The sequence below is a fragment of the Acomys minous genome (genome assembly GCF_964271855.1).
Source record: "Acomys minous genome assembly, chromosome: 3".
In the NCBI taxonomy this organism is placed as follows: domain Eukaryota; kingdom Metazoa; phylum Chordata; class Mammalia; order Rodentia; family Muridae; genus Acomys; species Acomys minous.
The window spans coordinates 93,458,835-93,521,449 of NC_140485.1; the positions used below are offsets into that span (position 1 = coordinate 93,458,835).

At 47.1% G+C, this 62,615-nt stretch overlaps 2 protein-coding genes and 1 pseudogene across 3 annotated transcripts; 1 reads left to right on the top strand and 2 right to left on the bottom strand.

Moving 5' to 3' along the window:
* Window positions 1-24,117: 24,117 nt before the first annotated feature.
* CD24 (CD24 molecule) lies at window positions 24,118-29,296 on the bottom strand. The gene is made up of 2 exons (XM_084777398.1): window positions 29,138-29,296; window positions 24,118-25,826 (listed from the first exon to the last, which is right to left on the bottom strand). The coding sequence occupies exons 1-2, from the start codon at window positions 29,204-29,206 to the stop codon at window positions 25,659-25,661; spliced, it is 237 nt and encodes a 78-aa protein (XP_084633524.1). The 5' UTR covers window positions 29,207-29,296; the 3' UTR covers window positions 24,118-25,658.
* Window positions 29,297-38,092: 8,796 nt separating this feature from the next.
* LOC311593567 (large ribosomal subunit protein uL29-like) lies at window positions 38,093-38,462 on the bottom strand (annotated as a pseudogene). Its single transcript has one exon. The product of its transcript is annotated as a large ribosomal subunit protein uL29-like (transcript).
* Window positions 38,463-44,482: 6,020 nt separating this feature from the next.
* Window positions 44,483-58,875, top strand: MTRES1 (mitochondrial transcription rescue factor 1). Its single transcript, XM_084774456.1, has 4 exons — window positions 44,483-44,588; window positions 49,759-50,240; window positions 53,953-54,025; window positions 58,611-58,875. Exons 2-4 carry the CDS (start codon window positions 49,771-49,773, stop codon window positions 58,788-58,790), a joined length of 723 nt encoding a protein of 240 aa, XP_084630582.1. The 5' UTR covers window positions 44,483-44,588; window positions 49,759-49,770; the 3' UTR covers window positions 58,791-58,875.
* The last annotated feature ends 3,740 nt before the right edge of the window (window positions 58,876-62,615 follow it).

Sequence of the window (62,615 nt, forward strand, 5' to 3'; positions counted from 1 at the left end):
CTTGGCAAAGGATCACTACCACCACACTCTATTGGCTGAGGTGGTCCCTCCATACCAGATGAAGGGACATAAGCCTCCTTGCTTATTGGGAAAGTCATTGATGAAATAATTACAATATATGGAATGGAATATATGTCGTGGTAGCTATGAATATATCATGGTAGCCACCTTTGAAAAATACCATCTAACAGTGTATATTATGATTTGTATAAAAGTATGTGTGCACATGCACACACACAGGAATATGTGGACACGCCCTTTACACACGGAATGCCTCTCAAGGCAGAGATAGCTAATGTCCTCTGCCCCGAGAAGGAAACTGTTTAGAGAACAGGAACACGAGGGAAATCTTTATTTCAATGTGTAAGCTGTTGAAAGAAAGAAAGAAAGAAAGAAAGAAAGAAAGAAAGAAAGAAAGAAAGAAAGAAAGAAAAAGAAAGAAAAGGTGTGGCAAGATGGCTCATCAAAGAAAGCACAACACTTGCCATGCAACCCTGCTGACCTGAATTCACTCCCCAGAACCACAGAAAGGTAGATAGAAAGAGCTGACTCCACGAAATCATCCTCCTCCACCCCACCGCTGCCACACACATACATCACATGATCTGTAGTGGTTTAAATTAAAATGGCCTCTTATATAACCTCATCTGTTTGACTAGTTGGTTCCCAGTTGGCATAACTATTTGAGTATTAGGTGGGGTATGACCTTGTTAGAGAAAGTGTATCACTGAGGACGGACACTGAAGGACCGAAAGACTCTATCCATTCCTGTGTGCCCTCCCTGCACCTGGTTGTGGATCAAGATGTGAGCTCTCAAGCTACTGCTGCAGCCCTATGCCAGCCTGCCTGCTTCTGCCATGCTTCCCACCATAATGCTCATGGACTCTAACCCTCTGAAACTAGAAGCCTTGATCATTGTGTCTTATCACAGCAATAGAAAAGTAACTATAGCCAGGCACAGTGGCACACGCCTGTAATCCCAGGTCTCAGGGAGGCAGAGGCAGGTAGATCTCTGTGAGTTCGAGGGCAACCTGATCTACGAAATGAGTCCAGGACAGGCAAGGCTACACAGAGAAACCCTGTCTCGAAAAGGAAAAAGAAAGTAATTAAAACATATGCATACAATAATAATAAATATTTTTAAAAAGAAACAATCAAGCAGTCCACAAGGAATTTGAAACTGCATGACAACTGACTTCTTTGAAATCTAGAAGATAAAAGGCAAGCCCCTACCCCTTGAAGAAGTAACTTAGAATCACACCCAGAATTCTTACCAACTAGATATGCGATATGAGATAGATATGAGATTTTTGAGGCCCTTACAGTTTTAAATATTGTATCTCCCATGTACCTTGTTTTTTAAAAACAAGAAACAGGAACTGGAGACGTGGCTTGGTGGTTAAGAGCACTGTCTGTTCTTCCAAAGGACCTGGGTTCAACTCCCAGCCTCCGCATGGCAGCTTACAAGTGACTGCAACTCCAGTTCCAAGGGATCTGACACCCTTACACCAATGCACATATAATAAATTATGAAAAAAATAAACAAGAACTAAAAAAAAATACTATTAAAGTAGTATAAGCTACTATGGCTCTACAGAAAAAAATAAATAAATAGTGTGTACTCAGGACTGCATATTTGCTACAGCAGATACCATGCCCATGCCTGTATTAAACTTAAAGTTATGATTTAAATAGCAAATTCACGACAATTGCCTGAGTATCAGATGGAAAATAATTATAGGATAGAAACAGAAATCAGAAAAACAATAGTTAAGAATCCTCTTCTATAGAGCCAGTATAGACCTAGCATTCAATACCAGAAAGTAGCCAGGCATGATGGCTCACACCATTAACTCTAGTACTTGGGAGCCAGAGGCAGAGAGATCTCTGCGAGTTAGAGGCCAACCTACCTACACAGTGAGTTTCAGGTTAGCCAGGGCTACACAGTGAAACCCTGTCTCAAACACATAATAAACAAGCACAATCTAGTGTCATTTGGAAATCTAGGGACAGTGGCAAACCCCAGCAATTTCAAATATTAAAAATAATTGCCTTTTTTTTTAGACAGTCTTATGTGTCCAAGGCTATCTTCAAACTCACAAGCCAAGGATGACCTTGAACTTCTGACCCTCCTGCCTCTGTCTCCTGAGCAACTCCATGACCATTCTGTGGCATGCTAGCGCTCAGTGGTAGTCACTTTCCTTGCTGTGCTGAAATACCGTGGCCAAGGCAACTTACAGAAGAAAAGTCTTCTTTGGGCTTATGGTTCCAGAGAAATAAGGCATCATGGTAGGAAGACAAATGACTTCTGAAACCTCAAAGCCCACTCCCAGTGACACACTTACTTTGACAAGACCACACCCCCTAAACTTATCCAAAAAGCACCAACGTCCGGGAACCAAATACTCAAACATGGAAGCCTAAGAAGGGTGTTCCAACCCAGGCTTGTGTTTGTCTTTTGATCTTAGGCGTAACAAAGGGGAAAGAGAAACCACACTATCTTTGTAACAAACCCTAGCAAGTTATTCAATGTGTGTGTGTGTGTGTGTGTGTGTGTGTGTGTGTGTGTGTTTGCTTGTCAAAACCAAAGATACTTTTTTCCAATTAAAAGTTTCTATTTTTCAGTAACATTTTTACGTGTCATTAATGTGTATGATGTGTGTATGTGCACATGTGCGTACACATGTGGCATCGTTCGTGTGTGGAATCGGTCCTCTCCCTCCATCCTTGCCTGGTGGGTTCTGGGGACCACACTCACGTCATCAGACTTGCACGGCAAGCACTTTACCCGCTGAGACCTAACTACAAGCCAGGGCCTATACCCGGGATGGTGGTGTAGTTCAATGGTTAGCCGCCTGCCCAGCATGCACAAGACCCTGCATTCACTTCTCAGGATTGAAAGGGAAAAAGAGGCTACGACTTAGTGAGCAATTCCTGATAACTGGTATTGTCCTGTGTCATCAGAACAGCCTTAGAAAAGAACAACAGATTACGTTTCTGAAAGTTTCACAAAACCATGCCTTCACCTAACCAAGCTGTTAACAGAGCTGTGAGACAGGAATTTAAGAATCAGTGGTAAAGCATACTGAGCCAAAACCAGAGATGAGAGCCGGGGAGGAGAACAGAGGGACCATTCTGTGGATTTGTACTCTTTGAGACACAAGGCATGGTTATTAAGCATCCCCGGGGTCCCGTCGCTGTATCTGGACTCTCTGAATCTCTGTTCACCACACATTTGAGTGACTCATCCATGCCTGTGCTCATCTTTTAGGTAGGAACAAGTGTTTATTCTAATACTGTGAACTCACTGGTTTGCACGGGTGTCTTGGTAGGTGTGTCGGATCTCCCTGAGAGGATGCTGAAGACGCTCCACAGCACAGGAGGCTGCCAACGAGCTGCCCTGGAAGACTCTGAGCAGGCAGGCAGCCTCCTTAGCATTGGTGACTTTCTTGTCTATAATGACAGCTCCACCATCTGAAAACCAAGCGTGCATCACCCAAAGTGTTCCCCCTGGAGCATAGCCGAGCATCACCCAAAGTGCTCCCACTGGAGCATAGCCAAAGCCTGTACTAATTAATGCATGCCCTGTCTAATGTCTCTGGTAACCTCTACAAACCAAAAGCACACACACCACCCCCCACCTCCAAACAAGATGAGGCCATGGGACATGGAGATCTAATGTGTTTCTAACATAAGGGATTATTAGGCCAGAGGTGGGAAACACTATTAAAAGTAATCTGCTGCTGGGACGTGGTAGCACACGCCTTTAATTCCAACACTCGGGAGGCAGAGGTAGGTGGATCGCTGTGAGTTCGAGAACAGCCTGGTCTACAAAGCGAGTCCAGGACAGTCAGGACTACAAAAGAAACTCTGTTTCAAAAACAAACAAACAAAAATAAAAAATAAATTAAAAAATAAACTTGACTCCAAATTCTATGCAGCCGCTCAAGTCCCATATGGGTCAATCAGATGGTGGGGGTCCTGGCAGCCATGTACCTGCTGTGAGAAGGAGGGGACAGTGCAGAATGAAAAGAGGCTGGCCAAAGGTTGGCAGGAGAAGTCACATCCCTGTCCTTCAGATTGTTTTCCTTAGGCCTGTTCTATAACCCTTGGCAACTAAAACACTTCGGACAAGGCAATGTGATGTGACTCTCAGAAAAGTGCAGAGACTGGCCTCTCGGGCTGTGGCCTCCTGCAGAGGTCTGGTACAGAGGAGCTGTGGCTTGAAGCCAGTCAGACACTGCTTGGAATCCCAGTTCTGATACTTGCTACTGGCAGGACCTTTTAAAGTCGTGAGCATCAGCAGAGCTAGCTTGTGCAAAGTGCCCGCCACGGTGCTGGACCCACAGCTGTTTTCCGTCTTTTGGGCCCCCCTGTGTATCCCAAAGGGGGCTCAGCAGACACAGTCTAGCATTTGCATCATCCCTGAGAGAGGAGGTGGCACTGCGTGGCCGTCTACGTGCTTTGCCCTGTTTCATTCTAACTGAAAAGCTCAGAAATCGTCTTGAGTTTTATGGGCTTGCTCTGAGGTCAGCAGTGTAAATTGCTAGTCATGGTATGACTACGAATGATTGAATTACAATGCAAAAATGTATGCATAAAACATAACGACCTGTACCTATTAATAGAAAGTAAATGAAATATCCAGAAATCTTGTAGCCTAGGAGACGGCATAGCCTGAGGGTAGAGCCTTATCTAATTAGCAAACTGTAACCGGCTACCTCTGGACCTAAAAAATACCTCCCCGAGAAGGAACTCCATTCTCTCCTGGGGAGACGCTCCAAGAAGACCGAAAAGAAAGACCGATGGCGTTGGATGCTGAAGGTAGCAGTTAGGTAAGGCCATGCCAAGACTACTCAGCCTTCCCCCCCCCCTCAAAGCATAGGTTAGTTTCAAAGTTTGAATGGTGCTAAAAGGTCAGGACTGCATTTGCAAAACAAAATATTAAAATGAGTCAGATGTTCAAGACGCCTGAGGACTTTTTACAGCACTGGCTCAGGGCAGGGGAACTTACTGACCTTAAGCAAACATCTTAACTCTGACGCGGGCGCTGTGAAGAAGAGCTTGTGGGGAGCTGGAAGTGGTACCCTCCCCTCCTTTGCCGTTATCTGAGCATTGCATCAATGCAATGTCCAGCTTCCATCGGAACTGCTTCTCAGCCTGTCGACTGGGTGTTCTAGAGAGCCAGGTCATGGAAGCCACAGCAGCAATAGATGCACAACAAAGAATACTCCTTGCTGATTGTGTGTGTCTGTGTGTGTACATGTTCATGTATACATGTGTGTGTTGGTGCATGGTGTGTGTGTGTGTGTGTGTGTGTGTGTGTGTGTGTATAAAGATGTGTGTATCACTGAGTTTTCAAAAGTCTGGTTGCAGACCCAAGTCACTGGCAAGCACTCGCTACTCAATGCTTGGCCTCTAGCCTTGATTTAAAAGGTTTGTTTTCCCAAAACCTGGGAGCATCGGTGTGCCATCGAATATAATCAGCAATAAAAGGAAATAAACCATTGGCTGAAAATCCAAAGGCAAGGTGCCTGCTTGACCTAGTGTCTAACCAGGATGCTATTCCCACTGCGGAGGCGCCACCTCCACGATCTGATTAATTGCGTCCCGAAGATTCAGTCTCCTGCCACCACACCTGGCAAACATTTTTATGTGGAGTCATTGTTTATAAAATAGAAGAGGGGAAAGCAGGGCCCTTAAGAGTATCCAATGCGGTGTAAGGTCAATCACGAATGCAATTACAAAGAATCAGGTGGTGACATCATATTTTCAATTGCAAGTCCCTTCTGATGATATAATTTTTCACATTGGAATTTTCTCCTATTTGCTCAGAAGTTCCATCTCACGCCTAGAAGCTGCTCCTAAGGAATCTAGTGGCCCAAGTGTGCATGCCAGAGACCTAGATCTGAGAGGAGTCACTTGGCCAGCCGAGAACGTCTCACACAGCTCTTCCAGTTTATTTCCTCAAGATTAAAAACAGTAAAAAAAATATTCCATTCAAGTAAGAACTATTGCCTAAATTAAGTCCCTTTTCTGTTGTTTTGTTTTTCATTTGTTATTTTATTTTCGGAGACAAGTTCTTATTCTGTGGTGTGGGCTGGCCTAGAAGGAGTTATGTAGACCAGGCTGGCCATGGCTCATGGCAATTCTCTTGCCTCAGCCCTTTGTGTTCTGGGATTTTATAAGCCTCTGTGCTGGAGACACGGTCCAGTGGCATTTCTGTCACATGTGTAAAGCCCTGAGCTCAATCTCTAGCATAATTACAAAAGAATAGTTTGGAGTATCTGGCACTGTGGGTCTGGAGGAAAAAAAATGTGGCAGGATCTTTAAAAGAAAATCCTAACTAGAGTTAAGCATACAGCAAACACTCACTTTATTTTCAAACTTCCTCTAGCACAGAGCTTGGCCCAGAGCGTGACGGACACAGAAGGAAAGTCGCTCCGAACCTAACAATACTGAGCTATCTGAAAGCAGGAAACCGCTTCCCTTCTTGCCTGTTTAAATATGTACCTGGGGTTCGCAAACACAAACGAGCTGACTTTGACAAAGGGCCCCATTTACAGCCAGACTCAGTGAAGTTGTTCAAACACATCCCCTAAAAAACAGAAAGAGTCTCCCCTGGATCCAGATCCGCAAACTGTCACCCCCACCAAGGACAACGCATGAGGTGAACCTAGACCCCCTTTTCAGATCTAGCCAGCAGACGGCTCATTCTCCACACGGAAGCAAAGCAGGAACAGGACTGCTTCTGCGTGAACTCTGGTGCCTCCCCCCCCCCCCCCCCCCCCCCCCCGCATTTGATCACTTGCCCCTTGGCAGGGAGGCCCAGCAGGCACACAGAGGAAGGGGAAACAGGCTAAGGGGAAGGGAAGACGGTGGAAGACGGAGGGAGGGAAGGCACTGGAAGAAACAAGTGAGGGGCTAACAATCAGGCTGTAATCTGAATACATTATAATAATTTTTTTTTTAAAGAAAGAGTCTTAGCAATGAAAACACTTATTCCTGTCTGCTTTCTGGCCATGTGTGCCTCTGTCCCGGTACAGAGTCAATCTTAGAGGCTTTGTGCCATCTGTGTGTGGAGGTTTGGAGGGGTGGGGGAGCTGTTTAGACTTCGTGTAATGATTTCATGCCAAACGTGCATGAGAAAGTGTTGTTTAACTATGACACTCAGTGACAGAATACTTGAATAAATTAAAAGAGCAAAAAACATTCGTGTTTGTGAAGGTTACACAGATGTAACACATAAAATATTAATTAATTAATTAAAATTTTAAAAGCAAAGGTCAAAAAAAAAATAAAAATAAAAAAGCAAAGGTCAGCCAAGTCTCTTTGCAGGTGACTCTGTATTACTCACTCTGATCCAAGCCTGATCAAGGATGTAGAACTAAAGAAACATACTGAGCCTAATAAATGCCAATCCTTACTAAGACTCCAGACAACCGTCCAATAGCAATCTGAAAGCTCTGGGTAGGCAATGCCAATAAGTCAGTTGACTAACGCAATCCGTTCCTGCCAGCTAGGATAACAACAAATACGCAAGGCACAGTGAGATGAGCTAGGAGCATCATTGCAACAGGACTTTGGGGGGGGGGGGGAAGGAACCAAAAGTCTTTCAGGAAGAAATGAGACCACAAACTGCAGTGTAATTAGAGAGTAGATCTCCCGGGACAGATGAATACTAACAGCATGGATCAGAGTCTCCCTGACAGCTGCTTCTTGGAACACAAAGGAGCACGAGACCAGAGGAGCCTGCTGGTCGCTTCTGAAAGCCCAGTGGCTCCGAAGCAAATGCTGCAAGGTGCTAATATTCATATTTATTTTGATTCTGCATCTTCCTGGATTTACTTACTCCTCTCCACTCCAAAAACAATCCCATATTTAAATTTCATCCTTGTTTTTCTTGGTTGGTCATCTCCACTGGAAACAACAAATCTTATTTTAAAATTCATCATGCTTGAAAGAGGTGCTTTAAATCCCAGCCCTTGAGGGAGAGAAGCAGGTCAATCACCTGCCCAGGGCTAGCCTGGTCTACAAGGTCAGCCTGGGCTACAAGGGAGGGAGGAAGGAGGGGAGGGAGGGAGGAAAGGAGGGAAGGAGGGAGGGAGGGAGTAAGCAAGGAAGGAAGGAGAGAGAGAAAGAAAGAAAGAAAGAAAGAAAGAAAGAAAGAAAAGAGAGAGGGGAAAGAACAGAAAAGAAGCCAGGAGTGGTGGTGCACACCTTTAATCCCAGCATTTGGGAGGCAGAGGCAGGTGGATTGCTGTGAGTTCGAGGCCAGCCTGGTCTACAAAGTTAGTCCAGGACAGCCAAGGCTACACAGAGAAACTTTGTCTTAAAAAAACAAAACAAAACAAAAAACAAAACAAAACAAAAAGGAAAATAACAACATTAACAGTAATAAATTTTTAAAAAATAAATAAGTGCCAGGCAGTGCACACCTTTAATCCCAGTACTCAGGAAGCAGAGGCAGGAGGATCTTTGTGAGTTCGAGGCAGCCTGGTCTACAGAGTGAGTTCCATGATAGCCAGAGCTACACAAAGAGAAATCCTGTAATAAAAATAATAGTACATCATGGTACGTTAGACTCCCAACTCTCCAAGGCTAAAACAGAAAAATTATGAGTTCAGCCTGGGCTACAGAGCAAGACCTGGCTTGATGTTGTTGTTGCTGTTGTTTAAATCCCTCAGTACAAACCCAGTTATTTAAAGATTCGACTTAAAAAGCCCAGCACGGTGATACACATCTTCAATCCCAGCACTCGGGAGGCAGAGGCAGGCAGATCACTGTGAGTTCGAGGCCAGCCTGGTCTACAAAGTGAGTCCAGAACGGCCAAGGCTACACAGAGAAACCCTGTCTCAATAAATAAATAAATCAGCAAACAAACAAACAAATCTTAAATAAATAAATAAGTCATCATCTCCCCTGGAACTGGAGTGGCAGATGGTTGTGAGCTGTCATGTGAGGAACAGAACCAGGTCCTCTGGAAAGAGTTGCCAGTATTCTTAACCACTGAGCCCCTCCATTTAATCTGTTAGTCTTGTTAGTCTTGTGTATGTGTGTGCGCGTGCGCATGTCACCTCTGTGTGTCAATAGCCCTCTACTAAAGATGACAACTGACTTCAGGAGTCCAGTCTGCGCATGCCTGCAGCTGCTACATTTTACTCCTGCAAGCTTTGCTCATTGATGGCTCCCTGTTGATGTTCATCTCCAGTGCCTTTACTGAACCACGCTCGTAGACTTTTCTTTAAACCGCCCTCAAGTTGCCCAGCTAAGCACATCATCTGTTTCTCAGGCTCTAATTCAGCCATCGCAGCTCACCTGGGCCTTTACAGTTCCACCCTGGTCAAACTCTGCCCCACTCTGCAGTCTCTGCCATCTCTTCGGACTAGACTCAAAACACCAACCAGCATGCAGACAGGATTTCTAGATTGGAAATAGTGTGAAGGTGCCTGTGATACCTAGTAAGTGAGGTCCCGGGAAAGCAGATGCTGAGACAGACATCTGGGTGAATGGAGGACCTACAAGGTCCTGTCAGCAACACCTCAGAATGCAGGAGGGAGGCGGGTAAGAGGAGATGTCTGGCTGTGGTGCCAAGGCCTCAACTAGCCCCATGGGCGTTGAAGCTGGGATCGCTGTGGCGTCTGAGGAAGAAGGCCAGCCTCCACCTAACCAAGCCCTAGAAGGAACCTGCCGTGGGACGAGACATGAGCTTCTGTAAGACAGTTTCCTTCCTCCAAGAATTCCTGGGGAGAAAATTAGCTGTGAACTGTTAGCAGTGAGGACTCCTGGGGGTGGGGAGATGAGGCCATGGACCCTAAAGGGAGGATCTTGGAGCAAATATAAGCAAAGGCCAGGTACAAAGATGCTTGCTAAAAGCTATTTAAATGAAAGAACACTAGACACAATCTAAAATTCCAATAAATTCATAGGAAACTAATTGGGAAGTAGAGTGGATCCGAAGACGGTAATATTATCATACAGTTGCTAAAAGAATAAACTGCAAAAACTGAGGAGTTCACGGTTGAAGAATTTGGCTGATGGGAATTCTTTTATTCCCTCCCCAGTACAACAAAAATAACATAAATGAAACATATTGAAAGCTGGGCGTGGTGGCACATTCCTTTAATCCCAGCACTCAGGAGGCAGAGGCAGGCAGATCTCTGTGAGTTCGAGGCCAGCCTGGTCTACAAAGTGAGTTCAGGATGGCCAAGGCTACACAGAGAAACCTTGTCTCAAGAAACAAAACAAAAAAATAACTCCCTGCTGAAATATGTCTTCACGTACAAAGATAGGCAAATGCATAGGAGAAAAAAAGCAGAACATTTTAATACACACCAGTTACTGCTGGACGGTAGGGCTGCAGATGACTTACTGCTGGACGGTAGGGCTACAGATGACTTACTGCTGGACGGTAGGGCTACAGGTGGCTTACTGCTGGACGGTAGGGCTACAGATGACTTACTGCTGGACGGTAGGGCTACACATGACTTTCTGCTGGACGGTAGGGCTACAGATGGCTTACTGCTGGACGGTAGGGCTACAGATGACTTACTGCTGGACGGTAGGGCTACAGGTGGCTTACTGCTGGACGGTAGGGCTACAGATGGCCTCCTGCTGGACGGTAGGACTACAGATGACTTACTGCTGGACGGTAGGACTACAGATGACTTACTGCTGGACGGTAGGGCTACAGGTGGCTTACTGCTGGACGGTAGGGCTACAGATGGCCTCCTGCTGGACGGTAGGACTACAGATGACTTACTGCTGGACGGTAGGGCTACAGATGACTTACTGCTGGACGGTAGGGCTGCAGATGACTTTCTGCTGGACGGTAGGGCTGCAGATGACTTACTGCTGGACGGTAGGACTACAGATGACTTACTGCTGGACGGTAGGGCTACAGATGACTTACTGCTGGACGGTAGGGCTACAGATGACTTACTGCTGGACGGTAGGACTACAGATGACTTACTGCTGGACGGTAGGGCTGCAGATGACTTACTGCTGGACGGTAGGACTACAGATGACTTACTGCTGGACGGTAGGGCTACAGATGGCCTCCTGCTGGACGGTAGGGCTACAGATGGCCTCCTGCTGGACGGTAGGGCTGCAGATGGCTTACTGCTGGACGGTAGGGCTACAGATGGCCTCCTGCTGGACGGTAGGGCTGCAGATGGCTTACTGCTGGACGGTAGGGCTACAGATGGCCTCCTGCTGGACGGTAGGGCTACAGATGGCCTCCTGCTGGACGGTAGGGCTGCAGATGGCTTACTGCTGGACGGTAGGGCTACAGATGACTTTCTGCTGGACGGTAGGGCTGCAGATGACTTACTGCTGGACGGTAGGGCTACAGATGACTTACTGCTGGACGGTAGGGCTACAGATGGCCTCCTGCTGGACGGTAGGGCTACAGGTGGCTTACTGCTGGACGGTAGGGCTACAGATGACTTTCTGCTGGACGGTAGGGCTACAGATGACTTTCTGCTGGACGGTAGGGCTGCAGATGGCTTACTGCTGGACGGTAGGGCTACAGATGACTTACTGCTGGACGGTAGGGCTACACATGACTTACTGCTGGATGGTAGGGCTACGGATGGCTTCTAGTTTCTACTTTGTGGTTTTTTAAAACTATGTTTGAACAATGAACATACATTGATTATATAACTGAAAGGAAACAATAAATTGGATGTTTAAAAAGATATTGTAACTGGGACTGCACAGAACAGCAATGTCCAACTTGTTTGTCATGGATGTTTTCGTTTAATTAAAATTAAAACCCCAAAGGGAAATACATCATCACCCAACTTGGAAGGGTGCTGCAAAGCAATCTGCTCAGCTCTCTACTTTGCCTTCTTCCCCAGCCCCTCCCAATGCACTTGACTGGCTGCCCTTGTGTTTTGCCTAAAATGCATAGACTTTTGAGGCCAATGCCTCCACTTCTGCAGCATGTTAAACACCCGAAATTGTTTCTGATACAAAAGCAAAGTCCAACCGGTGTGTGTGTCAGGGGCACACATATGGATCTGAGCGGGTCCTTTGTTACTGGGACACAATATCACTTTTACCCTGGGCCCAGGTGTCAAGCTTTGGTGTCCGTGCTGCTGAGCAGCAAATGACAGCACCATCATGACCCCATCAGAGAAAATCCCAAACCCTCACACAGGAAGATTCTAGTGTGGTGGCCTGAGGTCACTGAGGGACATCCCTGGACAATCTGCATAACAGCTTTCTGGTTCTGTTTCTGCACCTGTGTTGTCAGTGTAGCCCAATGAGCTCTGTGTTTGTGCAGATAGCCCGCCCCTGGACCACCCATGTATGAAGCTCAGTCAAAGCCCTTGCCTGGAATGTGCTGGGAGGCACTAAGGCTGAGCCTCAGAACCAAAAATAGGTTAATACAATAAAATAAAATAAACTGGAGAGATCATGAGGACAAGGACAATGAGCACATAGAAATACACCGAGTCCAGGCTGGAGAGATGGCTCAGTGGTTAAGAGCACTGCCTGGTCTTCCAAAGGACCCGGGTTCGATTTTCAGCACCCACATGACAGCTCACAACTGTCTGTAACTCCAAGATCTGACACCTTCACACCAATGCACATAGATTAAAATTAAATAAAATATTTTTAAAAAGGAAATACACCAAGTGAATCTGTGTGAAGTGTGTAGGCATTCCTGCTCTGACTTTTTCTGTATTAGACATCACGCCCAGTACACCAATGATGCTGGGCACATTCTCTGCTGCTAAGCCACACCTTCAGCCATGTAAAGGCCCTTAGAGTAGTGATTGACATGTGGAGTTGCTCACCCAATCCTGATCAGAGAGCTATTATTAAATTTCTTTGTGTTCTATCTTTATATTGTGTTATCTCTGCCTCTAAATATTTAGGGGGGCTTCCTATAAACATACAAGCTGAGCTGGGTGTGGTGGCACACACCTTTAATCCCAGCACTTGGGAGGCAGAGGCAGGTGGATCTCTGTGAGTTCGAGGCCAGCCTGGTCTACAAAGTGAGTCCAGGACAGCCAAGGCTATACAAAGAAATCCTGTCTCAAAACAACAAAAAAGCACTAAATATGCAAGATGAAAGCAGCATATTTGGCAGGTAGTACTACTTTTGCTGCAGAAAAAAATTATTCCTCTTAAGGGCTGAAGAGATGCCTCCGTGGTTAAGAGAACTTACTGCTCCTGCAAAGGACCCGGGTTCTGTTCCCAGCACCTATGTGGTGGCTCACACCTGCCTGTGATGTAGTTCCAGAAGATCCAACACCACCTGCTGACCTCGGAGAGCTTGTGCTAGCCAGCAGTGCACATATACACGCAGGCACACATATATACACACATAAAATATTTTCAGTAATTTTAAAAATTATTGCTGTTGAGTGTAGTGATGCATGCCTTTAATCCCAGCACTCAGTGACAAAGGTAGGCAGAAATTTGTGAGTTTCAGGCCAACCTGGTCTACCTAGTGAGTTCCTGGCCAGTCGGGATACATAGGAGATTCCTAACTCAAATAGATACATACATACATACATACATACATACATACATACATACATACACTGATTATGATATGGAAGGGTGATAAGAGAGAGAGAGTGTGTGTGCCTCTGTTTTTTTCTTTCTTTCCTCCTGCCTCTGCCTCCCGAGTGCTGGGATTAAAGACACCTGCCACCACGCCCCACTAGCAAACCTCTGTTTCTAACCCTAGTTCCCTTTTTCTTTGCACTGGGTCTTGTGACAAATCCCTTGAATTCTGTCCATGAATCTATGAGCTTTCTACTTAAATTGTGCTGTACCCCAAATTCCTCCTTTATTTGTAAACTTGCATAATATAGTGTTCTTTTTCCTATGAGTTGACTCTAAACTTCATTTTTTAAAACTGAGACAAAATATAAAAAAGAAAATACACAATCATAAATTGAGTATGCCCAATCCAAAAACCCCAAATCTAAAATGCTTTCAAAACCCCAAACTTTCTGAGTGGCAATGTAATGCCAAAAGTGGAAACGTCCCCAGCTGACCCCATGTGACACAGGGCAGTGAAAACACGGACACTGAAAACACTGCCTAAAGTTGCCTTCATGCCAGATGTCATGGCATGTCTCTGTAGTCCCAGCTCTCAGAATGTGGAGGCCATCTGATCAGGCATGCAAGCCTCCATAGCAAGCTTGAACCCAGCCTGTGCCACCTGAGACGCTGTTTCAGTAAATATAAATAAATAAGCGAGTTTCAGGCTGTGTATAAAATGTATATGTGAAAGATAACTTAATTCCCTGTTTAGACATTGATTCAATCACCAAGCTATCTGATTGTGTATATTTAAATATTCCAAAATATAAAACCTAGTTTCTAAGATTCTCAGATAAGGGATACATAACCTGTAGTAAGTAGATGCAAAGCCAGATTCATACTGATAAGCACAGTGGTAATTCTGAGACTATACAGGGAACCCTTGCTTCCTGATTGCATTGGCACCCGTATCTCAACAACTGTTGAGACACCGGCTGTCTTTTGTAAGCTGCGGCAAACAATTTTAAGATGCTTTACTGGGTTTAAGTGGACAGCAACTACTAACTAGAAAGTCAGTTCTGTTAATTCCACCTTCAGAAGCGATCTTACCCAAGGCCTCACCAGACGGAGAAGGGTGCAAAACACGGCCACCAGGTCAGTGAATAAATATGATGGTGTCTCCAGGAACAACAAAAATGAACTTGGGGCTGGAGAGATGGCTCAGCGGTTAAGAGCACCAACTGCTCTTCCAGAGGTCCTGAGTTCAATTCCCAGCAACCACATGGTGCCTCACAACCATCTACAATGTGATCTGATGTACATTATTTACATAATAAATAAACATACATTTATTTTTTAAAATGAACTTATATTCATCTTTGTGGGCTCAGCTTAGAAGCTCTAAGCCCAATTTTTTGTGAGTTGGAGAGTGAGTTTATATAAGCTCCCACAAAGGAAGCGCCAGTCTGCATCACGGAATTTTCTAAGTGGAACGGAATCTTGCATTTAGAATCTGGAAAGTACCTGGTCCAGTGCAATCCCCCAGAAGCCTAGAGATGCTTCCAGGGGCAACAAGTGGACGGACGCAGGACTGGGGTCAGGATCTGATGAAATGGGTGGGTCTGGCTTTGGGGGAGGTTGCACTGAACATCACTGCTATAGATAGAGGAAGCTCTTCTCTAACGCAGAGGAGGGGGTCCTGAGAGACCAGCCATTTAGAAATAGTCACAGCTTCCCTCCGGACCTTATCAGCTGGCAGAGGTCTGCCCTTCCTCTTCCCCTGCTACCCTTGTAATAAAGGATTGCTACAGCCTGTCACACTTAGCATTTGTTGCGCACCTACCGTCTGCCACCTCCCAAGGCCCTGGAAACGAATAGTACATTCCTTCAGAGAGCAGAACGGTTACAGAAAAGTCAAATTAATTTTTCTGCCCTAACCGGAAATAATGCTGCCAGAGTGTCCGGTACTTACAATGGGCCAGACTGTGTGCTGAAAGTTTGTGTATTAACTCATTTGATTCTTTACCCAGCTTTTTGAGACACACGTCAGGTTACCATCAAGTCCATCTGACAGGCAAGACTCCAGGGTAACGGAAACTCTGTGCCGTTTGGCTAAGATCCTTTAGCGTGTGGAAGCATGTGACAAGCTCAGAGTCCGACTGCGGCAGCTCTGGATCTAACGCCCTCCCTTTGGCTACACTGAATCAAGGGAGGGAAGTGCCACAGAGGTGCAACCAGCTGTGGTGTCTGACGCCTAAGCTCAAGGCCAACACGGCCTAACCCTGAGTTCCAGGACAGCCTTGGGGTGGTGAGATCTCGTCTCAATAAAAAAGGGGGATGTGGGCTGAGGAGCGAGGAGGTCTAGGCGGTAACCTGCTTGCCATGCAGGCAGAAGGACCTGAATTTGATCCTCAGAATCTACATTTAAAATGTTTTCTTAGCCGGGCGTGGTAGCGCACACCTTTAATCCCAGCACTCAGGAGGCAGAGGCAGGCAGATCTCTGTGAGTTCAAGGCCAACCTGAACTCTACAAAATGAGTCCAGGACAGCCAAGGCTACAGAGAGAAACCCTGTCTCAAAAAACAAAAACAAAAAAAATTTTTTTGAAATGTTTTCTTTTTTCTGGTATAAGGAAGTTTATTTAGGGGAGGGGAGAAGAGTTAGGCCCTCGAGGAAGAGAGATAGAGGCAGATGACTGGACACATAGGCAGACAGACAGACAGACAGACAGACAGACAGACAGACAGGGACAGCCATGAGGGCAGAGAAGGAAAGAGAGAGACTGAGAGAAAGAGCAAAGTTTTTAATTTCTAAAAAGCAACAAAACTTGATTGTGGTGGCTCATAATCCACCATTTTGGAAAATCCCCATATCAGGGAAGTAGACATAGCTAAATCTCTGAGGAAGTATTGGCTGCTCAGGTCAACCTACAGGCAAGCTCCAGGTGAACAGTGCCCAAGGCTGTGTCCTGGCCTTCACAAGAGTGTACACATGCCATGTGTGCATTGGCACACACACAGATGCACTTTCATGCACGCACACGTGCATGCACACACCAGAAACAAAAGGAAGGTATTTGAAGGACGGCAGGTGGCCTGATGTCACTGAAAATGGGGCTGGAACTTGGGCTTGGGGTCAGATTGGTGAAGGCCTTTTAAATATTAGAAGTGAGAGTTTAGGGCCATGCATGGTGGCGCACGCCTTTCATCCCAGCACTGGGGAGGCAGAGGCAGGAGGATCGCTGTGAGTTTGAGGCCAGCCTGGTCTACAAAGTGAGTCCAGGACAGCCAAGACTACACAGAGAGACCCTGTCTGGGGGGGGGGGGGGAGGAGTGAGAGTTTATATTTTTAGCTCTCGTAGGCAAAGGACAGCCATAGTTTTAAACTAAGGAGTAACATTTCAGAGAGAAGTGCAAGAACAGCTACCAAGAGGAGAAATGAAGCGGATGCACAGCTCGGGAAAGCAGGCACGGGCCTGGAGAGAAGGGAAAGACGCTTAGATGCCTCTGCCTTTAAAATGACAGATTTTTCAGCTGATTGGAGGTTGAACCACAGGAGAAAGGCAGCTCTGGGCTGTAACGAGAGAGACTTGGCAGGGTGGCGGCCTGACTGGAGGAGCCGAGGTCTGTGGAGAGGAGGTAATGAGCCCCTTTCTGCCTGCGCGTGGCTTCACAAGCCTTCCTCACTGCCAGTTGCCAAGAGGGGTGACGACAGTGACACCTCTTCAGACCCTTCCCCTCTCAGAGACATTTCTCTTCAGAAGTCATAAACACGGAAACTTCCTAAAGTTTCTTAGAAAGGCACTGATTTTAGAACTGAGCTGCAATCTGAAGAGAAAATGAGAGGCACCCCATAATGGTGATTTTTAGTCATCTTACCAATAATAGAAAAAAAATCTTTATACTGATAACCGACCCAACCCCAAGTGAGGTCTATGGAAGCACACACACACACACACACACACACACACACACACACACACACACACACACACATTTTTCAGCTACCCAAAAGTTCCAGATTCTATTTTAAGGACAGCAGTGACACTGGTTGGATGTTAGGGTGTGTTTAGTTCTAACCACAGCTTTTGCATCTTAACTTCATGACACACTGTGTCAACACATTTATTGTTTGCTCTCATCTACCATGTAAACTTGGGTGAAGAAACACTCATCTGAGGGTCATTCGTTGCTCAGCTTAGGCATAAGTTACATGGCTAGAATTTAAGTGTGAGATTGCAAACTGTAACCGTGAAATGACAAAGTGGATCTTTTTTGGTAAAAAGAACAGCCCAGGGTGTTTAAAGCAAAAAGGTTTCTCTGTGTAGCCTTGGCTGTTCTGGACCCTCTTTGTAGACCAAGCTGTCCTCGAACTCACAGAGATCTGCCTGCCTCTGCCTCCCTGAATGACGGGATTAAAGGTGTGCACCACCACACCTGGCTGACATAAAAAAAAAATAATAATTTTTTAGACATAAATGTTTTAAATATTTATTTATTTATTTGTTTATCTATTTGTTGTGTGCATTGGTGTTTTGCCTGCATATATGTCTGTGTGAGGGTGTCAGATCCCCCAGACCTGGACTTACAGACAGTTGTGAGCGGCCATGTGGTACTGGGAATTGACTCTGGGTCCTTTAGAAGAACAGCTAGTGCTCTTAACCTCTGAGCTATCTCTCCAGCCCCAACATAAGATTTATTTTTAAAGCAACACTTATCATGTTTTGTTTTGTTGTTTTGGTTTTTCAAGACACTCCTGCTCCCAGAACTCTCATTTTCTTCTTATAAATCAAAATGCATTTCATCCATCTCTACAGTCTCCAGTCTCTTCAGTCCCAGTACTATCCCCTGTCTTGTGAGACACAAGTCAAAAAACTCCTAATTGTGAGACTCTAGAAAACAAATTTTTAAAAAAACAACAAAACAAGCAAACAAAAACAAGGTACATATTCATACAGTGGCATAGAGGTAAACTTTTCCATTCCAAAGAAAGAGAGAAAACATAACAAAGAAAGTTCAGACAAAAGAGCTTAAACCAGCAGAGAATGCATAGAATGCATCCCGCTACTCTGTGTCCAATGTGGGGACTCATCATAGAATCATGTAGATGCCAGAAGGCTTTCAGTGACCTAGCTATGTTATTTGCAGCACTAATACAACCCCACCACCCTGCCTGACCAACCCCAGCCAGCTCCACTCTGTACCTACAGCTCTCCTTCATGGACATCCCCCACCTCTGACACCTCCAACATCCTAGGGTCTCTGTGGACATCCCCCACCCCTGACATCTCCAACATCCTGGGGTCTCTGTGGACATCCCCCACCCCTGACATCTCCAACATCCTGGGGTCTCCATGGACATCCCCTACCCCTGACATCTCCAACATCCTGGGGTCTCTGTGGACATCCCCAACCCCTGACATCTCCAACATCCTGGGTCTCCGTTGCAATGTACAGCTTCGCACAATGGCCTCCTAATAGGAAATCTGACCTTGCCACACAGTGTTTCCTTCAGCTGCTTCCTGAAACCTTGGCACGATTGCTCCTGTATCTCTCGTGCCCGCATGAGCTGCACCGCCAAGTTCTGCTGCCAGCATGAGACATAGCATTGGAGCCCTTGGAGAGAGCTACAGTGACTCCTGGGTGCTGACCCTAGGGAAGCACTCCTTGGGTGGTTAGTTTTGAACTGGGAACCCCCTTTATCCTCATTTTTAATTCAGTCTATCTCCTTCCAGAAGAATCTGCAGCCTTCAGTAAGTGGACTGCTGCCCTGTTGTCCCAGTGCAAGGTTTTTCACAGTGCTAATCTCTTTAACAATTACAGCTCTCGGCAAACCTGCCTTGTCTACAACCTTAAACAGCTTGGCCAAACAGCACATTTTCATACCTTCCTGTCTCATTTCTTTCCCCATCTCACCACATAAGGGTAGTCAAGAGAAACAGGTAGACAGACCGAGCGCTAACCCACTGTGAGATCCAGCCCTAAGCAAATGACTTTGTAGGTCTGCCTCCCTTGTGCTCTCAGAACACACAGGCAGAATTCAGGCAGGTTCTTTGCTAGAGTGTGACTCTGTTTGTCTCTGACGCCTCGTGGACTAGGACTGCCAGGGTTTCCTTTAGTACCCTGGCTTTCCAAGCTCCTCGACCCCACCCCGATAACAGCCCACAAAATGCTGCCTGTAGTATTCTCAGGCTTTTCTAGTTCAAAATTCCAAACTCTTCCATAGTCTGCAAACCCAGTTCTAAAGACCTGTGAGCCTGTGGTCAGGTTTATAGCAACAGCAGCAGTATTTTCAGTATTGGCCTATATTTGTTATTTTATTTATGGCTGTGACAAAAAAAAACCTAACAAAGACAACTTAAGGAAGGGTACAGTCTACCCTGGTCGGGGAGAGTGTCATTGGGAGCTTCAGGCAGGTGGGTTCTCCATGCCCACAGTAAGGAAGCAACAAAAGAGGATGCTTGTCCTTAGCTGGCTTTCTCCTTGAATGTAATCCAAGATGACCCAATCCCATGGGATGTTATTATCCCCATTCAAAGTAGGTCTTCCCTCCTCAGCTGAGCCTTTCTAGAAACATTCTCATGGGCACACCCAGAAGTGTGTTTCCATGGTGGTTTTCAATCCAGTCGAGTTGCCAAATGGACGGTTAGCCACAACGGTTGTCCAACCCTCTAGGTAACAGTTAGCTGTGGATGGCAACAGCATCCCATTGTCAAGTGGTACATAAAAGAAGACCCTTAGGAGCCCATATAGGTCATGTGAAGAAAGAGCTGAGAAACACGCGTGGTCCCTCCTCTGGCTGCATCACCTCCTCTTTCCCAGCATGCCCCAATAGCCTCACCATCAGCTGGCCAGGAAAAAAAAAGACTTGGCTCTGGCTCTGCACAATATGCTGGCACTACTCAAACATGGACAGCAACAGCCTTAGAAATGTCTCTAAGGCATCCCTGGTGGCTATGGGTGAATTAGAGCACCCCTCCCCCATGGGCAGGGGTACAGGCAAAGGACCTACTGTTCATTTTTTTTTGAAAGAGTAATGACCAGAAATATCAATCCATACTGCCATAGGCTGTGGCCAAGTATTTAACTAGATAGACTTAGAAAAGACCTGAGTAGAAACAAAAGGTTGGCAAAAAGTTCTGCAGAAGAGATGGATATGGAAGAAGAATGTGATTTTTTTAATCCCATGTAAATGCTCACTGCAAGGTGCCATCAGAAATATTTAAATAACCAGGAAAATAGGATGATCCATTTTGAGAAGCCCAGACAGACTGTGATGCTACCCATCCCTGGCATAGACCCATGAGCTCATGACCAATGTAGCCAAAACGTCAGGAGCTCAGAAGCATGGTCCTGTATGACTACTCTGGCCAGATCAACTGTCGAGTGCCCGCTCTGCTGCAGCAAAGGCCAGCACTCGGTCCCTAACAGACACAGATGGGCAGGCTGACCAGGCTGACGCTGGTGGAAAGTCAATTGTGCTGAGTCATTTCCTTCACAGAGGGGGCAGCAGCAGTCTGCTCTTCCTTGAATACATACACAATTTGTGGAGGTGGCTTTGACGTAACTGCGTACAGCACTCTGACCAAATTCCCATCCATCCTTTGTTCTCTCTCATAGCGGTCCACAGAGCACTGCTTCTTGACCAAGGTGCTCACTTCACAGCCACTGACATGTGACAGTGGACTCATGGTCAAGAATTAGTAGATCTTGGGCTGCAGAGATGGCTCAGAGGTTAAGGTCACTGACTATTCCTCCAGAGGTCCTGGGTTCAATTCCCAGCAACCACATGGTGGCTCCCAACCATCTAGAATGTGATTTGATGCTTTCTTCTGGCCTGCAAGTGTACATTCAGGCAGAGTATTGTATACATAATAATAAATAAAATTTTTAAAAAAGAATTAGTTGATTTTGTCATCTGAATTCAACTTGAAGCAGCTGGCCTGATGGAAGAAAAAAAAATCCTTCGGAAATGCTTTACCATGCCAACCAGATGCACTAGGTTTCAGGCCTGGAGCTCGGTCTTCCAAAACACTATACATGCTCTAGAGTGGGTGCCATTTCTCCAGTGGACCTCACAGGACCAGGAGTCAAGAATAAAGTGAAATAAGCACCATTATTACTCCTGATGACTCATCACCAAAAATTTTTTTCTTCCTGTCTTAAGACCTCATGCTCTGTTCAGCTAAAGATCCTGATTCTAAAGAAAGAATGATTCCAACAGAACTAGGGGCCCAGCTCAGTGACCCAGCACTTCCTTGCATCTGTGAGGCCCTAGGTCCCATCCCCAACGATGCACCTAACAATAAAAAGGAAAAAAGAAAAAGATGAAGAAGTTCAAGGAAGGGGAAGCTTCCATCAGGAGACACAACAACGATTCCATTGAAGTAGAGGTTGAGACAGACAACAGTCACTTGGGAAATTCTCGAACTTCTGCAACAAACTGTGAAAGAACAGCTTGTTCTAATCCCCACTGGCCCGGAGTACCAAGGAGAAATGAGGTTGCTACTATACAAGGAAAATTAAGTAAAAATAGGCTTGAAACACACACTTCTAAACCAAGCACAGTCGTCACACACCTATAATCCTATGGCCTGGGAGGCTGAGGCAGGAAGAAGCCATAAAATCCAGACTTGCCTGGGGAGTGAAACATTGTCTCAGAAAATGGATGGAGGAGAGGAAAGAAATAGAAAGAAGGAAGGGGGGGGGAACAAGGGGGATAAGGAGAAGCGAAGAGTGGCAGGGAGGGAGGGAGGGCCCTAGGCCTTCTCTCTTAGTGCCACCGTGCTTGTGATTAAAGTCAGGAGAAAGCCACAACAAACTTCAAGTGTAAAGGACCACAAAGGAGATGGCAGAAAGGAACAGCAGGTTGGTAAGAAGAGGACACGGCCCCTCTTTTACATTCTCCCCTTGTATTTTCAGCTGACAAGATTTATTAATAATTCTTAATGACAGCTAACGTTATAAACTAGAGGATACTAAGAGTGACCACAAGGCCGGCAGGCACGGTGACACACATCTGTAACTCCAGCCCTCTGGAAGCAGAGGCAGATGATCACGAGTTCGAGGCCAGCCCAGGCTACATAGTGAGTTAAAGACCAACCTAAGTCACAGAGCAAGACCCCATTTCAAAGAACAATCGAAAGTTACATGTCATGGCACCGGACTACAATCCAAGGGCTCAGCAGACTAAGGCAAGAGCACCCTAAGTTTGAGACGGAGCCTAGGCTACATACAGAAGGAGGCAGTCTCCAAAACAAAAACAAACAAACAAATAAACACTAAAACCAAAATAGGATAGGAATTAACACAATAGTCGCTGTAAATGTTCTTCTGTTTCTAAGTGTTTCTGTTTGCGTGTGAGATTAACTTCTACGTTAGGGAGAAAGGCTATTCTTAGTCTGGTGACAAAGCATGCTTCAACAACCTGTGACAAGACAGACTGAGGTGGTCAGTTTACACAGCAATGTAAGGAGTCTTCAGTTACCCAACACTAACCTAGTAGTACATGTTGCATGCAGCAATCTATAGATGCAATTGACGAATGTTCTAGATCATCTAAGGACAGCCGCTTCCAGCCTACCCTTTCTGATGGTCCCTGACTCACAGTAAAGATATTGGGGGTCCGAGGATGTATTTGATGAGTGGGAGAAGCAAAGAGGGAGCAGCCGATTTAGGAAACCAAAGTGCTCTGTAGACCTCCAGGCAGACAATGCAAAGTGGTGCTGACTTCGAACGTGTTGTCCATCCCATTAGGGTTTCCCCTCTTTCTCCCACAATCATCTGTCATTCAGACATCAGGTCTAATGCTCAAGACCATCATGGTTCCTCAACTCATCAGCCCTGAGCCCCGCCCCGCTTCTGTTGTCCTACAAGCACTACACACATAGCTTGCCTGTCATCACATAGACACTTTCTCATCTCAAGGGCATTCTTTCCAGCCAAGTTCATCAATCGTGGGTACCTAGGAACACAACTAGGACTCGGAGTAAGTAGGTGTGCTGCCTTAAAGACTTAGAGATGTCAGCAGGGCATGGTGGCACACACCTTTCATCCCAGCACTCGTGAGGAGGAGGCAGGCGAATCACTGAGTTCAAGACCAGCCTGCTCTACAAAGTGAGTCCAGGACAGCCAAGGCTACACAAAGAAACCCTGTCTCAAAAAACAAACAAACAAACAGGGCTGAAGAGAATAATCAGAGGTTAAGAGCACTGTCTCTGCTCTTTTAAAGGTCCTGAGTTCAATTCCCAGCAACCACATGGTGGCTCACAACCCTCTTATAATGAGATCTGGTGCCCTCTTCTGCCGTGCAGGCCTACATGTAGGCAGAACACGGTATACATAATAAATAAATAAATCTTTTTTTAAAACCAAAATAAATAAATAAATAAGAAAAGAAAAGAAAAGAAAGATAGCTCAGCTGTTAAGAGCACACACTGCTTTATAGCCAGACGTGGTAGTGCACGCCTTTAATCCCAGCACTTGGTCTACAACGTGAGTCTAGGACAGCCAAGGCTACACAGAGAAAACCTGTCTCGAGAAAACAAACAACAAACAAACAAATGAAAGAAAAATAAACAAAAACACTTAAAATTCAACAGACTGCTCCTTCAGCCATTTCTTCCTTTTATTTACAGTTTGTGTTCAATGCAAATCAATTCCATAACATGAGAAGTTACTATGAATCAAAGCATAAATACACAAACACAATATACAATCAAATAGATGTACAGCATTCAGGTATGAGGCAAGAGGGAGCGTTCATTCACACACACGGTAGCTTCGGGCCTGTGAGGTCTCCTCATTCCCAGGCACGTTTCTAAAGATGGAAAAAACAATGACTCTGGTTACCAAGACCCCCGTGGCCATGTCGGATCCCAGAGTGTGCAAGCTTTAGTGTGTGACCATGCGAACCAAAAAGGCTTTTTTTCAAGGAATGTCTGTGTTTTAGGAAGTATGTGTGTATCAAGGCAGTTGGAAAAAACCTACTGTAGAACCAAGCCCCCTTTCAGGCACAAAACCAATGTCAACCTATCTAAAAAATATGAACTGATAACCAAAGTATTCCAAATGTAGCTATTCTGATCCATCGTTTTATTTTTCTCTTTTTAAAAAAAAAAAGTATTTACAGAAATTGTATAAAAGACTTTGTGAATTCAATGAGTTAGCTTCCAGTGTTCACATCCCAAATGCTGGGTGTACAGTTTTCGCTTCTTTGCATATCTGCCTTTAGAATTTCAAGATTCTTAAACTTGCCTTCCTAACAGACCACACTTTCAATTATGAAAACCCCTCAACACATGCAGAAATAATAAGCTGCATGCTGAAATGAGCGGAGGTGAACATAATTCTGCTCTCTGGAACTGGCTTACTTCTGTGAACCTGGCACTCTGGTTGAGTGGGGGGGGGGGCGGGAAAGACGATGGAAATTTGCCTCCTGTTTGACTTTTGAAATAAGATTTATTCGGTAGTGGCTGGATTTGGGGGTCGGTTCCAAACCATTGCTGCCTGGCACATGTCAATCACTAATAAAGGTCAAATACAGTGTCAGGCCTAAAGCTGTGGAAGGAGGGGGTTAAATGCTCAATTCCAAAGAGACCGTTCAGCAATGAGGGGGAGGGGCTTTGCCTAGAATTTAGCATATTAAACTAGTAGTGATGAAACAGCACATTGAGGACTTAAGAGTTACACCTGGCAGCTCCTTCCAACATATACAGAAATAGCATCTGAGAAGCGCTTTGATGTCACCTAACTGTGTCACGGCCTTATAGGTTGGATGAGCCAATGAAAACTGAATTTCCATTGCACATCCGATCCTTATCGTAAAGCCTACGCCCGATTTCAAGTTAGAGTCTCAAGTGTCCACATTTCAATAAGCCACATTCAAGGAAAGCGCGTCATCTCTAGATGTTGCCCGTCCTCCTCTCGAACACTAAACTCCAGCAGATCCGATATTGGCTTTCATCACCCCTTCAGACCTTTCACACGTCCTTTAAGCCCGCCAACTTTGGAATTCTGTTTTCTGTTGCGGTGTGGTAGTAGCAGATTTGATGAGGACCTTCTTCTTCCTGGTCACACTGGACTTGAGGTTGCCATTTGGGGGTGGGTCTAGAAGATGGGGGAAGTAGAGACGGTTCTTGGCCTGAGTCTCTAACAGTAGAGATGGAGAAGAGAAAGCGAGACAGCCAGGAGGCCGGCTGTGGACTGCAGGGCAATGCCAACCGCTCTGTTGGTGGCGTTAGTTGGAGTTGGGGCAGCAGAGATATTCTGGTTACTTGAAAATGGTGCAACAGATGTTTGGTTTTGGTTGCAATAAATCTAAAATACATAAGGAAAAAAATCACAGATAAAGTTCAGAACCATCACACCTAGTTCCATTACACTCTATAATAACACTCAGTCTCTGTGGCTGCAGTAGAAGAAATCAAATGCAGGACCCTAGAGATGCTAAGTATTAGAATTCTACTACTGAACCACACCCTCCACTCCCTGCATCCCCTCCCCCACCCATCTCTGATCCTTCCTAAGATAGCTTTTTTCTACAGCCAAGGTGATGCACACCTATAATCCAAGCACTCAGAGAGGCAGAGGCAGGCGGATCTCTGTGAGTTCGAGTCCAGCCTGGTCTACAAAGCAAGTCCAGGACAGCCAAGGCTACACAGAGAAACTCTGTCTCAAGGAGGGGAGGGTCGGAGATTGTTATACTTACACACACACACACACACACACACACACACACACACACACACACACTGTTCTCTTAGCTACATTTATTAAATCCTGAATTCTCACTTGATCCCACCAAAATGATTCTCTTTAGTTTTAAAACCTACTATATAGATACCTAGAGAATGCAAATAGTAAAAAATATATATATAAAAATTTAAAAAAAGTTCTTGAAGTCTAGTGTGGAAATGTACCACACTTGGAACGTAGAGGCAGAAGGATCAGGAGTTCAAGGCCAGCCTTGGCTACATGAGACCCTGTCTCAAAAACAAAGAGTTCTCCAAACTACGTAACTGCCCAGAGCAGGGCTTTCTAGCTCTGGATAATCTGCATATTCTAATTTCAGATATCATATGCTCTGGCTAGCACTGTAGCCAAGTTTCCTGTTTCCCTGGACGAGGAGACATTTAAAAGTTGCTTACAATTTTTGAACGTTAAAATACCGTAACTGAGCCAGGTCAGTGGTTCAGAGCTGTAACCCTAGCACGGGAAAAATGAAACCAGAGAGATCTAGACCTTAAGGCCAGCCTGGCTTTTATACCTAGACCATCTCGAGAAAACAAAACTGGGTGTGGTCAACAATTGGGATGCACACCTTTAAACCAGGCCCTCCGGAGGAGGCAGAGGCAGGCAAGTTTCTCTGAGTTCCAAGCCTGCCTGGTCTACAAAGCAAAATCCAGCCCAGTTAGGGCCACGCAAGAGGGGCTTGTCTCAAAAACAAACAAAACTGGGGGGCCAGGGTGGGGAGGATATGTGCGTGTGGGGCCCACTTGTGGGGTGATTGAGAACTGTGGTATTAGAATTTGTTGGGTCGTGGTCCACCCTGATGTGCTGAATCTCTTTCTGGCTGCACACAGCCTGGGAAACATTACCTTGAGGAAATATCTTAACACTTAAGACCTTAAAAAGAACACTAGGTATCCTATCTGCTCCTTTGAAATCTTGAAATTATAACCCTTCTCAAAACTGGCCGTGATATTCGTCTTAAATTGAAAAGTAGGAGCTGACCACCTAGGGATGGCGCTCGGTAGCAGAACTCTTGCTGGTGTGTGTGGGGGCCGCTAAGGCTTGACCACCAGCATCAGAGATTAACGGTAACAAAGATTAAGTTCATCTTAATATCAGGAATGTTGAAGAGCCCTTGCTCTTTGGCAGAAGAACTTCAGTTAAAGCATCCTCCCTTCACAAAAGGCAGGATTTGGAGTTCAATTTCACCAGCTCGTTCGTTGCCTGGGTGTTTAGCTAAGTCGCTGTGGCCGGCAAACACGCCTTCCACCTTGTGTCCCAGCAACCTAATGCCGTAGTCACCGCCGGTTCCGCGAGCCACGAAATGCACAGTCCGGCGCCGCCGCACGTGACACTCTTCCTTTGTCATGGAACAAAGGCTGATCCGAGTTTTCAGCTCTCACTGAAAGGAGGGTTTGCCAAGGCTTGAGAGAGCTTCCGATTACAGGCTAGAGGGAGGGCGACGTGGCACCAAGTAAAGCGTCTAGCCCAAGTACACTCGGCTGCCCGGTGATGCAGAGATAAACCCTCCCATCAACACTGGCTCCTTTTGTTCTGCACCAGTAAAGCCAGTAAGCAAATATTGACTAAAGAAATGTACAAATTGTATCCAAAGTAGACTGCCCGGTGGGCTATACTCGCTGGGCGCCTACTGTGTGTCAGAGAGAGAGCCTGTCCTATCAGGAAGTGGCATTCCCACGAAAAGGAAAGCATTAATAGGCTAAGTTGTTTAAAACAGAGAGCCCCTGACTTGGGGCACCCGAAAGTAACCGTCCTCTACTTATACAAAGAGCCTTTAGTACAGTAGGTGACAAGGAAAAGAAAGAAAAGACCCCAGGGCACCAATTCGAAAGTCTAGGGGTCATCTACAACGCCATCAACAATTTTTTAAAATGTTAATTATTAAGTTGGCATTAAACAATTCCCCCACCACCACCAAGTTCCTTTGATTTGCTTAACCAAAACCTCCCTCTTTAGCATTTCGATGGGGGAGGAGGCTGGGGAGAAGGGAATCTGGGGGAGACTAGCGGGTTTCTTGAGGCCGAGCCCCTCCTCAAGGCGGGGGAAGAGGGGCCCGGGGTAGGGAAAGAGGAAGCACGCTCCAAGCTCTTGGGCTGCTCTCCCAGGTGAGCCGGGAGCCTGGATCTCTAGGGACCAAAGACTCGGTGTGTTCAACTTTTCAGGGGCCCAAGCCAGAGAGACGCTCCAGAGCGAACCAAAGGCTGTGGAAAGCCACCGGCTGCTTCTTTGAGTCCCGCCCCAGTCTCCCAGGCTCAGCTCCAGGTCTCATTCTGGGCGCGGCGCCTTCGCCCTCTCACCAGTGCAGCTAGAGCAGCGCCACCTTTTAGTGTTGGGGGCAAGATCTGTTCTCGGGACAAATCTAGAGAGAAAGCGGCGGTAGACTAGGACAAAGCCTGACCGAGTCTCGGGACACTAAAATCCTGCCACTCTGCCCTCCTAGAGCTAGTGGGTCTAGGGTGAGATGGGGCCCCTAAGGTGGCCAAGGTTGAAGGTGTGAGGTCGCACCGCGGGAGTTTGCGCCGTCGGGAGGTCCCTAGCGAAAAGCTTCGGGACTGAAGAGTCGGGTGGGAGCCATAGCCAGGGCTTCCTGGGAGATCCCCAAACCAGTTTGGGCGGTGGAGGATGGGCGTGTGCCACGCTCCCCGAAGGGGACCGTCTCCTCTCTTTGTGTGGTTCTCTGGGAGCGCGAAGACCCTCTGTGGGAAGGGAGGGGGCGCTCTCTGGAGAGAGGCCACACCATGGGCTCCCCAAGTCATTTACACAAAAATCCCCTCTCAACCCCAGTGCGTGGCCTGTGGTAGGAACTTCACCAGCTCCTACACATGCACACGCCTCCAGAGCGTGGCCCCAGTGCCACAGAGGGAGCAGGGTCTCACCTGCGCGGGTAGGAGCAGCGCCAGAAGCAGCAACCCCAGTCCCAGCCTGGCCACCATCGCTCTACCCATGTCCGCTCCGTCGGCGCTGCGCGACTCTCAGGATGTTCGGCTCGTGGAGATCCGCTTGGCTCGCGCGGGCGCAGTCAAGGTGGGGAGCGCGGCCGGCTGGTGGGACCTTATATACCAGGACAGCCACAATAGCCGTGACGTGTGGCGCCCGCCCACCCGTGCTCTCCTCCTCCCCTGCAGCCTCCCCGCCCCACCCACCCCCTCTGTGCCGCTCCCGCGCCCCCTCCCCCGCTGCCAGCACCGAGCCCTGGGTGACTTGGGATGTCCCGGGCCGGCCAGAGCGGCAGGTGGGTGGGCGCCGAGGACTTTGGGCACAGCTAGGGTTTCCCAGGGCGGGCTGCTTACACAGGCGCGGGCTACTCCCACACGGGACCCGGGGCGAGCACGCGAGCCACACACGCCGCCCGGCCCAAGTTTCCTTTGTTTCCCCGGCCCTGCCATTTTACACCCCCCTACACACGCGCGCGCGCGCGTACACACACACTCACACATACAGAGAGGGGGGCGGGGGAGAAAGGGAGAGGCACACTCACACGCACACACAAAGTCGGAGCTCCAGGCGCCAGGCGGGCTGCGCGGAGCTCTGGACTGGGTTTTCGCAAGTGCCGGCTGCTAGGGGAACTGGGCAGGCTTGGCAGGTCCCTGGGCCATGGCGCGCGGGGTTGGCAAGGCGATTCGGCGCCGCCTCGCGCTGGCCCTTGGCGACTGCACTGCAGGGATCGCAGGGACCCCAAACCCTACCCGTGAATATGCTCGGCTGGGCGGCCGCCCCTCGCCCGGCTGCTTGCTTTGTGTTGTCCTGCTTCCAGCAGAGCGCACCCGGCCATACCCTAGCGGCATCCTCTGGGACCTAGGGAGCAGCACCGCCACGACACGACGGACTGGGTTTCGGTCCTCCACTGCCTTCCAGCCTGCCCGAGTTTAGGGTCTGGGCTCGACGAGACCGCACACAGACACTGAAGACACCCCTTCCCGAGCTTCGGCGTCCCAGCAGAACTCAAATTCCCGAGGGACGTGTTTGTTCGCCTCTGTGGCACAGTACTTGCTCATCATTTGCCTAAAGAGCCAACGCTTTCAGGTTCAAACCATTTCCTTTCCACAGTTACCATTTAGTAATTTGATAAACCGGTGCAAAAAGATCAGTCATCCGCCTGCACATTTTAGTGGAATTTTTCTTTCAACCCTTCTATTGTGAAAACTTCAGAACAAATTTTAAGATGATTTATTGGTGGGATATTTTTAATTCTTAATCACAGGGCTTAGACTTTTATATTTAAACTTTAGCCCACATGTTTCACAGACTTTAAAGCAAAACAGACCAAACCTAGCAACGATGGGAATTTGTTTAAATTTCAATTTTTTTTTTCAGAACAACCTCGTAAAAAAAAACAAAAAACAAAACAAAGCTAGTTTTATGGGAGCAAACTGACAATGGAAGCCATAGTCGTTGGTCCGTGGCTGCACTAAGCCTGAGCCTTACAGGTCAGACACAGCTGCTCAGTAACTTTCCACGTGTGAGATGTGCTTGGGAACACAGGAATTCTTGTACAGCGCCAGTCAACTTTCCTGTTTAACAGTTACCACAGTGTAGAGAAATGTCGTTCTGTGTACAGCTTCAGCGCTTCGCTTCCAGCGTGGCGAGGGAAAAAAAAAACAAACCTGACACACTGAACAGCGCCTAATCCCAAGGGCCGCCTTCAGAGATTCTCCAGGACAAGCTATGGGCCGGCTACTGGAGCTACTCACGGCTTCCACGTACTCTGTCCGCCACTTGTTTTCTCTGCCGCTTTCCTGGGCTCTGCTGTCTCCTCCCGCCCCGCCCTCCCCGCCCCCCGCCCCCCCCCCCGCTCTCCCCCCCTTCCTCCCTCTTCCTCCTCTTTCTTGGTATTAACTTAAGGAAGTGTGCTGGTGCAGGAGTTAACCTTACAGCCTCTGCAGGTACCCAGGCCCAAATGCTATGAGACATTTTTACTTGGGGCAAAAAGCTGCAGCTTCCTCCTCTGCAGAATAGAGAAGCTAATAACATCATTGATGAGTTATTAAGCAATTATTGTACACAAGGTGTGGTAGTGCATTCCTGGAATCCGAGCTCTCAGAGGGCAGAGGCAGGGAGATGACGGCAAATACAAGGGCAACCTGGTGTACATAAGCTATCCAGGGCCCTGTCTCTAAAACAAAACAAACGACACAGGACTGCTGTGTGTGTAAGTGCTCTAGTGCCCACCTCGTAGCTCTCTCTTGGTGTTTACTCCTTTTCTTTTTTTTTTCTTTTCCTTTTCTCCCTGCCCTATTTGTTTGTTTGCTTGTTTGTTTATGGGGGCTACGTGTGTCATAGCACACATATGAAGGTCAGAAGAAAACTGGGTTCTCTTTCTACCATGTGGGTTTCAGGATTTGAACTCAAGTCATCAGGCTTGGTGGTTAAGCACTTTTCCTGTCGAGCCATCTGGCCAGCCCTCATGTGGCCTTTAATTTGTGCATCTATGAAGTCGGTAGCATAGGTGGCATTGGCATCATATTTATTCTGAGATACAGAGATGTTAAAAAACAAAACAAAACTTGACCACAGCCCCTGAGCCAACGATGAGGCCACCTCTCAAGTTACAAAGTTTCCTGACCCAGGTTCAAAGTTGAAAAGAACAGGGGCCAGAGTCAATGACATTGTGGCTCAGTGCTACAATTGGCCTAGCAGGTACGAGGCTTCAATCCTCGGTATTGCCAATCAAAAAAGAAAGAAAAAGCCCATAAGATGGCACAGGCCTTTAACGCCAGCACTCAGGGAGACAGACACAGGCGGATCTCTGTGAGTTCAAGGCCAACCTGTCCTACAAAGTGAGTCCAGGATAGCCAGAGCTCTGTTAAACAGAGAAACCCTGTCTCAAAACAAAAAATAAGGAAGGAGCAGGGTAAGGCAGGATGATTGTGAGGTCAATGCCAGCCCGGAAATTTAGCAAGACCCTGTCTCAAAATAGTAACAAAAGGGCTGGGGGTTTAGCTCAGTGTAGACTATTTGCCAAGTATGCACAAGGCCAGGCATGCCCCCAGTACCTGCGAGTGGGGGCAGGGTGCAGAGACTATACCCAACCCACATTCTCTGCACCTAGAACCCAATATTGGGCAGAAGGACTAATATTAAAGGATTTAAAAGTAAGTCTTGTTTTTAGGGAAATACAAAATTAAATACAGAGCTAAACTATTGGACTTTCTTGCAGGCTTTAGCAAAATGGGTGTGAAGTGAGATTTTGATGCAATAAAACATGCTTTCTGTGCTTTACTATATAAGCAGTGCCTGGAATAATCACATTTAATTAAAATCCCCATCTATTTAATGATGCTTGTGTTTACAGTACTCTTTCCATTCCTAACTCTATGCTGCGCTGCACTAGCTGGCATTCGAGTATTCAGTTTATTTTGGTCTTTTAGGTAATCTTTGTTCCTCATTTTTACCAGCCCCAAACACGGAGGCAGGGGAAGTGACAAAGTGGGTTAGCATCCTGGCCAATGTGGTCCAAAGTCTAAAGCATGTTGAATCAGCGCTGGTGGCTTCCCCCCGGACAGTCTGTGAGGATGTGCTGCCCCCTGCTGGTCACATGTATTGTCAGCTCTCACTTTCAAAAAATAAATAAATAAAAACTCTTCCTTGGTATTAACTAAAAAAACCTCTGAATTTTAATCGTTAAAAAGTTTAATAACCATAGTGAGTTTCTTTTGCAGTTATGAATTTTTTCTCTATATATTTTTTCAAATTATTTCAGATCTTCAGTTTCACCTGACAAGAAAACAGCTGTAAGTGGTAACAGTCCAGGCTATTTTTAGATGCAAATTAAGGTGATCTGTGTTTAAGTATGTCGTTGTTGCTATTGTTTAACAGAATTAAATAAAAAGAAAGAACCTTCAGGGTTTGGTGACACATGCCTGTAATCCCAGCATTGAAGGGGCAGAGGCAGGTGTACCTCTGTGAGTTTGAGGCCAGCCTGGTCTACAAAGCAAGTCCAGGACAGCCAATGGTTACCCAGAGAAACCCTGTCTCAAAAAGGAAAAAATAAACAAACAAAGTTTTAAGAATTATTGTATTGTATTGTATTGTATTGTATTGTAAGGATGTGAGAAAAACTCTTAGGTCGGTAGGAGAGGGTGTTAAGACTGTGTGTCCCCTCTGGGAATTCTAATGTTAAACTCAATCTAAAGATAAATTTGTCACAGAGAAACCCTGCCTCAAAAAACCAAAATTAAAAATAAACCAAAACAAAATAAAGATAAACTTGTACAGCCGGGCAGTGGTAGTGTAGGCCTTTAATCCCAGCCCTCAGGAGGCAGAGGCCAGCCTAATCTACAGAGCAAGTTCCAAGACAGCCAAGGCTGCTATACAAAGAAACCCCGTCTCAAAACAACAACAAAGCCAGCTTATACAAAGATTAATGTGCAAAAATTAGTTGCTGCACAGTAACAAAATGAAAATCACTTAATTATCCAAAAATTATGTTCTGCCTTAAGAAACGATAACATAGCTATACTACTGAATATTATGAAGTCATTAAGAAGTGCAAAAGAGGGGCTGGAGAGATGGCTCAGAAAGTTAGAGCACTGGCTGCTCTTCCAGAGGTCCTGAGTTCAATTCCCAGCAACCACATGGTGGCTCACAGCCATCTATAATGAGATCTGGTGCTCCCTTCTGGTCTGCTGGCTCACATGCAGGCAGAGTACTATATAAATAATAAATAAATCTTTTTTTAAAAAAGAAGTGCAAAAGAACATTATATTATGTTATAATTATATGTGTTAATATGTGTATACATATATGATATACATGTATACATATGCATATATGTGAAGTATATGAAGAAATCTCTATGGTAAATTTTTCATCTTTTTTTTTTTTTTGATACAGGGTTTCTCTGTGTAGCCCTGGCTGTCCTGGACTCTGTAGACCAGGCTGGCCTTAAACTCACAGAGATCCACCTGCCTCTGCCTCCCAAGTGCTGGGATAAAAGGTGTGTCCCACCACTGCCCGGCTTTTTCACCTTTTTAAAAAACACTTATTTATTTATTTATTGGAGAGGGGACTGTGGAGGACAGAGAGCAACTTATAGGAGTCAGTTCTCTTTTTCCAGGGGACCCCACTCAGGGCTGGCAGCAAGCACCCCAACGAAGGCCCTCCATGATAAGCTTTGTTTCCCTCGGAGGTCACCTTGTGTTGGCCAATCACCCGTGGCCATGGGCCTGCACTGGCTGTAGACTTTGTGTGTACGGGTGTTTTCTTTGCATGTGTGTCTGTGCACTACATAGGTACAGTGCCCGAGGAGGCCAGTTAGATCTGGGGTTGAAGAGATTGACTCGGTGGTTCAGAGAGCAGGCTGCTCTTCCAGAGGATGCAGGTTCAATACCTACCACCCGCATGGTAACTTACAGCCTTCTTTTACTCCAGGTCATGGGCCTCTGACACTTTCTCCACATCTCCATGGGCACTGGGCACCCAAATGGTGCACAGAAAGGCATACATATAGACCAAACACCCACACACATCTTTTTTAAAGCTTTTAAATCTTAAAGTAAAATAGAAACTGGGTGTGGAGATATACACTTGTTATTCCTGTCTCCAGGGAGGAGGAGGAGGAGAAAGAAGAAGAAGGCAAAAACAAGAAGAAGAAGAAGAAGAAGAAGAAGAAGAAGAAGAAGAAGAAGAAGAAGAAGAAGAAGAAGAAGAAGAAGAAGAAGAAGAAGAGGAAGAAGAGAAGAAGAAGAAGCAGCTGGGAATGGCCCACAAATGCCATAACCCCAATGTTCATGGTGGGTCAGACAGAACGCAGGAAATACACTGGAGATGTAGCTGAGTTGGTAGAGCGCTTGCCTAGCGTGCACAAAGCTGTTGCCACATGTACCAGGTATGGCAGTGCATGCCTGTACTCCTAGCACTCTAGAGGTGGAAATAGGAGGATCAGAAGTTCAAGGCCACCCTCAGCTGAATAATGAGTTTGAAGCTAACGTGACCTACATGAAACTTCGGCTGGAGATCCCAGCACCAGGGAGGCAGAGGCAGGCAGGTATCTGTGAGTTTAAAGCTAGCAGGGTGACATAATGAGACCCTGTTTAAAGGGGGGGGGGGTAATAAAAAACAAAACGCAGGACAATGAGTACACTACAGTTCATTTCTTTGTTTTGTTCTAAAGTCAAAGAAAAAACTTTTCCACCTTGCCACTGAGGAGAACTGGCAGTTAGGGAACAGGAATGACGTTTTATTGAAAACCAGTTCAACTCCTCTGCCCATCCCCTTTAAGATTGAATTTACTAATGCAGTAGTCTGCCTGCATGTACACGTGCATACCACAAGAGGGCACCAGATCTCATTATCCATTGATGTGAGCCACCATGTGGTTGCTGGGAATTGAACTCAGGACCTCTGTAAGAGCAGCCAGTGCTCTTAAGCTCTGAGCCATCTCTCCAGCCCCCTAGCTGAACCATTACTTGGCAATGCCTTCTGTGGCCTTGGCCTCCCCAACTCACACAAAGCACATTTACAAGGAAGCCAACTTTCTCTTCCTTTGGCCACAGAATTTCTTTCCCAGCCTGCCTCTCAGGAGCTCTCAATCCATCAGTCAAGGATTCTTGGACAGAAATTCTAGTTTTTCTTCATTCCATCCACCGGTCCTGTAACGACTGTGAGACTGCATTCCTTCAAGTCCAGGTGGTGCACGTGTATACACACGCGCGCGCGCGCACACACACACACACACACACACACACACACACACACACACACACACACGGCCGCGCACAGCTTATACTAAAATTGGAGAAAAAAAACATGGAACTGAGCTCTAGAAAAAGGGAAATCACCCAGCAACCGTCAGTTGCCACGTTCCTGGAATTACAAGGCTGTGGAGGTAGAAAGCTTCAAGGGACAGACTTGGCCTCACGGGAAGGCCTGAGCTGGGTGAGCTCATTCTGGTAAAAAGGCTCCTCCTGAGGCTCCTGCCCAGCCAGGGGCAGAAGACAGAGTCCAGGCCTAACAAAGACAATTAAATTCTAGAAGAAATGAAATCTCACTCTTACAAAAGAAGCCTACCGAGTTCAAGAGTGTGCACAGCATGCCCCCAGAAGCTCAGTCCCATGTGTACCAAGTGCCACTGCAGGCTCAGTCCCATGTGTAACAGGTGCCACTGCAGCTCAGTCCCATGGGCACCACATGCCACTGCAGCTCAGTCCCGTGGCTGTCATGTGTCCCTGCAGGCTCAGTCCTGTGGGCACCATTTGCCACTGCAGGCTGAGTTCCATGATCCTGTACTCAGTAGAGGGAAATTCCAAGAGTGCAAGGTTCTATGCACATTTTACACCTGTATACCTTCATCCAGTTTTTTCATTCTTGTGCTTTCTTCAGTTTGGAGACTTTGTTTGAAGGTTGGTGTTGTGGGCGTTTAATATATGAGCTCTTTTTTTTTTTTTAAAGGTTTTTCAAGATAAGGCTTCTCTGCATAGCCCTGGCTGTCCTGGACTCGCTTTGTAGATCAGGCTGTCCTCGAACTCACGGACATCCACCTGCCTCTGCCTCCCGAGTGCTGGGATTAAAGATGGCGGGTGCCGCCACCGCCCAGCTGTGCTCTTGCCATTGAGCTAAACCCTAAGTTCCTTTTCTCAGATCTTAATGTTCTGCAAGAGCAATTCTTCAGCTATGAGAGACTAGTGAGGTTTTAGGTAAGCAGGGAAGTTGGGTAAAATATTTTCTTAACCCTAAAGAACAACGGCGTGTGGAAGGAAGTGTTACAGGAACCTGAGGCGGGACCACACTTCCGGTCATTGGAAAACCCTCTCTAAGTCAGTTAACCCGGTCTTTCAGGACCACACCCCGCACATCGAAAACAGATGCTGACTTACATCTGGCTCGAGACAGTGTTGATGTGTCGCTCTAAGGATAAAGTGTCTTGTTTCTCTGAGCCATTAAAATAGGACCAGATGGATTTGCTTGTCTCTGCTGAAGAAGGCTGCCTCCGTTGAAGTCACGCAGAGCTCTGACTTAAAGAGCAAAGGTCCAGGACTGGAGAGATGGCTCGGAGGTTAAGAGCACACTGTCCGCTCTTCCAGAGGTCTTGAGTTCAATTCCCAGCAACCACGTGGTGGCTCACAACCATCTATAACTTGGTCTGGTGCCCTCTTCTGCCATATACATGCAAATAGAGCACTTACATAAAGATTTTTTTTAATCTTTAAAGGAAAAATAAATAAATAAACAAAGGTTCTTCTCATAATTCACTCATACCTTTCTTTATAGGTAAAAGTGATGCAGAGGCTGGAGACAGAAGGCACAGCAGTAAAGAGCACTGGCTGCTCTTCCGGAGGACCTGAGGCTCGGTTCCTGGAGGCCCCAGTTCCAGGGGAGCCAATGCCCTCCTCGGGCTGGCTGCCACTCGCACCAGGCATGCAAACACACACACACCTATTTCTTTCTTTCTTTTGCTTTCTTTCTTTCTTTCTTTCTTTTTAAGATCTATTTATTTATTACACAAATTTCTGCCTGCATGGTGCCTGCCCGCCAGAAGAGGACACCAGATGTCGTTTATAGATGGTTTTGAGCCCCATGTGGTTGCTACGAATCAAACTCAGGACCTCTGGAAGAACAGCCAGTGCTCTTAACCTCTGAGCCATTTCTCCAACCCCACCTATTTATTTTTTAATTTATTTATTTCTTCTTCTTCTTCTTCTTCTTCTTCTTCTTCTTCTTCTTCTTCTTCTTCTAGAGTAATGCATGTTCAATATAGAGCAATTTTGAAACTACACAAAGATGTAAGAATGTTACGGACGTGACTGACACCTTCAATGCCATCACTCAGGAGGCAGAGGCAGATGGACCTTTTTTTCCTCCAGTCAGTCTTGCACTTTGTTGTCGTGGCCACCTCAGGCCTTGACTGCACACTTGCGCTGCGGGAACAGCCGCTCTTTCCGCCGCTGTTTCTTGGTCTTCGGCTTCTCCTCGTGCTTGGCGAGCTGGGGGCGGGTGGCTCCAATCGTCTTAGGACGCAGGTCCAAAGGCTTGTACTTCTTGCCCTTGTAGCACTTCCTGAGGTTTTCTTTTTGAGTCTGGTTAACGACAGTGAGAACACAGGCGATGGGTTTGCAGACAACTGGTATCTTGGAGAGCTCGGATTCGTCATCGCCTGTCGAGTTGGCGACCGGAAGCTGAGACAGCTCCACCTTCAGATCCTCCAGCTGTTTCAGCAGCTCCTCCTCCTTCTTGGTGTAGATCCCGAGTCTTAATCTTGGCCATGGCTGGGTTACTCACCGCTCAGGCCGCCTGGCAGGAAAGCCAGATGGATCTTCTTGAGTTCAACCACGTCTACCTAGTGAGTTCCTGACCAGCCAAGGCTACATAGTGAGACTATTTTAAAACAAATAGACAAAATTATTATTTTATTATTTTTTATTATTATATTTGTTATTGTTGTTATTATTATTGTTGTTGTTGTTGTTATTATTATTATTATTATTATTATTATTATTATTATTATTACTACTACTACTATTAGCTGGCGATACAGCTCACAGTAGAAATAAACACTTGCTTATTATATACAAAGGCCTGGGTTTAGCTCCCAGCATTGTCTGCCCCTTTCTCTCAGTTCTAGCCCACTAATTAGAGGTAATCAGTAATGACACTTGCTTTTTGGACAGGCCTTCCTTTGTAACCCAGGCTGGCCTTGATCTTAATATGCGGTGCTATTACATGTGGAGGTCAAAGGTCAGTTCCGTTCTTGGGTTCCAGAAGTTGAACCAAGGTCGTCAAGCTTGGCAGCGAGTGCCCTTACCCACTGAGCCCTTATCTCTATAAATCTTTTAAAATATTTCCTGTGGCAGGGACTGGAGAGATGGCTTGGCAGGTAGGTATACTTGTTGCTCTTGGAATGGACCTGGGTTTGATTCCCAGGACCCATATGAGGCTCACAACCCATCTGCAACTCCAGTCTCAGGGGCCAACACCCTCTTCTGACTTCCTCAGAGGACCACTAGGACCTCCTTCTGACCACGAGGCACACAAGTGGTGCATAACATACATGCAGACAAAACACCCATATACATAAAATAAAATGCCAGGCATAGCAGTGCATGCCTTTAGTCCCAGAACTTGGGAAGCAGAGGCAAGTGGATCTCTGTGAGTTCAAGTCCAACCTGGTCAACAAAGTGAGTTCCAGGACAGCTAGAGCTATAATATAGGGAGACCCTGTCTATAAATAAATTAGAAATAAATAAATAAATTTCCTGTGTAAAAGACCAAAAATTCAATCCCTAACATTTGAAATATATATATATTTAGGGCCCAGAGAGATGGCTCAATGCTAAAGGGGCTTGCTGTCAAGCTTGGTAACCTGAGTGTGATCTCCTCAGTCCACATGGTAAAAGGAGAGAACAAACTGCCCTAAAATTGTCCTTTGACCTCCACATGTACAATGTGGCACAAGTACATGTGTGTCCCCCCTCACACACATAAATAAGTATGAAAAGTAACACTTTGAAAAACTATCTCAGGCCGGGTGTGGTGGCGCACACCTTTAGTCCCAGCACTTGGGAGGCAGAGGCAGGTGGATCTCTGTGAGTTCGAGGCCAGCCTGGACTACAAAGTGAGCCCAGGCCAGCCAGGGCTACACAGAGAAAGCCTGTCTCAAAGAACAAAAACAAAGAAAGGAAGAAAGGCAGACAGACTGTCTCTGTGTCTGTGGAAAAAAGAACTGAGAGCTGAGGTTGCATATTTCAGACTCGGGCGATGACTACACACACATGACTTCTGCCTTACCACTTCTCACTCAAAAAATAAATAAATAAATAAAAATAAAAAGTTCTAGTCACAAAATATTTCCCTATATCTAAGGAAGGTTAATGAAATAACCATGGCAACCTGTGCAGTTGACCAACCACAAACTCTACACAATCCTAATCCAGCCAGGTCTGGCTTCCAGCTGGGTACCAGGTAGCACTAAGTAGCTTCTGGCATCAGCGCGGAGCATCCCAAGCTGAGGATGGCGTGACCTCAGCGTGGCAGCGGCCTTTCCTGCAATCTCCTAAAGTCAGAACATGAGGCGAACTCTGTTTCCCTCTTCCAAGAAAGGATCATCTGTTTTTCTTTCCATAATTTGCCCTCTCTACACTTCCCCCACCTGGAAGATATGAACCAGAAGCCCCGCACCGTAGCTGAGGCAAGAGACTAACAAGCTTGATTGAGGCCAGCCGGGGCCACATAGCAAATTTCAGACCAGACTGAGCTACAAAGCAAGACCTTGTCTAGAAGGAAAACAAAGGACTTACTTCAGCAGCCTGCTGGGTGTAGATAGTGTTGATGGCCTAAGTCCCTTCCCGGGCACCCGCACTTTCTTGATTAATGATTGCCTAGGAAGCTGCACTGTAGGCATTGCCTCTCCTGGGACACTTGTCACATGGAGCCAGCCAGTGAGCATCCTTCCTCCATCGTCTCTGCTTCAAGTCCTCCTGAAGATTCCAACCCTGAACTCCTTTCCTGGAGGACCACAACTGTGAGCTCAAATAAACCCTTTGGTGCTGCATAGGTTTTTTTGTTGATGTTGTTTGGTTTGGTTTTGGTTTTGGTTTTTTGAGACAGTGTTTCTCTGTGTAGCCTTGGCTATCCTGGACTCACTTTGTAGACCAGACTGGCCTGGACCTGACAGTGATCTGCCTGCCTCTGCCTTCCTGAGTGCTGGGATTAAAGACATGTGCCACCACGCCCCACCTGTGATGGATAGTTTTAAGTCGACTTGATAGAATCTAGAATGATCTGAGAGCAGGGACTCTCAATTGAGGAACTGCCTCCATAAGATTGAGGAATAGGGGGCTGGAGAGATGGCTCAGAGGTTAAGAACACTGGCTGCTCTTCCAGAGGTCCTGAGTTCAATTCCCAGCAACCACATGGTGGCTCACAGCCATCTATAATATGATCCCATGCCTTCTTTTGGCCTGCAGGTGTACATGCAGGCAGAACTCTGTATACATAATAAATTAAAAAAAAAAAAGGATTGGGGTATAGACAAGCCTGTAGAATATTTTCTTATTTAGTGATTGACGTGGGAGGGCCCATTGTGGGAGGTGACATTCCTGAGCTGGTGGTCCTGGATTCTATAAGGAAGCAGATTGCAGGGTTGGAGAGATGGCTCAGTGGATAGGAACACTGTCTAATCTTCCAGAGGTCCTGAGTTCAATTCCTAACAACCACATGGTGGCTCACAACCATCTATAATGTGATCTGGTGCCCTCTTCTGGCCCGCAGGTGTACATGCAGGCAGAACACCATATACTGCATATATATATATATATATATATATATATATATATATATATATATATATTCTTTTAAAAGAAGAAGCCCGGCATGGCACACACCTTTATTCTCAGCACTCAGGAGGCAGAGACAGGCTGATCTCTGTGAGTTCGAGGCCAGCCTGGACTACAAAGCTAGCCCAGGACAGCCACGGATACACAGAGAAACCCTGTCTTGGGGGGGGTGGGGAGAAAGAAAGAAAGAAAGACAGAAAGAAAGCAGATTGAGCAAGCCATGATGAACAAGCCAGTAAAGCACCCCTCCATGGCATCTGCATCAGCTCCTGCCTCCAAGGTTCCTATCCTCTTTGAGTTTCTGTCCTGACCTCTGTCATTAATGCACTGCAATGTGTAATAGAAACAAACCCTTTCCTCTCTAAGTTGCATTTGCTCCTTAACGAAGCAATAAAAGCAAACTAGGTTATGTGCCATCAGCCACCGCCTTACTGTTTAGTTCTGGTAGACAACAAGAGCAATAGCAAGACTCTGTGTGGTCTTGCAGGCCTTTCTCACAAAGTGTAGGAGTGCTCTGTCTGCATGTGCCCCTACATGAGCCACCATGTGGGTGCTGGGAATTGAACTCAGGACCTCTGGAAGAGCAGCCAGTGTTCTTAGCCACTGAGCCATCTCTCCAGCCCCATCCCCAAAACAAAAACAGAATTACTAGTTGTTATGATCAAGTGTTTTGGAAATACTTAAAGAATTAAGAAGGCCAGGTGTGGTGGCACACGCCTTTAATCCCAGCACTCAGGAGGCAGAGGCAGGCAGATCACTGTGAGTTAGAGGCCAGCCTGGTCTACAAAACAAGTCCAGGACAGCCAAGGCTACACAGAGAAACCCTGTCTGGAAAAACCAAAGAGAGAGAGAGAGAGAGGGAGAGAGAGAGAGAGGGAAAGAAGAAGAAGAAGAAGAAGAAGAAGAAGAAGAAGAAGAAGAAGAAGAAGAAGAAGAAGAAGACGACGACATCACGTGGGGCACAATGGAACAGGCCTGTAATCCCAGCACTTAGGAAGGCAGAGGCAGGTGGTTTTCTGTGAGTTCAAGGCCAGCTTGGTCTACAAAGCAAGTCCAGGACAGCCAAGGCTACACAGAGAGACCCTGTCTGGAAAAACCAAAAGAGAGAAGGGGAGGGGGGGATGGTTCAGTGGTAAAGGCACTTGCTACTAGGCCTGACAACCCAAGTTTAATCTCTAGGACACACATTTTTTTTAAAAAAGTTCACCCAAGGCTTGATGAGCTAGCTCAGGGGGGTCAAGCCTAAAGACCTGAGTTAAGGCAGGTCCACCGCTATGGCAGGTGGCACCAAACAAGCAAATGCAACTGTGTTTCCTTCACAATGTCAACAGTGTAAATGTATCATTACGGCACTTGAAACAATTTGTAATTGCTGCTTCCTCCCGTTTGTGAGGAGGTAGGAGAAAGCCACTTTAAGAAAAAGGTGAGAAGCAGAGCCTCGGCTTACAGAGGTGGAAGGGAAACTTCTGAAAACAAAGAAAGTAAGGGAGACGATTTCTCGATTAATGGAGCATGTATCCCCACAAACATTAATGTCAACATGTCTGAACCCCCTGGGCCTGGAGAGGTGGCTCGGCAGTTAAAGAGAGCTAGCTGCTCTTCCAGATGAGTTCTGATTCCATCCCCAGCCCTCACACGGTGGCACACAACCATCAGCCCTCACACGGTGGCACACAACCATCAGCCCTCACACGGTGGCACACAACCATCAGCCCTCACACGGTGGCACACAACCATCAGCCCTCACACGGTGGCACACAACCATCAGCCCTCACACGGTGGCACACAACCATCAGCCCTCACACGGTGGCACACAACCATCAGCCCTCACACGGTGGCACACAACCATCAGCCCTCACACGGTGGCACACAACCATCAGCTCTCACACGGTGGCACACAACCATCAGCTCTCACACGGTGGCACACAACCATCAGCTCTCACACGGTGGCACACAACCATCAGCTCTCACACGGTGGCACACAACCATCAGCTCTCACACGGTGGCACACAACCATCTGTAACTCCAGTCCCAGGAAATCCAATGCTCTCTTCTGGCCTCACCGGGCACTAGGCATGTAGTGCACACACATACGCAGGCAAAACACTCATCCACACAAAATTAATTAAATAAAAACAACAAAGAAACAAACAAATGAAACACATGAAATATGCTTAAACTTGGTGGAACACACTGTCCTTTGGTTGTAGCCCATTGCCTCCCAGAGGGTTGTTTCCACTGATTATGCTAAGCCATGTTTTCCCAGACTCCTGACCCCTGTCCAATCACTTCTTGCATTATAAGAAAACTGGACAGAAAGGTGCGATTCAATTGATTCTTTACCAGAGTCAAGGATTGATTTTTTAAGACAGGGTTTAGTGTAATACAGGCTGACCTCGAACTTGCTTTGTAGCCAAGACAGTCTAACAGCTTTATCTTTCTGCCTCCGTTTCCCCAGTGATGGGCCCATACCCAGCTTTAGGCATTTTATTCATATTTCTGTTTATTTCTTTGTAGCTCAGCCTGGCCTCAAACTTTATAGTTAATGTACCCAAGGAAAACTTTGAACCCTTGTCTTTCCCACATCCATCTCCCAAGTCCTGGGATTACAGGGGTACACCCCCATCAACACTGGACTGGGACTTGAAAAGATATTCTAAACTCATATTCCAAATTCTGTGATGCTGGGGTACAGTTTTCTGGGGACAACATCTATAATTTGCAAAGACGTCCAAGGCTTCGGCTATTCCAGAGAAAGAACCTAGGCTTTCAAACCAAGCTCTTTTAGAACTGGCCGACAAGCTCAGCAGGCCTGGGATGGGTCTCCCACACCCCCTCTTTTCCCCAAACCCACATCCCGAGCACCCCGACTTCCACAGCGCGGTCATCCAAAGTGCCGCTTCCAGCAGGGGTCGCTGTGATGGCGTCGCCGCGCTCGCGTGAGCCTCGGGATCCGCTCTTGCCGCGTAGGCTTGGGCGGAAGTGGCGGGGCAGGGACGGAGGTGGCTCCCCCGCCTGAGGTCGGCGCGGTCCGGGGAGGGACCGGCGGACTGTGCAGGTGAGTGCGCCCCTACTGGCCCGCCGGCCCAGCCCCTGGCCGGGTGACTTGCCCGCGACCAGCTTCTGCCCCGCAGCGCTCATGCCGGATCTGCGAGTGCGTCCGGTTCCGCAGAGTCGGGCCTGCCCTCGGGGCGTCTCGAACCCCGGGACCGTGGCAATTGAGCTGGCCCAGGCAGTGCGTCCCGGGGCTTGGCCCGATCTGGTTGCAGACACACTGACCCGGGGCCGGACGGCGTGGGAGTGTCCGGCTTCCTTTGACCTTGGGAGATTGGGGAGGTGAGGGATGGGAGGGCTCCAGGGGAACCCCGACCTTGGGTAGAAGTCAGGCTCCGACGTCCGCAGAAGGGAAGAGTTGTCGTAGCTGCAGCGGACCTCAACCAGCTGCAGCCCAGGCCTGGGTCTTAGCGAGCAGTTAGGGAAGGCAGATCCACTTACCAGCCTTGTGCAGTCAAGGGCAGCGTTGCTTTTGTATCCTATGCACTGCCCCTTCTTGGCAGTCTTAGCCTTCGTTAGCAGATTCTATAGCTTTATAAAAATCTCACCCGAAGCAAACCTTATGGGCTTTCTTTCCTAGCATCCTATCACTTCGTATGAAGATTGTCCTTGAACACGGTAGCCCCTGCCTCTTTCCCAGATGCTGGAATTTCAGGCTTGCACTAACTAACTAAAGTTTTCCAATTTAGTTAGTAGGCACTATTCTGTGCGCTTGAGATAAAAGTGAAGGAAAATAAAATAGGGAGGAAGAAGTCTACTTTTGGGTGTATGCACGTGCAGGCAAACTGCATCCAGTAAAGTATGTGGCAGCCTGTGTGATAAGAGGGCTTGGTTGAGCGGGGCATGGTGGCACTGACTTTAATCCCAGCACTCGAGAGAGGCAGAGGCAGGCAAAGCGCTGTGAGTTCGAGGCCAGCCTGGTCCACAAAGTGGGTGCAGGACAGCCAGGGCTAACACGGAGAAACCCCGACCTGGGGTGGGGGGAGGGATTGGTTGGCAAGATAGAATAGAAGTGGAACGGGCAGGCCCACTGAGTGGGTATTTGAGCCTTTTCTTTCTTTCTTTCTTTCTTTCTTTCTTTCTTTCTTTCTTTCTTTCTTTCTTTCTTTCTTTCAAGATAGGGTCTCTCTGTATAGGCTTGAGTGTCCTGTACTCGCCTTGTAGACCAGACTGGCCTCGAACTCAACAGCAATCCGCCTCAGGCAGGAGGGTTGTAATCTGAAGGACAACTGGGCCACAATAACAAAATCTTGCTTTAAAAAAAAAAAAGAAAGAAAAGCTGCTAGCTTTTGTTTCAAGCCACTGAGATAAAGAAGGCTTAGGTGGAGCAAGTCTGAGATCATGAGTTTGTTTTGGGGTACCTGTGAGCAGCTTGTCAGTCACCCATGTGGTCCTGTCATTTAGTCACCCATGTGGTCCTGTTGATTCACAAAGAAGATACCTCGGCCTCGGCAGATAGCCATGCCCGTGGCCATGATCACAGCCTGCGTATATGAAGCAAAGGGAGGGAAACCAGGCCTCGAGTTACCTACAAGTCTGCAGTGGCACAATGCAGGAAGTGTGTAAGGCCTCCACAACTGTGGCAGGCTTCCAGGAGAAAAGTTAGGTGTCAGGCGCGCATCAGGTTACGGTTTCACTCCTCTGACTTTGGGGCTGTGGGGACCTGCCAGCAGTCTACTGCTAAGTCTGCACAGGTGTACAAGAGCGGAATTGGTAAGGATTTAAAACCACAGAAGCCAAAGGTAGTAACCCATGCCTGTAATTCCCGTCCTTTAGAGGCTGAGGCACAAGGATCAAAGAAGTCCAAAGGGGAAAAATATGTTCAAGGGTGGGCAGGTAGCCTCTGCTGCATGGTGAGTTTGAAGCAGCCTGGAATACATGACTTTTTTTTTTTTAACCATGCTTTTATTTATAACATCCTATCATTTCCGTATTTTTAAGACCAGTAGCCTTGGCTATCCTGGACTCACTTTGTAGAATGGGCTGGCCTTGAAATCACAGAGATCTGCCTGCTTCACCTTCCCAGAGTGCCTCCCAACATCACTGCACCTGGCGAGTACATGAAATATTTTTTAAAATATTTATTTATTTATTATTATGTATACAGTGCTCTACCTGCAGGCCAGAAGAGGGCATCATATCACATTATAGATGGCTGTGAGCCTCTATGTGGTTACTGAGAATTGAACTCAGGAGCTCTGGAAGAGTAGTCAGTGCTCTTAACCACTGAGCCATCTCTCCAGCCCCGAGTACATGCAAAAAGAGATCGAGGGGGTGGCAAAGGACCTGTTGGTGCCGCTACCAGAATCTGGAAAGGGACAAATGGTAGGAGGTGGCAGAAGAGTTGGACAGGCAGGAGGCCACACCAAGGAAAGAACCTTTTTTTTTGTTCTGTTTTCTTTTTCGAGACAGGGTTTCTCTGTGTAGCCTTGGCAGTCCTGGACTTAGTAGGCCAGGCTGGCCTCGAACTCACAGCAATCCACTTGCCTCTGCCTCCTGAGTGCTGGGACTAAAGGTGTGCGCCACCACTCCTGGCTCCAGAATAGAGCCTTGTACATGCTAGGCAGACAGTCTAAAACTAGACTACATCCTCAGTGTAAAAATATACAATCTTCTTCCTTTATTCTAATTCTATAGAATTAAAATTCTCTCTTTAGTTAGGTCTCCTTTGGAATACACTGAAATATAGTTCTGCCAATTATGGTGGCCCATGGTTGTCAGCACAGTGTTCTAGAAGCGGAGGCAAGGGAGTCACTCATAGGTTGGAGGCAAGTCTGGTCTATGTAGTGAGTTCCAGGCCAGCCTGGGCTACAGTATGAGACCCTGTTCCCAAAACCAAAGCAAGAGGCTAGGTGGCTCATGCCTTTAATCCCAGCAGAGGCAGGTGGATCGCTGTGAGTTCGAGGCCAGCCTGGTCTACAAAGAGAGTTCCAGGACAGCCAAGGCTACACAGAGAAACCCTGTCTCAAAAAAACAAAAACAAACAAAGGACCACTTTGATCTTGCAGAGGACTAGGGTTGGCTTCCTAACGAGCACACGGTAGTAGCTTGCAACCATCTGTAACTCTTGTTTCAGGGGACCACTGAGGGCACCAGGCACACACATGGTACACATGCGTATGTATAGGCAAAACACTAACACATAAAATAAATAAAGCTAGGAAAAGAAAATTCTAAAAAACCAAACACCGCTGGCTCTGCTTCGCTGTCCCTTTGACAGTGCATAAAGGACAAGCAGCCCAGTCCTGCAGGGTTTGGGTTGGGATTCCAAGAACAGTGGAGTAAGGGATGAGCCTGTGCTGTTTGCTTAGTCTCCCGGTCTCAACCGTAGGTCGTTAGTAGTAGCGTCTGTGTGTTTTCTGTGAGCTGCAGACAGTTGCTATCAGCTTTGGAAATGGAGGTTAGGAAGGGAACTCATAAGGCTTATTATCATAAATCAGTCCTAAATTATAACCTTGAAATAAAGGAAGTGAGCCTCAGACTCAAAATATGAGTGAGGAGAATTCCTGAAGAGTTTTTCAAGTGTTAATGTGTCTTTATTTAAGCTTGTGAGATCACCTCCACCCCAACCCCGGTCTCTCTCATTCTCTTTGGCTACAAGACAGGGTTTCTCTGTGTGTAGTCACCATACCGGGCTAAAATCCCTCCTCTTATTAGCAAATCGTGGTCTTTTAAAAACATCTTGGGGGCTGGAGAGGTGGCTCAGTGGTAAGAGCACTGACTGCTCTTTCAGAGGTCCTGAGTTCAATTCCCAGCAACCACATGGTGGCTCACAGCCATCTATAATGTGATCTAATGTGCATTGTATACATAATAAATAAGCATTTTTCTAAATTTTATTTTAAAAAACCATCTTTGCCTGATGTCAACGCACATGCCTTTGATCTGCCTCTCACTCAAGAGTCAGAGGTAAAACCAAGCGTGGTGGCGCACGCCTTTATCCCCAGCACTCGGGAGGCAGAGGAGATCTCTGTAAGTTTGAGCCCAGCCTGGTCTACAAAGTGAGTCCAGGACAGTCAAGGCCACACACAGAGAAATCCTTTCTCAAAAAAACAAAGTGTGGGGGGGGGCAGTGGGATGGGGCTGGAGAGATGGCTCAGTGGCCAAGAGCATCACCTGCTCTTCCAAAGGTCCTGAGTTCAATTCCCAGCAACCACCAAGCATCTGTAATGTGGTTTGATGCCCTCTTCTGGCCTACCAGGTGTACATGCAGGCAGAACTCTGTATACATAACAATAAATAAATCTTTTTAAAAAAAAATTTAAGAAAAGAAAGAAAGAGACAGACAGACAGAGGTAGGTGGATCTCTGAGTTTGCGGCTTGGTCTATGTAGTAAGTTCCAGACTATGTAGAGAGACCTTGTCTCAAATAAATAAATAAATAAATAAATAAATAAATAAATAAATAAGTGATAGATAGCTAAATGAATGACAGACAGGTGTATGCATGAGTGAATTTCCCATTCTGTTGTGCTGGGAGGTCCGCCACCGCTGTAGTGGGGTGGTTTCTGTTGCGTTTGTGCTAACTAGGATTTGATTGCTGTCTGGCATGTCCAGAAATGACTGCCTTGACTATGGGCTGGAGCCTGGAGCCCCTCCTCCACTCTTTTCTCTCCTCCTTTTTGTTCTAGAGACACAGTTTTTCTGTGTAGCCTTGTTCCTTCCTAGCCCTAGGGATCTAGAGTTGAAATAAGGTGGAGAGATTCATCCGGGTTTTATGGATTTTTTTTCAGACAGGGTTTCTCTGTGTAGCCCTTGATGTCTTGGAATGTGCTGCTCTGGAGGCCAGGCTGCCCTGGAACTTAGAGGTCTGCCTGCTTCTGTGCCCTACCTGAGTGCTGGGATTAAATGTAGTTTTCTTTTTTCCTATTAACAAACTAGTAACAACTACTGTTCCAGAACTATTTAGGGTGAGAAAGAAGAGCAAAATCAGTATTTTCACTGTTTCTGTGACTCACTGGACCCCTGAGACAGTCCCATGAGCAAGTATCTGGATTGCCGCTGGAAAGCTCACCATAGCGTGCTCGGCCTCGGCCTGAGTGGACCGACCGAGCCTTGCACTCGACTTGGGAGTGCACGGCTAGTCGTACAGCGCTCGTGGGGTGTTCGTGCTTGTGTGCTCAGCATGATGCAGCACCGCACCTATGACCTATGCTCAACCGCTTTCCATTGCAGGTGGTGTGCAGCATGGCCGTGCCTGCTGTCAGAGCGCTCACTGGTGCTCTCAGAAAGCCAGACACCTGGGTCGGACTCTGGGGCGTGCTTCACGGGACAGCCTCACACCAACTCTGTGCTTCCTGGAATCGATACTTATATTTTTCTAGTACCAAGTTAAACACATCAAATTATAAAACGCTTTTCCGTAACATTTTCTCTCTGCGACTCCCAGAGCTCTTAGTATCTCCAGAATATATTTTTCCATTTTCCGTACGACTCAAAAGCAATATAAGCTCCAGAAAATCCACTAAAAAGACTCTGCAAAAAGATGCAGATGAAGAGGACTCTGACGAGGAAAGCAGTCACCCCGAGAGGAGTGAGGCGGAAGAGGGGCTCGAGGAGGAGCCGGGTGTGGTCAAGGACTACAAAGACCTGGAAAAAGCAGTACAGTCTTTCCGCTATGACGTCATCCTCAAGACAGGCCTGGATATTGGGAGAAAGTGAGTATGTGAGCCCCGTGCCGCTATGAGCCTGTCTGGCTGGTGGAAGGGTGCACGCCGGGCACTCAGCCTCTCCTAGGAATGACGACCAGAGAGGGAAAGGACAGCACTGTAACCTAATGCAGTCACATCTCTTCACAGATGAGAGAACTGACGGCTGCCTTAGTCCTGTGTGCACACTGTGGCTGTGCTGTGAGTCCTTGACTTAATGACAGACTTGTGTTTTTCTCCGTGGTGGGAGAGTGTTCTACCATGGAAGCATGTCTCCATCCCTAGCAACAACTTCTTAAAGAGAAAGGGATCACTATTAGAGATGCATAGCTAGAAGTCCCTAGCATTTCCCATATCTCACAGTATGAGAAAGTGCATCCAAGAATCAGTAAGCGGAATAGGAGGCGATGGTTGAAAGCGTAGATTCTAGCTGGATGGTGGTGGCGCATGGGTTTAACCCCAGCACTCGGGAGGCAGAGGCAGAGGTGGGCAGATCTCTGAGTTAGAGGCTAACCTGGCCTACAGAACAAGTTCCAGAAGTGCCAAGGAACACACAAAAAACAAAAACAACGCCAGGCATGGTGGCACACACCTTTAATCCCAGCACTTGGGAGGCAGAGGCACTCGGATCGCTATGAGTTCGAGGCCAGCTTGGTCTACAAAAGTGAGTCCAGGACAGCCACGGCTACACAGAGAAACCCTGTCTCGGAAAAAACACAAAAACAAGAAGCCCCTCAAGTTGTGGGACTAGCATGGTAGCTCAACTGGAGGAGCACTCGTCATCAAGCCTGGTGACCTGAGTTCAACTCCTGGGATCCACAAATTGTCCACAGGCACGTGTGCCATGGTACACATGTACCTCAGCCACTCATTCATACACATACACACACTCATTTAAAAAAAAAATAATGCAGGTTCTGGGCCAGTGGGGTGGCCCAGTGGGTAGAGGTGCTTGCATATGGTGCACCAACCTGAGTCCCCTGCTCCCTAGTGGCTCCTGAGGTTGCCCTCTGACATTCACTGTGGCATGCGTTCTCACAAGCACACACAGCATTTTTTTACACAGGCTCTTGAGCTAAAGTGCTGGTCTTGGGGCAGACTACAGTGTGTCAGACTACTTGTAAGGGACCTTATGCCTGCTACTGAAATCTCTGCACCTGTCTCCCTCCTGTAAAACAGGACTAAGAAGCTAGTGGACAAGGTAGTGGCTATGATTTTTTAATTTTTTTATTCTTTTTTAGTTCTTTTAAAAAATGTATTAAATGAGCCAGATGGTGGTGGCTCACACCTTTAATCCCAGCACTAGGGAGCCAGAGACAGGTGGATCTCTGTGACTTTGAGGCCAGCCTGGTCTACAAAGAGAGTCCAAGACAGCAGGGCATTAAAAGTTTGTGTGTGACAGGCAGGGGTGTGCCCACCCTACCGTGTAGACTCAGAAGATTGTTTTTGTGGAGTTCTGTCCTTGCAGTTGTGTACATTCGAACCTGTGCCTTTCTTTCATCTCAGAGCCCCCTTTTTTACTTTTTTTTTTGGGGGGGGGGGTAAGTATGAGTGTTCTATGTGCATATATGGTGCATGCCAGAAGAGGGCATCAGATCACATCCCATTATAGATGGTTGTGAGCCAACATGTTTGGTTGGTTGGTTGATTGGTTTTTGGTTTTTCAAGGCAGGGTTTCTTTGTGTAGCCTTGGCTGTCCTGGATTCGCTTTGTTCGCCAGGCTTGCCACCAACTTACAGAGATCCATTTGCCTCTGCCTATGAGCCAACATGTGGTTGCTAGGAATTGAACCTAGGACCTCTGGAAGAACAGCCAGTGTTCTTAACTGCTGAGCCATCTCTCCAGCCGGCCCCACCCCCATCCCCCTTTTTACCTTTTAAAGCCATATTCTCACTCTATAGCCCATGTGTAAGGTAATGACACAGAGCCCTATTAGATTTATTCAACAAGCTTTAAGCTCTATAACTGGGCAGCTGTTCACCTATGCTGACCCAATTATGCTAGTCCCCACCTCCCAGCCACACGTCCTTTTACTTGCCACCTCAGTCTTGCCTTGGCCTTCTGGTCTAATTCTCTGTCCTCATCTTGAACTCTCCATGGCTTTTCTTTTTCTCTTTTCCTCTTCTTTCCTCTTTTTTCTGGTCCCTACCTGAGACACCCACCCCCACCCCCTCACTGGGAAGGAAAGTCCCACCCTCTGTCTCCTCTGTCCAGTCCTTGGCTCTTCAGCTTTATTAACCAATCAGAGATGATCAAGAACCCTACACAACATTGAGACCAGAGATTAGAAATGACAGTACTCATGTCTGGGGCTGCGACCAGATCTCAGGGCACAGAAGTGGGCGTCTGAATATACAGTGCACAGGACCCTCCCCCAGCACCCGCTGACCCAGAACTCACAGTTTAGTCCCTGAGGGCCTCAAACTCACTGGAATCCTCCTGAGTACTGGATTCGAGGTGTGAGCAACTGGGATCAAGGCCTGTGTAAAGCACTGTGACTGGGCCTGGTGTGTAGCATGCGCTCTGTGTTTTACTGGTACAAACACTGGGTCACTTGCAGTGTGCAGAAGTTGGAGTGTGCATTTTGACATGTCGTTAGTACAGTCATTCTCTCCATTAGATGTGTTCTGGAAGTGACTCACTGCCCAGGAGGTCCTGGTTTTTTTGTTTTGTTTTGTTTTGTTTTTTGTTTTTTGTTTTGTTTTGTTTTTTTAAGACAGGCTTTCTCTGTGTAGCCTTGACTGTCCTAGATACCCTAGACTCATTCTGTAGACCAGACCAGGCTGGCCTTAAAGTCACATCAATCCTCCTGCCTCTGCCTCCCTGAGTGCTAGGACTCAAGGCCTGCACCGCCACACCCGGTTGCCTCGTCATTCTTTCAGCAGCCATTGACGGCGTGTACCCACCCTGGGTGAGAACTGTAGTAGGGAAAGGGTGGGGAGCTGGCTGTGGTGGCTCACGCTTTTAATCTCAGCACAAGTTGGGGAGAGGCAGGCAGATCTCTGAGTTGAGTTGTGGTAGCAAAATCAAGATTTCCTGTGTATCTTTATGACATCGTTAATTGTGTATTTTAATTTGTTTAAGTCCATGGAACATAAAGACAGTAGGCACAATTTACAGCATCCTGATCAGGATTGCTAGTCGCTGTCTTAACGTCCGACTCACTCCTCTAGGGCCTACTGTCCCAGAAGAGTGGTCACTGCCTTTGTTAAGGCGAGCCTGATGTTAGTCATGTGGACTCAGGTCACCAGAAGGAAAGGTCGTGTCTGTGTGTTCCTCCAGTCTGGTCAGCAGGGGTTTAAAGTCAGAAGTGAACGCTGTCAGATGGGAATTACTCCACCTCAGTGCACACGGGCCTCTCCGTGTGTGTGGCGCCTGTTTTTTCTCAGTGCAGAGCAGGTAGCCAAGGGGCAGGAAGCACACACTCATTCTGAGCGTTGTAACTCACTGAGCTACTGCCGTGCAGTTGCTTCTAAAACCCCAGTGGCCTGAGTACCAGCAAGCCTTTCAGGATCTGAAACGCCCCTTGGTCCCCCTGGTTTAGATGAGATAGGTGACTGCCACTTTCACTCTGTCTCAAATTTCCCCCCAAAAGTGCAGGTTTCTTATGGGGACCCACTGAGGAGGTCCTAAGTAAGTACCAAGAGTCACTGTTGTTCTCAGAGCTGTGTAACTGTTGGATGTATTTCTGTTTCAAGGCTTTTTTTTTTCTTTTTACTAGCAAAGTAGAAGATGCGTTCTACAAAGGTGAACTCAGACTGAACGGGGAGAAATTATGGAAGAAAAGCAGAACGGTGAGCCTGAAATGACAGCCGCATGGCCCTGCTGTTGCTTTCCAGTCGGTGCTGTCCCAAACCCCCATGGGCCCTCTCTGAGGTCCTGGTCATGCTGGTGTGAGTCATTTGTGGGCCACTGCTGCTTCTCAGCCTTCATGACTTAGGAGTAAGAAGCCTTTGGAGTCAGCCACCCACAGGACGCCAGCTGTCCTGACTCAGACTGCTAGGGCTAGAGTCAGCCCTGTGGATCATGGCAGGTAGATGACAAAGAAAGGTTTGACTGAGCCCTGTCACTGAGCAGATGTTTCATTCCGTTCACTTCAGCAGAAGTTCTTGCTGGGACTGTCTGCTTCCTGATGAGTAGCTAGCCAAAAAAAAAAAAGTCTGGCCAGGCGCTGGTAGCACACTCCTTCAATCCCAGCACTCAGGAGGCAGAGGCAGGTGGATCCCTGTGAGTTCGAGGCCAGCTTGGTCTACAAAGTGAGTCCAGAAGAGCCAAGGCTACACAGAGAAACCCTGTCTCGGAAACAAAACAAAAGGTCTGACAAGTCAATATCAACACTACAAAATTGGAAGAAGTCTATGGGAGAAAGGGGATTTGAGTTGTGCCCTTGTCATCCCAGCACTGTTAAGTCTGAGGCCAGAACATCATGAGTCACACATCAGCCAGGGCCTCCTCTCCAGCCCCTGTATTAATTTTCTTCATGCCTTTTATACTTTGAATTTTTTTTAATTTTATGAATATGTGTTTTGCCTACATATATGTATGTGCATAATGTGTGTGCCTGGTACCCACAGAGGCCAGAAGGAGGGTATCAGGTCTTCCAGAATCCCAGAACTGAAATTAAGAATGGTTGTGAGTTGGGCAGTGGTGGTGCACGCCTTTAATCCCAGCACTCGGGAGGCAGAAGCAGGCAGATCTATGTGAGTTGGAGACCAGCCTGGTCTACAAAGGGACTCCAGGATAGTGAAGGGCTACAGAGAAACCCTATCTCGAAAAACAACAACAAAAAAGAATGGTTTTTGTGTGTGTGAGTGCTGGGAACCGAGGCAAGTTTCTGCAAGGGTAACACGAGCTGCTGAGAGCTGAGCCGACTCTCCAGCTCCGGTATGCACTCCCTTCCTGCCTTTTATTTTCTGGCTAGTTCAAGGATACGAAATGTGGGGCGTGGATGTGGAGGCTAGAGGACAATTTGAAGGAGTGGGCTCATTCCTCCCTCCATGCTGGTTTCAGGGATCAAACAGGTCATCAGGCATTGCTACAAGTGCTGAACCGTGCCCCCCTCCCCCTGAGTTTTTGGTTGTTTGAGCAGGGTCTCGCAGTATGACCCTGGCTGGCCAGGAACTCATGTAGACCAAGCTAGCCTGCCTGAGTGCGGGGATAAAGGATGTTCTGTTGTGGTTTTAACCATGAGATTATCACTTAACAAAATAACAAAGATATAAGACATCTTTAAAAGTTTGAAAGCTGGACTAGGGATGTAGCTCATCTGGTAGAGTGCTTGCCTGAGGTGTGAAAGAAGCCCTGGAATTAGCCCCTCAGCATCACAGAAACCCGAGCAGGGAGAAGGGCCAGAAGTTCCAGGTCATTCCCTCCTATAGAGTGAGTTTGAGGCCATCCTGGGATAGTCCATACCTGTCGGGGGTAAAGGGTGGCTTAAAACCTGAGGCCTGTGCTCAGAAACAGAAGCTATTGGCACTGAGGGCATAACAAAGAGGCAGTTTTGAAGGGTAGTTTTCAGTTTCCTTTCATGTTCAGAGGCCTCCTAGGGCGGAGTCTGAACTGCCTCGTGTTGTCTTGGGATGAGGAGCATCACTGTGTTGTCTGTGCACTGGTGGACATGGAGACTCTTTCAGTCCTTGCTCGTAGGCATCAGTGATGCCACCTATATCACAGAAAGTGCAGAGGCTGCCTCTATTCCTGTTTCAACTGCTAGTCAAGGCCAGGGAGTTCTGGTGACCTTAGGCTGGCAGGTGCCGAATGACCTGTCAGCCACTGGTCAGTGAGCTGCACAAAAGCCAGTGCTCCAGATGGGCCTTCTCCACTGCTCTCTGCTTTCTACTGTAGCTGGGCTGCCTTCTCCACGCCCCCTGCCAGAGCCTCATTTGCAAACTCCGTAAGCCTGTTTTTTCCTCCGTTGCTTTGAGGTATTGTTAACTGCAGCCTAATTGCTTCATTCTGCCTTGGGTGTTCTGTTGTAGGCTGCTTTCCAGATTTCTCCTGAGGGTCAGCAAAGGCAGAGGCCAGTATGGCTGGCTGGTTACTAGGAGGCCTGGTAGCCATAGAAACTGCAGCTAAGGGGAGATTTGAAATGTAGATATCTGTAACAGCCACTAATCCCAGCCAGTTTTGCTTTGTGTCTGAGCCGACCAGGCCTTGGATGGGACTGAATAAAGCACGCTTGCCTCCTGGCCTGCTCCATGCAGCCAGTGCTGAGCAGAAGGCCCTGAGGGGTCAGGCCGCGCCCCCCACCTGCCACTGAGCAAAGGTTTGCTGAGTCCTGCAAACTAGGCGGGGTCCAGAGTGCAGGGTGCTGTGTGACCCTGCTCCCTGCTCTGCACGGGGGCCTGGGAAGCTCAGGCATGGGCACTGACCGCCGCTGTGCTAAACGCCCCTCCCCAGCGTTAGCTGAGCTAAGAGGAAACATTATTTGAGCCCTAGAAGGAAAGAATGTGGTCACTTTTTTTCCTTTCCTTTTTTTAAAAACATTTTTATTAGCACATACTAATTATTCATAATAACATTTCATTATGGCATTTTCATACATGTATATGATGTGTTTTGATTGTATTCACCTCCCCATGACCTCCCTTGTGTATTGTGCCCCCCCCCACCCGCTTTCCTTACTTTACCCAACTAGTCACCCTTAGACTTTCTTGGAGTTCTTCCTTTTTGTTTGTTTGTTTGTTTGAGACAGGGTTTCTCTGTGCAACAAGCCTTGGCTGCCCTCGAACTCACAAAGATCTTCCTACCTGTGCTTCCCAAATGCTTGGAGTAAAGGCTTGCGCCACCACGCCCAGCCAGAAGATCACTCCTACAAAGATCCTCTTAAACTGGAGTTACAGACAGTTGTGAGCCACCATGTGGGTGCTGGGAATTGAACTCAGGACCTCTGGAAGAGCAGCCAGTGCTCTTAACCACTGAGCCATCTCTCCAGCCTTCGTCCTACCTCAGCTGGGATCACAGGCATGAGCAATCTTACCCAGCTTCAGCCCATTTTGGCTGCTGCGATAGCTCAGCAGGTAGAGGTGCCTGCTGCGGTGCCCAGTAGCCTAAGTTCTGTCCTGGAACCCACATGACTGAAGACGTTAGCCACAGTTACCCTCCAGCTTCCTCACACGCCTTGGCACACACATGTGCCCCACACCCCAAAATAATCACATAGTTTCAAAATTTTTTAAGTGTGGGCTCAAGAGATGGTTACTAAGAGCACTGGCTGCTCTTCTAAAGGACCCAGATTCAATTCCCAGCACCCACATGGTGGCTCACAAACGCCTGTAACCCCATTTCCAAGGGATCCCTGCTATCTGACTTCAAAAGACACAAGGCATGCACATGGCACATAGACATACATACAGGCAAAATGCTCATACATAAAACAAATCTTAAAAACTTAAGTGATTTTGAATGAAATGTGCCGTTTTCTAAGCTGTGTATTTTTTTATGGAAGGGGATGCTTGCTTAATTCTTTTTGAAGTGATGGGTATTTTGTCCACTTGTATGTCTGTGTACCATGTGTGTACCTGGTGCCCATGGAGGATAGACAAGAGTATCATATCCTCTGGAAATGCAGTTAACCACCGAGCCATCTCTCCAGGACCTTCAATAGTGGTCCACATATAAGTGGCTTTAAGCCAATAGAAGCAGTCATTCACCCTTTAGTTTGGCAGAAACAACAGCATGCAGCCAGGGTGAGTTTAGCCCCTCCCGAGTTCCTGGCAGGATTCTCTTAATGTCCTGAGCTGCTTGGAGCAGGTATCTGCCGGTGTTTCCATGCACTGGACAAAGTGGGCCCTGGGGGTAGCATGGCTGCTCCAGGGTGTGGGTCGGCAAGCTCTAGCCACAAGCCCTCTGCGAAGATCAGTTTGACCTCGGCCCCTCTAGCCAGCCCTCCCTCATTTTCATGGCCTGAAGCTGATATCTCTCCCAGGACAGCCAACCCTTGCTCCATAGCGACTGATGGCTAACAAACTCTACCGTCCCATTTTAGAAGGGTCACCTGGGTTAAAAATCAGTGCCGATTTTCTTCCTGGCACATCTAGTGCTTTCTTTTGCACATCCTTGCTTAGGCTGTGCCCTGCTTTTCTGTGTTTACCAATGTTCCCCAAACAGATTCGTTCAAACACTTGTGACATGATCTTCTCAACCTAGGTCATCCAATAGGCCAGTCATCTCTATCAGAAGGAAGCTGCTGGCTGGCGTCAGGCCCCCAAGCTTTCTGCTGCCTCCTATACGCTCACCATGCAGTGCAGTTCAGACCTAGGCTCCCTCTTCTCTCTTGCTCTGCCTGTGCGGCAGCCACCACATTAGAACAAAGCAGGGCTGTTTGACTTGGCCTAAGTCTCCCAGCTGGAGTAAAGGTTGTTTCCCTTGTATTCTCAGGTGAAGGTGGGAGATACACTAGACCTCGTCACTGGAGAGAACAAAGAGACAGGAACTGAGGTGGTGATGCGCATTCTCCTGAAAAGCGTCTATGAGGAGAAGACGGAAAGTGACAGGTACCGAGTGGTGTTGCGACGGTGGAAGAACTTAAAGCTGCCCAAGAAGACCACATCTAAATGAACGCCACTTCTACACATGGTTGTAGAGAAGGCGCAGCATAAAAGGACATTCTTACTGAAATAAAGTTGTCGTGTCACCTGTGCAATCACTGGAGCCTTTTGTGGAAGCTGGGATCTGTGGGTTTCCCTCTTGGGCTGGGCTGGTGCTCCCTGAGCCCTGGCATTGTGAGAGCCCCCATGACCTGTGCAGACCAGGCCAGAGAGGACGCTAGAGCCTGCCTGCCATCTCCTGTATTAACTACCTCAGGAGTCACTGTAAAATAAATTGGCCTTGGTTTTTTGTGGGGTTTTGCTTTATTGTTGGTTTTTGTTTTGTTTTTGTTAGGCAGTGTGTCTTAGGGTTTTATTGTTGTGAAGAGACACCATGACCACAGCAGCTCTTATAAAGAAAAGCATTTAATTGGGACTGCTTTACAGTTTCAGAGGTTTAGTCCATCGTCATGGCAGGAAGCATGGTGGCGTGCAGACGGACATGGGGCTGGAGGAGCCGAGAGCTCTCCATCTGAATCCACAGGCAACAGAAGGGGACTACGTGCCACCCTAGGCAGAGCTTAAGCATAGGAGATTTTAAGCCCACCCCCACGGTGGCACAATTCCTTCTACTAATGCCAATCCCTTAGCCAAGCATTCAAACAGGAGTCTATGGGGGCCACACCTATTCAAGCCACACACAGGGGTGTCACTATATAACTTTGACTAGCCTTAAAATCACCAAGACCCCCCTGCCCCTGCCTCCTGACTACTAGCATTAAATAAAGACAGGCACCACCATACCTGGCTTGTTTCATTTCTTGAGACAGTCCGCAATAACCCAGGCTGGCCTTGAATTGCTGGCCCTACTTCTAACTCAAGAGTAAGGATGGGGCTGGAGAGATGGCTCAGTGGTTAAGAGCACTGCCTGCTCCTCCTAAAGGACCCGGGTTCAATTCCCAGCACCCACATGGCAGCTTACAACTGTAACTCCAAGCTCTGACACCCTCACACCAATGCACATAAATTAAAAATAAATAAAATATTTTTTTAAAAAGAGTAAGGATGGTAGACTGGACATGTAGCACCATGCCCGGCTTTGGTGTGTCCATTTAAATATTTCCCATAGCCTGGACTCACTTTGTAGACCAGGCTGGCCTGGAACTCACAAAGATCTGCATGCCTCTGCCTCCTCAGTGCTGGGATTAAAGGTGCGTGCCACCACGCCCAGCAAACCCAGGAAGATTTATCTTTGAAATTTTAAACTTTCGAGGGCCAGAGAGATGCCTCGATGTGTAAAGGCACTTGCCGGCCTATTACATAAGCCTGGTGACCTGAATTCAATCCCAGAGACCCACATGGTAGGAGATAACCAACTCCAAAATTTGTCCTCCGGCCACCACACATATGCTAAGGCACACCCCCAATTAGCTAACTTTTTAAATTTAGAGGTCTGATATCCTCATACCAATGTACAAAATAAAATTCAATAAATCATTTATTTAAAAAAAAAAGGGGGAGGGGGGCTGGAGAGATGGCTCAGCAGTTAGGATCACTGGCTGTTCTTCCAGAGGACCTGGGTTCAATTCCCAGCCTCACATGGCAGCTCACACCTGTCTGCAACTTCAGTTCTAGGGGAACTGAAATCCTCACATAGACATTGATACAGGCAAAACAATGGCATGCATAAAATAATAAGTAAATCTTAAAGTTTTAAAGCCTTTATACTCAGCATTTGGAAGGCAGAGGCAGGTGGATTTCTGAGTTCAAAGCCAGCCTGGTCTACAAAGCAAGTCTAGGACAGCCAAGCTTACACAGAGAAATTCAGTCTTGGAAAAAAAAAAGTTTTAAAACTAAGTGTAGTTTTGCATAAATTTAATTCTAGCCCTTGGAAGGCAGAGGCAGCTGGATCTCTCTGAGCTCAAGGCCAGCCAGGGCTACCCAAAAAGACCTTGTCTCAAAAAAAAAATAAAAATTAAAGTTAAAATATTTGGAAAACTTAAACTCTCAGAAATAAATAACAAATACTGTGTAAAAGTACAAGGGTTAGCAGGGCATGGTGGCTCATACCTTTAATCCCAGCACTTAAGAGACAGAGGCAGGTAGATAGATCTCTGTGAGTTCGAGGCCAGCCTGTTCTACAAGTCCAGGACAGCCAAGGCTACACAGCAAAACCCTGTCTTGAAAAACCAAAAATAAAAAAGTACAAGTGTTTTCATCACTTGCTATTTTAGCTTTCAAATCATGATTAAAAAATATTTCCATGTGAGGTAGTGACAAATTATAACTTAGTTATATATCTCTCCCCTTTTTCCTCTTCCTCAGCCTCTGCACTTGAGAGGCCTTGGACAGTGAGAGTATGTAAGCATCCCAACAGTACGTGAGGTACTGAGTTCTAGACCCACTCTGTTGTCAGGTAAGGTGTGACCACAGAGTTACCTCACCTCTGCATCTCACACTTCTTCCTGGACAAAGGAGAATCAGGACAGGACAACGTGAAAGCAGAAAAAAAGCCTTTGCCTTTTGTTGGGGGGGGCTTCACTCTGTAACTGAGGCTAGCCTTCCTCGTAAGGTCTTTCTGCCTCAGCCGTCTAAGTGCTGGGATTACAGATGTGCGCCACCTTAGGTGGCACAGAGCTGGCCATTCAAAAGGTCATTAGCAATTGGTATCTCACTTAACCTGCTTGGCAGGTCAAATCCATTCCCAACTACTATTTTTGAAAATCAAATTTAGGGCTGGGCCTAGTGGCACACGCCTTTAATCGCAGCATTCATGAGACAGAGACAGGTGGATCTCTGTGAGTTCAAGACCAGCCTAGTCTACATAAGTGAGACCCTGTCTCAAAACAAAAGTCAAACCAAGGGCCAGAGAGGTGGCTCAGTGGTCAGGACCCTGTTGTACTCTCGGGAGGACCTGAGTTCACTTCCCAGCATCCTTATCAGGTGGCTCAAAATTGCCTCAAATTCTAGCTCCAGGGGATCCAACTGCCTCTGTGGGCACTCAAACTGCCCATGCTCACAATGAGCACTTAATTATAATTAAATGTTCATATTTAATACTTAAATATCATATTTAATAATAAAAACATAAAAATAACTTGAAAAATTTTAGGAAAAAAAATCAAACTAAGAAGATATCTGATCACAGATGACGTTGGTTTGTTCATAGCCTGTGGCAAAAGACTGATCTCTCAAGAACTGCCTAGTGTGCGAGGGACGGGAACATATTCATGAAAAACTAGCTGCCGACACTTAAGGGCAGCTCATGACGACCCATGCCACTGTGGCAGCTTACCCATTTCTGGAGCTCAGCATCATCGGCCTTTTAATGTGGTCCTGGCAAAGCATCCCCAGTAAAAATGTGACCAACATAATGACTTGATCAAAGACAACCTCTGGACATACTCCAGTGCAGTGGTTCTTGACTCGGGGCGACTTGCCCACTCTCCCTGGGGGCATTTGGCAATAACTGGTATTTTTTACAGCCAAGGATGGTCCAACAGAGCAGCGTGTCAGCCGTGCTAAGCCTGGAAGATCCTGTTCTGTGTTTCTATACAGGATGACCGAGGGGGAGACATGTTAAATATATTGCTTGGCTACATATAGTGGTGCATCCCAGCACTTGACTGGTAGAAGCAGGAGGATCAAGAGTTTGGAGGTACAGCCGGGCGTGGTGGCGCACACCTTTAATCCCAGCACTTGGAAGGCGGAGGCAGGCGGATCACTGTGAGTTCGAGGCCAGCCTGGTCTACAAAATGAGTCCAGGACAGCCAAGGCTACACAGAGAAACCCTGTCTCAAAAAAACAAAACAAAACAACAACAAAAAAAAAGAGTTTGGGGCTGGAGAGATGGCTC

Excerpts from the sequence above, each read along its gene's own strand:
- CD24 (XM_084777398.1), bottom strand. The coding sequence starts at position 29,206 with ATGGGTAGAGCGATGGTGGCCAGGCTGGGACTGGGGTTGCTGCTTCTG. Across the intron at positions 25,827-29,137 it reads CGCTGCTCCTACCCGCGCAG|ATTTATTGCAACCAAAACCA; the intron begins GTGAGACCCTGC and ends TATGTATTTTAG.
- MTRES1 (XM_084774456.1), top strand. The coding sequence starts at position 49,771 with ATGGCCGTGCCTGCTGTCAGAGCGCTCACTGGTGCTCTCAGAAAGCCA. Across the intron at positions 50,241-53,952 it reads GGCCTGGATATTGGGAGAAA|CAAAGTAGAAGATGCGTTCT; the intron begins GTGAGTATGTGA and ends TCTTTTTACTAG. Across the intron at positions 54,026-58,610 it reads TATGGAAGAAAAGCAGAACG|GTGAAGGTGGGAGATACACT; the intron begins GTGAGCCTGAAA and ends TTGTATTCTCAG.